Genomic DNA, 72,089 nt, shown 5'->3' on the forward strand with positions numbered 1-72,089 from the left:
CCCGTTGGTCGTTATTTTTTGCTCGTTTTGATTTTGTGATTTCATACCTTCCGGGCTCTAAAAATGTGAAGGCGGATGCTCTGTCTAGGAGTTTTGTGCCCGACTCTCCGGGGTTATCTGAGCCGGCGAGTATCCTCAAGGAAGGAGTCATTGTGTCTGCCATCTCCCCTGATTTGCGGAGAGTGTTGCAGAAATTTCAGGCTAATAAACCTGATCGTTGTCCGGCCGAGAAACTGTTCGTCCCTGATAGGTGGACTAGTAAAGTTATCTCTGAACTTCATTGTTCGGTGCTGGCCGGTCATCCAGGAATCTTTGGTACCAGGGAGTTGGTTGCTAGATCCTTCTGGTGGCCATCTCTGTCACGGGATGTGCGTGCTTTTGTGCAGTCCTGTGGAATTTGTGCTAGGGCTAAGCCCTGCTGTTCACGTGCCAGTGGGTTGCTTTTGCCCTTGCCGGTCCCGAAGAGGCCTTGGACACATATTTCGATGGATTTCATTTCTGACCTTCCCGTTTCTCAAAAAATGTCGGTCATTTGGGTGGTCTGTGATCGCTTTTCTAAAATGGTCCATCTGGTGCCCTTGGTTAAATTGCCTTCCTCCTCTGATTTGGTGCCTTTGTTCTTCCAGCATGTGGTTCGTTTACATGGCATTCCTGAGAATATTGTTTCTGACAGAGGTTCCCAGTTTGTCTCGAGGTTCTGGCGAGCCTTTTGTGGTAGGATGGGCATTGACCTATCTTTCTCCTCGGCCTTCCATCCTCAGACTAATGGCCAGACCGAACGAACCAATCAGACCTTGGAAACATATCTGAGATGTTTTGTTTCCGCTGACCAGGATGATTGGGTGTCATTTTTGCCGTTGGCTGAGTTCGCCCTTAATAATCGGGCCAGCTCGGCTACCTTGGTCTCTCCATTTTTCTGCAATTCTGGGTTCCATCCTCGTTTCTCTTCAGGACAGGTTGAGTCTTCGGACTGTCCTGGTGTGGATTCTGTGGTGGACAGGTTGCAGCAGATCTGGACTCAGGTAGTGGACAATTTGACCTTGTCCCAGGAGAAGGCTCAGCTTTTCGCTAATCGCAGACGCCGTGTGGGACCCCGACTTCGTGTTGGGGATCTGGTTTGGTTATCTTCTCGTCATATTCCTATGAAGGTTTCCTCTCCTAAATTTAAACCTCGTTTTATTGGTCCGTATAGGATTTCTGAGATTCTCAATCCGGTGTCTTTTCGTCTGACCCTCCCAGACTCCTTTTCCATACATAATGTATTCCATAGGTCGTTGTTGAGGAGATACGTGGCACCTATGGTTCCATCTGTGGAGCCTCCTGCCCCTGTTTTGGTGGAGGGGGAATTGGAGTATATTGTGGAGAAGATTTTGGATTCTCGTGTCTCTAGACGGAAACTCCAGTATCTGGTCAAATGGAAGGGTTATGCTCAGGAAGATAATTCCTGGGTTTTTGCCTCTGATGTCCATGCCCCAGATCTTGTTCGTGCCTTTCATGTGGCTCATCCTGGTCGGCCTGGGGGTTCTGGTGAGGGTTCGGTGACCCCTCCTCAAGGGGGGGTACTGTTGTGAATTCTGTGGCTGAGTTCACTTCTGTGGTCACAAGTGGTATTGCAGTCTCTGGGCTTCCTCCCTCAGGTGTTTTGGTGAGCTCGTTGGCTGCCTTGCTATTTAGCTCCACCTGAGTCTGTCTTCCTTGCTCCTTGTCAATGTTCCAGTGTTGGATCTGAGCTACTGCATCTTTCCTTGGGCCTGCTGCTCTGCTAGATAAGTGCTTCTAGTTTGTTTTCTGTTTTTTCTGTCCAGCTTGCTATTAACTTTTTGCTGGAAGCTCTGAGAAGCAAAGGGGTGCACCGCCGTGCTGTTAGTTCGGCACGGTGGGTCTTTTTGCCCCTTTGCGTGGTTTTCGTTTTAGGGTTTTTTGTAGACTGCATAGTTCTCTTTGCTATCCTCGCTCTGTCTAGAATATCGGGCCTCACTTTGCTGAATCTATTTCATTCCTACGTTTGTCTTTTCATCTTGCTAACAGTCATTATATGTGGGGGGCTGCCTATTCCTTTGGGGTATTTCTCTGAGGTAAGTCAGGCTTGTATTTCTATCTTCAGGCTAGTCAGCTCCTCAGGCAGTGCCGAGTTGCATAGGTAGTGATAGGCGCAATCCACTGCTGCTTATAGTTGTGTGAGGATAGATCAGGTACTGCAGTCTACAGAGATTCCACGTCTCAGAGCTCGTCCTATTGTTTTTGGTTATTGCCAGATCTCTGTATGTGCGCTGATTACTGCACGCTGTGTTGCCTGATTGCCAGCCATAACACCTGACCCGTTCCTCCTGGGAATACCCCTGATCTGTCCCTCCTGGAAATACCCCTGCATCATCTCTCCTGGGAATACCCCTGATCCGTCCCACCTGGGAATACCCCAGCATCGTCCCTCCTGGGAATACCCCAGTATCGTCCCTCCTGGGAGTACCTCTGCATCGTCTCTCCTGGGAATACTCTTGAAACGTCCCTCCTGGGAAAACCCTAGAACCGTCCCTCGTGGGAATACCTCTGATCCGTCCTTCCTGGGAATACCCCTGACCCGTACCTCCTGGAAATACCCCTGACTCACCCACGAAACAGTCACTTTTGGGCTGGGTTCATGTAAACCCCACCAATGCCCCAAATTTGCTGCGACAGTATCTGAAAATTCTGGACAGTCCTGGCAAATTCATAACAATTGACAACTACACAGGCGAGATTGGCCGTTTGATGTACAATTTGAGGCATGATTAAAGGGTATCGATGCACCCACTCCCTTAGTGACACATTCTCTTTAACGTCAGGGACAGAACAATGTATAACACCACAGACAATTTTCATCCTTGTGTCTCTTTTTTACACCCATGTGACTGCTAAATCACTGATACTATAATATGAATATTACCCGTTCCTGTCGCCTCCTCCGAGCGCTGGGCTTATCAGAAGAATCTCCTGCAGCAGTATATCCCATAGTCAGTGAGACACCGGTGCCGAGCCGACCCGTCACTACTATCATCTGTGAGCCGACCCATCACTGCCATCATCTGTGAGCCGACCCACCACTGCCATCATCTGTGAGCCGACCCATCACTGCCATCATCTGTGAGCCGACCCATTACTGCCATCATCTGTGAGCCGACCCATCACTGCCATCATCTGTGAGCCGACCCATCACTGCCATCATCTGTGAGCCGACCCATCACTGCCATCATCTGTGAGCCGACCCATCACTGCCATCATCTGTGAGCCGACCCATCACTGCCATCATCTGCGAGCCGACCCGTCACTGCCATCATCTGTGAGCCGACCCATCACTGCCATCATCTGCGAGCCGACCCATCACTGCCATCATCTGCGAGCCGACCCATCACTGCCATCATCTGCGAGCCGACCCGTCACTGCCATCATCTGTGAGCCGACCCGTCACTGCCATCATCTGTGAGCCGACCCATCACTGCCATCATCTGTGAGCCGACCCATCACTGCCATCATCTGTGAGCCGACCCATCACTGCCATCATCTGTGCTCCAATTCTGATATCAATGCAACTGAAGGCAAGAAAATAGACTGGGAAAAACTAGGGGCTTGCAAGTTGCTTTAATGCAATTGTATATATAGTTTTTTTTTTTACAGCAATGAAGATAAATTCCCTAATAAAGTGAATTGAAAAGTTTCATAACTTTCCATCCTAATCAAAACTATTATTATTATTAAAAAAAAGTGTACTTATTCTTTAAGGACTCTTGCAGAAAACTCTTAAAAGTAGTCTGTCACCAGCTGTCACTATTTTAGCAGCAGAATGCATTTAAATATAGCTATAATCCAGTGCACTCCAATACAATCAGTGTTTTATCAGCAGGAGATTATCACTGCCTGACTAGGTCTCCGTGCACACCAGTCAGGTCAATCTGTGTAACTCCGCCCCCACCACTGATTGGCAGCTTGCTGACAAAGTATAGTACACAGAAAGCCAATCAGTGGTGTGGGTGGGATTACACACAGCTCAGCATTCAGAGCACTGCTACAACTACAGCAGAGAAAACAGGGATTCTGTCAAAACTGTACTAAGCAGACCAATAGGTGATACCAGCTCTCTGCCCCTACGTCATGCTGCTCTCAGATTATATAGTAAAAACCTGCTGAAAAATTCCCTTTAAGAAATCTCTTACATAGAATTAAATGATGAAATTCAACCTGCGGCCACCAGCAGGGGGCGCTGAGGAGATTACTACATAATAATAATACACAGTATTGCTATAAGCTCTTCGGCTCCCCCTGGTGGCTGCTGGGAGCAGACAGAATGTAATTATTCAATACTAAGCAGGGGATTATCGAAGATCTTTAGCAGAAAAACAAAGCTCTGATGGCTATAATAATATATTAAGAAATTAATCCGCTCTGAATTTTGGACAACACAATTATAAAAGGTGGAGATTGACTTTAAGGATATAACTTTACTTTTTTTATCTTCTGCACAGGAATCCCTTTAATGAAACCCTGTTTGTAATGTGACAAGAGGAATCGTGTCATATCAGGAGGCATTGTGTAACGTATTTGCTGAAATCGGTGTTCGTCTGAGAAGGTTGTCATGTCGGAGTCTTTATACCAAGGTTGCCTTCTTTATCTATTAAAAATGTTCCGCCGTAAGACGATCTCTCAGGTAGGCCACGGATTCCCACCCGCAGAAAAACCAAATGACCGTCCAATAATCTTCATCGAAAAATGTGAATTTAGCAGAATGTGACATTTTTTTTTTTTGTATTATTACCAAATTAAATTCTGGATTTGTCCTAAGTGAAGATAAGTGACCTGCGTGCTGTATTTTATCAATATGGAATTTATTTATATAATTCAATAAAGATTTGACATATTTTTGGTACCCAAAAATTGTGTTATTTATTACAGTTCTCTATTTGCAATTCTGTGCGCATAATTATATATCTTAATAGTGTAACAGTATTGTTTTTCCAAATTTCCTCCACATTTTAAAAACTAATATTCTTTTTTTTTATTTTTATATTGTTATCAAATTCTTTTTATTAAACATTTTTCAAATAATTAAAAAAAAACAAAACAAACAAAAAAACATTCTGACTACCTACAGCCACCACTAGGGGGAGCTTATGGGCTTTTTACAGTCTGGCATACATTGACCTCAATAATAACACAGTGTGCAGTGAGCTCCCCCTAGTGGTGGCTGCATTCAATCAGAATTTTATCATTTATGCCTATGAAAATGCTGAGGATTCAGTGCTCTATAATGGTAAAAACGGCCCACTATAAAGGTAGATTAGAAAATGATTAATCTCTTAAATTACTCGCATTTAAAAAATATATGTTTTCTAGGAGTAACTAAACTTTAAAAGAATTTTTTTCAGATTTGGCAGGCACTTTAATTGCCTGTAGATCAGTGTGGGTCCAAGCATTCAGACCCCCGTCGATCGTTCAATAGACCCCTGAAAAGTGTGAAGCTCAGCAGACAGGAGCACACAGCTCCTGTCTGAGCATACACATAGAGCAATGTGTGGATTCAATAGAAACGGAGACCCTGGTGCTTAACAGAGACCCCCGTGCCACATAAAAAGACACCAGTATTATAAATAACCCATGGGAAGTCTGGGCCCTATAATGGAGTTAGCACTGGGGCCCAAGAGCTTAAACATTGGAAAAATACCTGCTGAAGTACGGGCATATTATTATTGAAACCTTGGTAAAATAAAAAGGAGAGTGGACAACCCCTTTCAAAGTGTGTCCAATTTAACATCCATTTTTTTTTTCATTTATTGCCCAAAATTAATTTGGAAAAATGGAGCAACTTTACAAGTGGTCTTGATAAAATTGTGCTGACATGTCCTATGCAGACCTATGTGTCTCCATGGTAACAGACTACCAACAAGCCTTGTGTAGTCTGCCCCTAGCGTCACACTCTTCCAGTTCTCCCCTTCTTGGTAATGTACATTCAGCATCTTAAAACGTAAATGTAAAACTAAGGTCATCATTCATGATTGGCGTTCTCTGTTTTTTTGTCTTTTTTTTTAGTTATTGGCTGCTTGCTTTTTTTTTTGCAGCAAATTATTCAAGGTAACCAAGCATGGTTCATGAATTTTGCACAAAATTAAAAAAAAAATCATCTTTATTTTAGTCTTTAACTTTTTTTTTTTTGCAACTTTATAGAGCAAAAAAGTTCACACAAAAAAAAGTGCCAAAAATTTCTGCTGTACATGTAAATCAATCAGGGAGGGTCTGGAGTATATTTGTGAAAAAGTTTTGTGACTTTTTGAAAAGTTTCAATTGATGGATCAGCTGAAAGGATCTGGAAAGCCTAAACCCTGCCCACAATGATGAACGTAAAAAACGCCAATGCTGAGGTCCCCGTGAGGCTTCTCCGGGGCCGTCTGATCACCGTACCTAGGTGCACTTCTGTGTCTCTCGGATTCCTGCCCCTTCACTTTATGTTGCTTATCACATTTATATGGAGAATGTTTCCATTATTACCCGGGCAGCGCATAAAATCCAAAATCCGAGGCAGAATGATGATACAAATCCTATTATTTCTAGAAGCCTTGCATTTTTATTCAGAGTAAGTATACAGACTGGAAATAGAAGTCAGGCTTATAGATACCGATATATATACACACATACTAACCTCTAATATTAAAAAAATGTGTGACTACAGCTCCACACATGCCATAATAATAACAATAATAATAATAAATACTACTACTAATAATAATAAAGGAGCTCCTGTGTGAATGCGCACTATTACTCCATTTATACAGGAGGCATGGGGATTGCGGGGGGTCCCAGGAGTCGGACCCTCACCAATCATACACATATCGATGATCCTTTTTTCGGCCTAAGGCGAGCACCTCTATGTACCGTACATTATCACGTCCAATCACTTCTATTGCAATGCAAATGAAATGTCAAAGCAACTTCTGTAATTTAGTCTTTGAAAACTTTTCACAGGTGTGTGTTTACATCTTCTATGTGTCTCCATGGTAACAGACTACAAACAAACACACTGTAGTCTGATCCTGAAATCCTATTCCCTTCTATGTTTCAAGCTGCAGAATGTACGTTATCAAGAAGGACAAAAAATGGCAGCGTATGACTGACAGAGCAGACTACACAGGGCTTGTCTGTAGTCTTAGAAAAAAAGGAAAAAGAGTTACCACGGAGACACATAGCTTTGCATTAAATAAAATATGGCTGCACATTTGGATATATTTCTAATAGGGTGATTCGCCCCCTTTTTTATTTTACCAAAGGCCTGAGTGTGTTCTAAAAATAATAATAAGAACATACCTACAGACCCCCTGCTGCTCCTCCATACCGCTGCCCAGGTCCCGCACCAGCCACCTTCCTTCACTTCTAGTCTTGTCCGCCCGCGTTTATTACAGTCAATCATTGGTAGAGGGAATTTAGTAACGCAGAACCGTGACTATCAGTGAATTTATTTTTAATGCACACTCAGGTTCTTGGCGAAGTAGAGAAAAAGGTGGACAATGCAGGCCCTTTACTGTTGTAGCTTTGCAGAGAGTTAAAGGGGTGTTTCACATGTTGTACAATGGAATAAAATTATAGTAGAGGGGTATCCCACCGAAAAAACCTGCATTCATCTCTAGAACAGAGCCCCACAGTGCCCTGCTGCATCAGTGGAAAAGGTGGTCAGAATTCCTTTACAAATGGATAGTAATTCCGACCACCTCTCTACTAACGACAGCATTCGACAGGCCGCCTTTCTCGAGATTCTGTTGGAAGAACTGGCATGTACTAAACAGTCATGATATATCCTGTGGGTATGCTACCAAGGTGTAATATGTGAATAGCCCATTATGAGAGGATTGCTAAAAAAAAAAAAGAACAAAGTCTGAAATATCAAGTAGAGAGTGGCGAATACTCCTAATGTATGATACAAAAAGTGAGAGGCCATGCGATGAATGTGTCTGTACATAGAATCCTGTCTGTTCCTTTATTCCACCATTTTCACACCTTTGGTCTTTTGCAGAGCTCCTCCCCGGATATGAACCCTCTTGAGGGCAAGTTCTGTATCAGCGAGCGGCCCCCCGATAAGTCTAGATGGGGTGCTCTCCACAGTCACAACAGGGCCGCAGCCAACCTGCAAAACAACAAATGGATTTTTAATATTAAGTATTTCCCAAGCAAATTCTCATCTGCAAAGTATTTATAGCATGTACGACGGGGCTCTCACTAATGCAATGATTTATTTTTTAGCCAAAGACAAGAGAAATAAACAAAAGAAGGATTTCTAAGGCCGGGGTCACACTTGCGAGTTCAATGCGAGAAACTCGCGCATCAAGTCCCGGCACTGCCACCGGCACTCAGGACCGTAACGTGCGGCTGCATAGAAATAAATGCAGCCGCACGCTCTGGTCCCAAGTACCGGCGGCAGTGCCGGGTATTGATGCGAGAGACTCGTGCAAGTGTGACCCCGACCTAATACTCATTTATTTTAGATACATTTTTTTTTTTCTAGAAAAGGGCCTAAAATCTTCACTTTGTCTGGCTTTAGAGATCAGGGGTGGGCAGAGTAGGCAGTTGTCTAGGGCATCATTTAGGGAAGAGTGCAATTTATGAAAGAAATATGAAATAAGTGCATGGGAAAAAAAAAACCGCTGTCTATCTCATTGTCGCACCAATGGGAGTTTTGGCATTTTTACGCCAGTTCTGAAACGCTTTGACAAATTGTTTTAAAAGACGCTGGAGCTTTGCACAAAGGGGAATTCATCACAATTTACGCCATATAAGTGGTGGAAATTGAGACAGAAATTTGACGCTGAAAGATGCAACAAATTCATTAAGATATGACACCTCCGAGTAAATTTGACGTGTCACATGTCAGCGCCCTCTTCATCAAGACTTATGTGTCATCGGTCCTGATGAATTGGAGCCACAATGTTTTTATTGCGTTTTTTGGGTGTTTTTTGCTTCATAAATCTGACCAAAAAAAATGATTATCTTCACTAAAATGGTAACACAAATGCATTGAAATTATCACTCGGGAAAATGTCCTTGTGCTTTCTTCGTTCACGTTACCGTAGTATTAAGGTTTGGGATCTGGGTGGAGTGGACGGTTGTATTCTGTGGTCTTGCTTTAGGTCTTGAGGATTCAATGGACTTTTCCTGGAGTCGTTTTGCTTTCTGAAAATAATCCCAAAATATATTTTAATAATCACAGAACCACAGATTCCGGTTTACTAAGCGGCAGACGTGGATCATCACATTTATAGACTACTTCCTTCGACAAATCTGCAGGATAATCAGACATCAGACTGATGAACTATTGCAAAAGTCACGGGTCCCCCACCGGCAGACCGTGGTCCAAGCCGAGACCACAGACGCCAGCTGACTGGACCCTCCAGATGGCCGTCAAAGACTGGACAGTAGTGGAGGAAGTGGGTCCTGAGTTTTTGTGATCAATGGGGCTCACAATGGTCAATCATACATGTATCACTGACCCCACGGAGGTGAGAAATGTTCTTTATAGTCCGACCCTTCTAGGGTCTCTTCTTTTTGACTCTTCGATATTCCACTTGCCTCCCCAACTTTCCTGCCTGGTGTTTGATCACATTTACGGGTCTCTAGTCTGATTAATCTTTAGGGATCTGTTCCGGGGCCTGAATTCATTTTATGAACTGGGGACTGAATTAATTTCAATGGGGTCTGAATAATTTTAGGTTTTTTTTTCAGGGGGTCTCATCTAAAATGTGTTTATCTTAAGGCGATGGGGTGAAGACTGAATAATTTTTGGGGCTTGAGGTGGGAATAAATTTCCAGGTCTGGTGTGGGGTCAGTTACAGGGTCTGAAAATTAGGGGCTGCTCTGGGCAATGATTCGTTTCAGATATCTGGTTTCTGAATCCATTTTAGAGGTCTGCGGATATAAATTAATTTTAAGGGTCTGATTAATTTTAGCAGTCTGTTTTTTAGTGTGAATTAATGTTTGGGGTCTGAAATGCAGACTGAATTTATTTTTAGGGGGGTGATCTGATTAATTTTAGGTTTCAGGGGTCCGAATGAGGTTCGGGATCAGTAGTACATAAAAGGGAAAAATATGAAACTTACTAATAATCTCACATGTAAAGCGCCATGGAATAAATGGCACTATAATAATAAATAATAATAATATGCATGAAAAAGGAAGGTGGCCCTGATCTCGTGGTATCAGCATTAGTCCTAGGTCTCGGCACCTCCTCTTCTGGCATGTGACTAGTGACATGTGAAGGGGGGACTGTCTCACTGGCTCATTTTAATAGCTAAGCCAGCCTCCTTATCTGTCTCAGGGTCATCCGGATGGCATAGCTATTGAAATGAGGTAGGGTGAGCGGACCATACCTAAAATTAGTTACGTCCCCCTCACCTAGGTTCTCAGCTTTTGGGAAAGTGCTAAAAAACAATTCTTAACTTTTTAGTGTTGGTCCTGACATTTACATTATTACATGGGGCTGCCACCAATTCACTATGTAACCATATAACAAATATAATTACCTTTAAAGCTTCATAATTCGATGTTCTCGCAAGGAAATTATCCCAGGATTTCATTACTATTTCCCTCTGCTTGTGGTTTACTTTTATCTACGAGTGAAAAATAATTTCAATGTATTAGAAAGAGGGGATGAAATCGTGAAATCCAGAGATTAATGTGAGATCCAGATAGAATTTCCGCCATAAGATTCAAATTGGTTACAGTTGTAGCTTGTTACGTCTTAAAACAAATTGGGAAGTGGACAGAATTCTGAATTTACCTTCGGACACGGACGGAGAAGAAAACATCATGTAACCCAAGATAAGTAACGAAAAGCACAGAAAAGGTTACTCAAATGTAGATCTTAGAGATGAGCAGATCAATTTAGAGCACCCTGGGTCAGCGGCCGGGTCAGTATTCCATGGCGGCTGCACGGGAGACTTGTGAACCACCTCATATCTGCCGGCATCTGCAGCTCCTCTTTTAATTAGCCAGCCTGGTGATACATTCTGTGTTCATCACGGCACAGCGATGACATCACGCCACAGCGATGACATCACGCCACAGCGATGACATCACGCCACAGCGATGACAAGACAGCGATGACATCAAGCCACAGCGATGACAAGACAGCGATGACATCACGCCACAGCAATGACAAGACAGCGATGACATCACGCCACAGCGATGACAAGACAGAGATGACATCACGCCACAGCGATGACAAGACAGCGATGACATCACGCCACAGCGATGACATCACGCCACAGCGATGACAAGACAGCGATGACATCACGCCACAGCGATGACAAGACAGCGATGACATCACGCCACAGCGATGACAAGACAGCGATGACATCACGCCACAGCGATGACAAGACAGCGATGACATCACGCCACAGCGATGACATCACGCCACAGCGATGACAAGACAGTGATGACATCACGCCACAGCGATGACAAGACAGCGATGACATCACGCCACAGCGATGACAAGACAGCGATGACATCACGCCACAGCGATGACATCACGCCACAGCGATGACAAGACAGCGATGACATCACGCCACAGCGATGACAAGACAGCGATGACATCACGCCACAGCGATGACAAGACAGCGATGACATCACGCCACAGCGATGACATCACGCCACAGCGATGACAAGACAGTGATGACATCACGCCACAGCGATGACAAGACAGCGATGACATCACGCCACAGCGATGACATCACGCCACAGCGATGACAAGACAGCGATGACATCACACCACAGCGATGACATCACGCCACAGCGATGACAAGACAGCGATGACAAGACAGCGATGACAAGACAGCGATGACATCACGCCACAGCGATGACAAGACAGCGATGACATCAAGCCACAGCGATGACAAGACAGTGATGACATCACGCCACAGCGATGACAAGACAGCGATGACATCACGCCACAGCGATGACAAGACAGCGATGACATCACGCCACAGCGATGACAAGACAGCGATGACATCACGCCACAACGATGACAAGACAGCGATGACATCACGCCACAGCGATGACATCACGCCACAGCGATGACAAGACAGCGATGACATCACGCCACAGCGATGACAAGACAGCGATGACATCACGCCACAGCGATGACATCACGCCACAGCGATGACAAGACAGCGATGACATCACGCCACAGCGATGACAAGACAGCGATGACATCACGCCACAGCGATGACATCATGCCACAGCGATGACAAGACAGCGATGACATCACGCCACAGCGATGACAAGACAGCGATGACATCACGCCACAGCGATGACATCACGCCACAGCGATGACAAGACAGCGATGACATCACGCCACAGCGATGACAAAACAGCGATGACATCACGCCACAGCGATGACAAGACAGCGATGACATCACGCCACAGCGATGACAAGACAGCGATGACATCACGCCACAGCGATGACAAGACAGCGATGACATCACGCCACAGCGATTACATCACGCCACAGCGATGACAAGACAGCGATGACATCACGCCACAGCGATGACAAGACAGCGATGACATCACGCCACAGCGATGACATCACGCCACAGCGATGACAAGACAGCGATGACATCACGCCACAGCGATTACATCACGCCACAGCGATGACAAGACAGCGATGACATCACGCCACAGCGATTACATCCTGCCAAACCAGCTAATCAAAAGAGGATTTTGTCTTTTGAATGATACTCACCAATTCAAGTCTACGGGTGCACAAAAAAAAAAGTATTCCACACGGAGCCACAGTATAGCATCCGATTTTTAGGGATAATTGCAACTATTTAACATAGGAAACTGTATTTATCCTTGTAAATTATTAATAACAGCTGATGTTGAAAACAAAATTACAAATGGACAACAAATGAGAAAAAAATTGTCTGAGTTATCTGGAAAAATCTTGATGATTTTTTATTCACTTGTGCAAACTTGGCTTTAGGGTGACAGCACACACGAGGCGATTACTGATACTGATTTCCTCCAAAAATTGCTGAGGTCAGATGTTTGCTAGAATTCCATAGGGATGAAATGCAATGCAAACACTGATTTTTATGCTTGTTGCTCTTTTTTTCTTTGCAAAAGCGCAGGAAGGTCTCAGTATGTTTTTCTTTACAAAAAATAAATACCGCAAATAAAAAAAAAAACCTGAAAAAATTGCATTCGTATACCGAGTAAAAAAAAAAAAAGCCACCATACAGACTTTTTTTTCAAAAATAACAGGAATGTCATGTATTATTTTAAAGTCCTAAAAACAGTGTGTGTGAAGAACCTTAGTGATGCTGACGGTAACCGTCTCTCCATTTACCTTAAGGCTATGTTCACACGCTGCATTTTTGCTCCACTTTTTTCCGCAGGCCTAACCTGCTCTCTTGGCAGTAAAGAAGTGGCTTACAAAAAGCAGGTTTTGCTGTTTTTGCTGCGCTTTTATTGTTTTTTGTTGTCTCTTATCATTGATACATTTTAGTGGCCCCAAAAAAAGTCTGATTTAACTTCCTTAGGTTTTTGCACCAAAAACTGATAACTTTTTGCACTTACCCATTGTTTCTTATGGGTGAAAAACACACGGAAAAAAAAGCTGAAAGACGTGACATGCTGCAGTTTGCAAAAACGCAGTAGTATTCCAAAATAGTCAGGAAAATAAAAACCTACGTGGGTGCAGGAGATTTCTGATTTCTCATAGACTTTGCTGGTACTGTGAAAGGCAGCTTAAAATTTGCATTAAAAAAAAGTAGCAAAAAAACGCAACGTGTGAACATAGCCTAAAGTTGTTTCTTCCTATGAATGTGCAACATTTTGGTTATATATTGTGGATCTACACATTGTTAGGGCAGAGTCAGACGGCTGTGTAAATCAGTCCAGGATCGGACCGCAATGCATGGACTGGCCGGCGGCTCTCCCGACCAGAACGTGACAGCTGCATAGAGATAAATGAAGCTTTCATGCTTGGGTCGGGAGCGCCGCCAGCCAGTCCATGCATTGCGGTCCGATCCTGGACTGATTTACATGTCTACCTGTCTGCGCCCTTAGGGGTATTCCAGTCTAAGCACTGGATAGGGGATGTCAGATCATTGTGGGTCCTACCACTGGGATTCTCATTAGTGTCCCCCGTTCTCCATTGGTCTCATGAACAATCTTACGCTACATCTGACATCTGTGGTCGTGAAGCCACGGGTGGAATGGGGGACATGAGTCCCCTGCTCTGACTATCGGTGGGCACAAGTGGTTAGCGGATAGCCTGCGTTGCCTGGAATATGCCGTACAGTCTCACCTCAGCGTATTTTTGCTGTTCTTCCAGAAGCTCCATCTGTTGATGATTTTCGATCATTTCCGTTTGGTGAGCGGCGACGAGTTTGCTGATATTTTCCGCAGCTCTTTCGATAACATCCAATGCTTCTTGATCTGAGGTCACAGGTCGGATATTTTCAGCTTTTAATTCGGCTCTAATTTCGCTCCAAACTTCTCCGGCCTTAAAGCGTACATAATACTTTTGTTTAAATCATGTTTTAAAGGGAACCTGTTAGCAACATTTTGCAAAACAAAATAAAGCGATGTCTGTATACTGCAGACCTGACAACGATACCTGTCTTATAGTGATCCGATACTCTGGCGCTGAGAAAGCGAGCTTAGAATCCGCATGTAAATGAGTCTGGGAGTGCAATGGAGGAGGGTCCCGGCACTCGAGACGCCCCCAAAACACTTCCAGGATGATGCGGCTGTTGTTGCAATCAGCAGTAAAGCGCCATCAATGCTCGTGGTGAGGAAGCTCTTTATACATAAAATGTGTCTAAATGTAAGACACGATGGAACTGCAAACAGAAAAATACTTACCTTGAAATCTAGATATCTACTTATTACGCTGAGGGTGACGTAGTCCAGCGCAGATAAACCAGGTAAATTTTCAAAACCTGAAAGAATGGAAAAAACAGTCATTAAAGGCTGTGTCCCCCAATGAATGGCTCGGAGAAAAGGATTTTACGGTGAGTACACAAAAATCCCTATTTTTCAACCTCTTTATTATAATTTACATATGACACGAGGCTGCTATAAAAATAATAAGCAGAAAATAATCACCTATCGATCCTCCGCCGCCTCTTCGTACTGATGCTATCCACCTCTGGCACAGGCTTATCTCTACTAGAATAGGACCTGGTCTATCCTACTTCACCCCGACATCTACACTTAGGTCAGGAGTCAGCTGAGACCCCAGTGAGACAATCACGCCTGCAGCTTCCTACTTAGCCCTGGGGTAGTGCAGCCATCATAATAAATAGGGGTTTTCATATAAACCTGCATGGTCCGGACATAAGTCAGTGTCTGTCAAAGTGCAGTTATCGTGTGCTATCGGGTGTATGGAGGATGTGGAGACAGATGAATAGGAGGGAACAGATTATGACTGACATTTAGAAGGATGGAACAGGGGAGAGTTAGGTTAGTGAGTTGCGGTGATGTCTACACCGATGTGTTTTTAAAGCATGTGTAAAAACATGGGGGCTACATATTAGTAGGATCGTTTGGGGTAGTGCATTCCAGAACACTGGTGCAGCATAAGAGAAGTCTTGGAGATGGAGGCGAGGTTCGGATTATTGAGGGTGTTAGTCTTAGATCAGTTACAGAACAGAGGGCATGGGTAGGGTGATAGACGGAGATAAGATATATGGTGGAGCAGAAGTGTGGAGGGCCCTGTGGGTGAGAGAGCTAAGTTTGTATTGTATTCTGTAGCGAATGGGCAACCAGTTTAATCACTGGCACAGGGTGGATGCATCGGTGTAGCAGCTGGACAGAAATACAACCCCCTGGCTGCCACATTTGGGATGGATTGGAGAGCAGAAAGTTTGATTAGAGGGAGATCGATCAGTAAAAAGCTTCAGCAGTCCAGACGAGAATGAATAGGAGCATCAGTTAGACTTTTTGCAGTTTCAAAGGTTAGAAAAGGTCGGATTCTGGAGATGTTTTTACGATGCAGGTGACATGAACGAGTGATTGGGTATAGGGAATAAAGGAAAGTTCTGTGTCAAATATGAAGCCAAGACAGCAAGTTATGGTTGAATTACCTAAGGTAATTGCAATATCGGGTATAGGTACAGTAGGTTAGTAGAGGGAGAAAACAGGAGAAGTTCAGTTTTTGAGAGATTCAGTTTTAGACGGAGGGAGGACATGGTGTTGGAGACAGTGGACAGACCATCCCTGGTATTTTGTATTAAAGGGAACCTGTGACCCCCAAAATCGAAGATGAGCTAAGCCCACCAGCATCAGGGGCTTATCTACAGCAGTCTGGAATGCTGTAGATAAGCCCCTGATGTATCCTGAAAGATAAAGTGGTTATATTATACTCACCTGGGAGGCGGTCCCCTGTGCTCCGGTCCGATGGGCGTCGCGGTCCGGGGCCTCCTATCTTCATAGAATGAAGTCATATTCTTGTCTTCACGCTGCGGCTCCGGCGTACTTTGTCTGCCCTGTTGAGGGCATAGCAAAGTACTGCAGTGTGCAGGTGCTGGGCCTCTCTGACCTCTTCCGGTGCCTGCGCACTGCAGTACTTTGCTCTGCCCTCAACAGGACAAAGTACGCCTGTGCTGGAGGCACAGCGTGAAGACAAGAAGAGGACGTCATCATAAGAAGATGGGAGGACCCGGACCACGACACCCATTGTACCGGGATGGCCCCTGGGTGAGTATAATCTAACCTCTTTTTCTCATCTTTCAGGATACATCGGGGGCTTATCTACAGCATTACAGAATGCTGTAGATAAGCCCTTGATGCCGGTGGGCTTAGCTCACCTTCGATTTTGGGGGTGACAGGTTCCCTTTAAGGTGGGGGTAATGTCAGGAGATGTGTATAATTGGGTGTCATCTGCTGATGGTTTGTCCAGTAGGGGCAGTATATATATATAGATAGAGAGAGAGAGAGAAAGAGAGGGCCTAGAGCTGAGCCTTGAAGAACTCCGACAGTAAGGGCAAGGGGAAAGGAGTAAGAGCCGGCAAGATACAGTGAAGGAGCGGTCAGAGAGGTAGGAGGAGAACCAGTAGAGAACAATGTCCTTGAGGCCGATTATTATTATTTAATGGCCTTCAGCTCTATTCTTCCCATCATGACGTCCTTCTCCAGTGATTGTAAAATGTGTCCAAAGTAGTCAACTCGTAGCTCGGTGATCCTTGCTGCGAGTGACTTGTCTGGCTTGATTTGTTTGTTCTTCTTGCCATCCATGGTATTAATAACATCCTTCTCCAGCACCACATTTCGAAGGCATCGATTCTTCTTCTTTTGTTGGAAATTGTATCATACAATTAGGTTCTGTAGAAGGACGTAGATCTGGGTATTTATTATGATGGAATATAGGCTGAACTGGATGGACAAATGTCTTTTTTCGGCCTTACCAACTATGTTACTATGTTACTATGTTATCGTTCAGGTTTCGTGTCCAAATGATACTATAGGAAAGACAAAAATACCTAAGAACGGTGTCTTCGTCGCCAAGTGAAATGTTCCTCAATTTCAAGACCTTGTCCAGTGACTTCATTGTTGATTTGCCCATCGCTACTATTTTCCTATTGACTTCCGGTGTTGTCGCTGCACCTTGAGTGATCATTGATCCGATTAGGTTGAAGTCCTTTGTCATCGTGTTCTGTTCAGACTATCGCTTCTTGATCAATGTAAAGGTTCTTAATGAGGCTGATCAGATGTTTCGGCACACCCATATCCTTCATGGCATTCCAAAGTTCCTGGTGATCAACAGAGTGGAAGGCTTTGCTGTAGTTGATGAAGCAAAAATAGATCTTCTTCTTGTATTCTTTGGCTTTTTCCATTATCCATCTAATGTTAGCAATGACATCTCTTGTTCCTCTGCCTATTGTGAAACCTGCTTGTTCCTCTGGCAAGTCTTTGTAAAAGTAAAGCTGTAACCATCTTTGTAGGATCTTTAATAGTATTTTGCTGGTGTAGGTATGAGTGCAATGCTCTGATAATTTCCACAGTGGGTAGTGCAGCGCCCCAGAGATCTGGTCGTTGCAGTATGACACTCTGCCACTAAGGGGAGTGATGGTACGTCTGATGGCACTGAAGGAATTCTCCTGACCAGGTATCACCAGCACACATTACACTTCACACTCCGGCCACTAGGGGGAGAAAAAGGCTTTATTTACTGGGCCACTCCTCACACTGGTAAAACTAGGGGCTGGGGAGGAAGTTAGTCAGAAGCTGACTGGGTTGGATTCAGGCAACATCCCGTGGCAGGGGGTGTTGCGGGGAGAAGACACAGGGGGGTCCCTGTCAGGCGTGGGAACCTGGCAGGTGCCTAGCGAACAGAACGTTACGGAGCCGTGCCTGCACCTCCTGCGGCGGTATCCTAAGAAAGAGATAAGAAGGGAAGGATATTGTGGAACAGTGTAAACAAGATCAAGCAAAAAGGAGAACCAGTAGGAGTCGTGCCGTGAGACCGAGGCAACATCCTACTGAGGCGCGTAGCCGGTGGCGGGAACACCGCGGGAGTATCTGACTCTAGGCCTTACTTCAAACTCCGCAAGACAGTTGATTATAGGTTGGCTGTCTACCTTAAATTTCCTAAGCAGACATAGGGGGCAACATTGGGAGAGGGGCGTCTCTAGGGTCCCGGAAGACCTCCAAGCCTTCCCGTCATATGGGTGCGTCCTAGCCATAACATACTGGGGGACGAGAAACTAGCAACATCTGGAACAAAAGAGAGAGAGAGAGCTGTAGAGAACGAACGAACGAGAACAGCAGTTGTGAGGACTATTCCGAATGCTCAGCAGGGTAGGACTACAACACACAGGCGCTAGTGGTAGGCAACGATTTCCATCTGCAAAGGGAACTCTGGAAGTGCCCATCGGACCGGCCGGTCTCTGACAGCCCTGTTAAACGTGCTCTGGATTGAGGATCCTGAAGTCTTCAGTAATGAGGTAAAGAGACTGCAACCTTGTGTCCTCATTATTGCCTGCACCTCACACCATCACCATCCACCTTACTGGGAAGCCCTGGGGACATACTTCACCTGTGGGAAGGTATACCATCCAGCTGCCATTCCATCACCCCAGCGGACCCCATAGCAGCGTCGGTCACCCTGACCGAACACCACAGGTGGCGTCACAAACCCCTGACAAACTGCACCACCTTTATTGGACGCCCCTTAGCAGGGTCGCGGACCGGGTCTAGCCACCGTGACAACCTCAGAACCGAACCAGAGAGGCCCGGTACTGAAACGCGTGGCCCTGTGTCTGGGGGCGATCCAGTAGCATCTCCCTTCTTGGGAATAGGAATAAACACCGATCTTGACCAGTCCTTGGACCATTTACCAGTTGTCCATATCTATTGACACAGGTGTGTGAAGATGAAATAAAAGGGATTATGATGACGTGTTTGAATGAAGAGGGAAAGACACCCGAAGAAAGAGAGAAGTTAAATACTTTAGCTAGGTGGGTAGTGACAGCTGGGAAGAGGGACTGGAGGAGATGTGAGGGAATAGAGTCACTGGTGCAGGTAGCAGGGCGAAAAACAGCAAGGGAGATTGGTCACTTTTTCTTCTGTGACAGGCTCGAAGATGGAAAGTGAACTTGAGGTGCGGCGAAAGGGGATTCGGCAAAAATGTCCTGACGGATGTAATTAATTTTTTGTAGGACATAAGTGGCCAGATTATCAATGCTGAGGTTGGTATTTATTATTATTTATTTATTATGCTTTGCTTATATAGCGTTTTCTTATTCTGCAGCGCTCTACATACATTATCATCGCTGTCCCCGATGGGGCTCACAATCTAGATTCCATATCAGTACGTCTTTGGAGTGAGGGAGGAAACCAGAGAACCCAGAGGAAATCCACGCACACACGTGGAGAACATACAACCTCCTTGCAGATGCTGTCCAGGACCCCAGCACTGCAAGGCTGCGGTGCTAACCACTGAGCCACCATGCTGGTAATGACGACTTGTACTTTAGGGCTCAAGAGGGAGTTTTAATCATGTATTTATAGTGGATGAAGTCTTCTGCTGAAAGTGAGCAATGCTGGAGAAAACGTGTTTGTAACGTGTGCCAGGGTTGCCGCTGTCTGTGTCAGGTCTCATGCTCAACCTGAGCTCCATCTAGACAGGTCTCTTCAGAAAATTCAGTGTAGGTCTCGGAAATCAAACCCCAAATGATCATTAAGTTATCCCCTATTATATGGGCCTTTAATTTTTGGCGAACTCCATTTCAATCCTCTTACACGTTTTATACCCCCTACATATTTTCTTAGGGTGGAACCAATTGTCATCGTCCTCGTCTGCTATGATTGTCCTGAATTAAAACTCTTCTATTCCCCATAATGAAGATGTCTTTTCAGATATACAGTATTTTCTATGCCGGGGACATTCTACAATCATTGTGATTGGCAAGCACACTTTTATGCACACTCTATCAGATTTCCATCAGATCAAATAGATCAACATTTACACATGCCAACGTAGATTGATATTGGTCTGATTGGACAGAAGTGTAAAGAAACCTTAACAGGTGACTCCAGGGTCAGACTTTAAAGGGTTTGTTTGAAGTACCGTAAAGAAGGCGCAGTATATAGCGGGGTGGTCTCCTCTCAAACTTACCGATTTTTGAAAATACCGAGTAAATCTTTGCTCGGATATTTTCAGCCACCTCCATGATTGCAATGCTGAAGCTGCTGGCCGGCATGGGGGTGAACTCTTGATCTTCCTGTGTCTGTCCAACCAGTGGTTTCTTTGCATCTATTGATTTTAAAGGTGAAGACATGTAGAACGTTTTCAGAACAATGATCACAGCTGTAGCCATTACTCCGCTTTGGAAAAACCATACTTGTTAGAAAGCTGCAAACAGATTAGAAATTTGTATCACTTTCCTTCTACAAAGAATATTTTTTTGTCTGAAACTGTAATACCCCTTTGATCGAAGACATTTGCACGTCATTGACTACTGAAGCCCCCCGGTCATACACACCGATAATACGGCCGTAGTTATCTCTTCTCACGCCCAGCTCCTCCTCCTCATGCTTCCATAGCTGGACTAGCAGTTTTGGGGCTGCTTCATTATTTTTTCCTCGCCAAGTTGTAATATGTGATATAGTTTTTGGATTATCGCAGAATTCCACCAGGATTCCCAGCACCAGGTTATTCATACTCTTCAAATTCAGCTTTATAGGAAGGGTAAAAAAAGTAGTAAAGCAAGTTATTTATTTAGTAAAAGAAAAGTGATATCTGCTGTAACGGAAGCCCCTAAACACGTTAGATACAAATTTTGAGTTCTTAGTAATTTTGACTGGATTGACAGACAATCTAAAGTGTATGGAGGCTCCCCACTCTCCTCTGGGTTTTTGCCCATGCCCCATGTCATGGGAGATATCTATAGCGAAGTACCCACTGCCTCTGCTGGGACTGGTATTAGCTCCATTCCAGTCAGTTTTACTAGTCAGATGCTGTGGTCTATAGCAAATAAGGATTCTAAGGAGTCTGACAGAGGGAGAACACTCCCTCTGTCAGCCCACCTGCACCCTTGAACACTCCCTCTATCAGCCCACCTGCACCCTTGAACACTCCCTCTATCAGCCCACCTGCACCCTTGAACACTCCCTCTGTCAGCCCATCTGCACCCTTGAACACTCCGTCAGCCCACCTGCCCCCTTGAACACTCCCTCTGTCAGCCCACCTGCACCCTTGAACACTCCCTCTGTCAGCCCATCTGCACCCTTGAACACTCCCTCTGTCAGCCCACCTGCACCCTTGAACACTCCCTCTGTCAGCCCATCTGCACCCTTGAACACTCCCTCTGTCAGCCCATCTGCACCCTTGAACACTCCCTCTGTCAGCCCACCTGCACCCTTGAACACTCCCTCTGTCAGCCCATCTGCACCCTTGAACACTCCCTCTGTCAGCCCACCTGCACCCTTGAACACTCCCTCTGTCAGCCCATCTGCACCCTTGAACACTCCCTCTGTCAGCCCACCTGCACCCTTGAACACTCCCTCTGTCAGCCCATCTGCACCCTTGAACACTCCCTCTGTCAGCCCACCTGCACCCTTGAACACTCCCTCTGTCAGCCCACCTGCACCCTTGAACACTCCCTCTGTCAGCCCATCTGCACCCTTGAACACTCCCTCTGTCAGCCCACCTGCACCCTTGAACACTCCCTCTGTCAGCCCACCTGCACCCTTGAACACTCCCTCTGTCAGCCCATCTGCACCCTTGAACACTCCCTCTGTCAGCCCACCTGCACCCTTGAACACTCCCTCTGTCAGCCCATCTGCACCCTTGAACACTCCCTCTGTCAGCCCACCTGCACCCTTGAACACTCCCTCTGTCAGCCCACCTGCACCCTTGAACACTCCCTCTGTCAGCCCATCTGCACCCTTGAACACTCCCTCTGTCAGCCCACCTGCACCCTTGAACACTCCCTCTATCAGCCCATCGGCTCCAGCTCTGATTAGGCTGTCGGCATGGTCTACTAGGCTGCCTGTCAGTAAAACACTAACAGGCTGGATGATGCACTGCACTAATGAACAATATAGATAGTGCAATGTATTATCCATGAGTCTGGTGGGACTAATAGATATTGTAAAAAAAAATATGTAGAAGTGTAAAAACTCCCAGTTTTACTACTACTAATAAAATAATAATAAAAAAACTACCAAAATTTACACAAATATAGCATACTTTATCCATACTATAAAATGAGCTGATTATTTATCCTGTGCAGAATGTTGCTACAAAAATTTGAAAATCTATGCCAGAATTGCTTTTTTTGTTCATTCAGCCTCCCAAAACAATGAAATAAAAAGCCTTACAAATGGCAAAATGCAAATGAATAGGGAGAGATTAAAATACAGTATAAAATAATTATCTATGTGCCCGCTGTCACCACGAGGGGGAGCTCAGTAATACAGCTAACAATAAATTTATTGGAAACTGTGACAATGTCTCCCTCTAGTGGCGACTATACTGTATACAGGGATGCTGGAGGGTTCAGAATCAGGCCTTCTTCTCACCACAGGTCCTATATCATGGGTGCAATCTTCCACTAAGGTGAATATGTCACTGTGACCCGTACTGCCTTCTAACCTATCCTGGTGCGTTTAGAATTAGGATGGCAAAAGATAAATTAATTTGTTGCAAAGTGTTGAATTTATGTATGATTTTTTAAATGCTACATCAGTAACGACCCAAGGAAAAAACTTACAGAAAGTCCTCAATTAGTTATAAACTATGAAGGACCTGAAGGGTTTATTCCGGTTCTGCTCAGTTAGTAGAGTGGAGAAATTCTAAAAAAGATTCCACTAAAGTGTCCTCTACTTACTGCTAACAAATCTAGAATAATGAACATTCCCTCCTTCTCGAGAAAGTAGTCTTCGGAGGTAAAGCATCCGATAATACAGGACCTTAAAGAAAAAAAAATGCAAACAATATATAAATGTCAGAAGTTTCAGCTCAAAACTGGTGTTTCAAGTATTTAGGGGACAGGCACCGGGGCGGGTACGGGTGTATGCTCCCGAGCCCACGCCACATAGGGCAGGTGCCGGCTGTATTATACCGCCAACGCCAGCCTCAATCAGCAGCGACTGGAGTTGGCTCTGATCGCTGCAGCCAACCAGAACACCAATATGTAAGAGCAGAGCAACATCTAAGGACTGCAAACATGGTGGAGCCTTCAGTCAGACCCTTTCCGACATGATCGAGGGGTGCCGATGGGTTTCCATACGTGAACACATAAGCAACAGTACCCTGTATAGTTTACATGTAAGGGCCCGTCAGGGTGAGCGGGGTCCCGACCTTTCCTATGAAAGTCACAATGAGCTTGTGAGCCACATTCTATGCAAAGAAATGTTAGAAACTCCCCGTGTGCCCCTCTGTATAGGATATAAGTGCTCCCTTATAAAGTAATAGGTCCCCTTATAAAATAATAACAGCCTGTTTAAAGTAATAAACGTCGGAGTGCCCACTTATAGATAATTTATGTGCCCCCTTATAAAGGAATAATAGCCCTGAGTGCCCCCGTATCAAGTAACAATACCCCTGTGGATCCTGATGGCACCGACTGAGCAGACAGCTATGACCCAGCCATCAGGGGCCCCTGCTATATACTGTATTATCAACTACAACCTTGGCTGCCATAATAAGTGACAATATGGAGAACGTAAGAGGACAGTGAGTAACAAGGAGGCACAGAGGAGGCCAATGTATGTGCCCCTGATCCATTCACACTACACTTACCAGACACAATCCAGAGTACAAAAAATCAGCTTGTTGTGACCCAGCCCACTGTAAAACCTCGAGGGGTCCATTTTGAGAAGCTGCAGGACCAGGTCCACCCCCTCTGATCCAAACAATTCCTGTGGGCACAAAAGAATCCAAAAGAAAAACACTTCACCGATGGTAAGATGCTTCATCCTACAAGGTGGGACACGTAGCGCCAATCATGGCAAATATAACAATCCTGACCCATCACAGCCAGGCCAATCATTATTTATTTCGCTTGCAGTTTTTTCATCCTCTCGTTTCCGGACTTTCAACATATTTTAATTTGTTATCCACATGAGGGCAAAACAATTCAGGCACGTTCACATTCTGCATTTTTTGCAGCTTTTTTTTTTTTGCTACATTTTTATTATCCAGCAGGTCAATTCTTCCAGCGTTTTTCACTCATTCAAATGAATGGGGGAAAAAAATGCTGCAAAAAACACCAAAAATGTGGCAAAAAAAGTGTACAATTTACACAGTGATTTTTCCAGACTGATTTTTTGGTACAGAAAATAAACTGCAGCATGTGAATGTACCCTTATACTGTTCAGTACAATTATAGAAAATAGAAATAGCACATTTATAAAGGTTTCAATTTGTTTTGTTTTTTATTTCTTACTACTTTTAAAAAATTTAAAAGTTACAGAAATGTAAATGTTGTTTGTGTCATCATATTTAGGGGCCCACACACAGCTTTTTATTTTTTTTTTTCTGTGAATGGAGCCGTGTTAAGGCGAAGTGAGCTGTGGTTTTTAGTGGTAACATTTTCGGTCTTTTTGATCAGTTTTTATTACATTTTTTAAAGAGGGCAAAGTGACCAAAAAAACAGCAACTCTGGCACTTTTTTTTCCACTACGAACACTGCAGGAAAAGTAATGTAATGTTTTACTAGTTCAGACATTTACACTTGTGATTATACCCATTATGCTTATTTATTTTCTTACTATTTTTTTTGTTAACAAGTGGGAAAAGGGCAGATGATTTAAATTATTATATATATATATATATATATATATATATATATATATATATATATATATACAGTGGGGCAAAAAAGTATTTAGTCAGTCAGCAATAGTGCAAGTTCCACCACTTAAAAAGATGAGAGGTGTCTGTAATTTACATCATAGGTAGACCTCAACTATGGGAGACAAACTGAGAAAAAAAAATCCAGAAAATCACATTGTCTGTTTTTTTAACATTTTATTTGCATATTATGGTGGAAAATAAGTATTTGGTCAGAAACAAACAATCAAGATTTCTGGCTCTCACAGACCTGTAACTTCTTCTTTAAGAGTCTCCTCTTTCCTCCACTCATTACCTGTAGTAATGGCACCTGTTTAAACTTGTTATCAGTATAAAAAGACACCTGTGCACACCCTCAAACAGTCTGACTCCAAACTCCACTATGGTGAAGACCAAAGAGCTGTCAAAGGACACCAGAAACAAAATTGTAGCCCTGCACCAGGCTGGGAAGACTGAATCTGCAATAGCCAACCAGCTTGGAGTGAAGAAATCAACAGTGGGAGCAATAATTAGAAAATGGAAGACATACAAGACCACTGATAATCTGCCTCGATCTGGGGCTCCACGCAAAATCCCACCCCGTGGGGTCAGAATGATCACAAGAACGGTGAGCAAAAATCCCAGAACCACGCGGGGGGACCTAGTGAATGAACTGCAGAGAGCTGGGACCAATGTAACAAGGCCTACCATAAGTAACACACTACGCCACCATGGACTCAGATCCTGCAGTGCCAGACATGTCCCACTGCTTAAGCCAGTACATGTCCGGGCCCGTCTGAAGTTTGCTAGAGAGCATTTGGATGATCCAGAGGAGTTTTGGGAGAATGTCCTATGGTCTGATGAAACCAAACTGGAACTGTTTGGTAGAAACACAACTTGCCGTGTTTGGAGGAAAAAGAATACTGAGTTGCATCCATCAAACACCATACCTACTGTAAAGCATGGTGGTGGAAACATCATGCTTTGGGGCTGTTTCTCTGCAAAGGGGCCAGGACGACTGATCCGGGTACATGAACGAATGAATGGGGCCATGTATCGTGAGATTTTGAGTGCAAACCTCCTTCCATCAGCAAGGGCATTGAAGATGAAACGTGGCTGGGTCTTTCAACATGACAATGATCCAAAGCACACCGCAAGGGCAACGAAGGAGTGGCTTCGTAAGAAGCATTTCAAGGTCCTGGAGTGGCCTAGCCAGTCTCCAGATCTCAACCCTATAGAAAACCTTTGGAGGGAGTTGAAAGTCCGTGTTGCCAAGCGAAAAGCCAAAAACATCACTGCTCTAGAGGAGATCTGCATGGAGGAATGGGCCAACATACCAACAACAGTGTGTGGCAACCTTGTGAAGACTTACAGAAAACGTTTGACCTCTGTCATTGCCAACAAAGGATATATTACAAAGTATTGAGATGAAATTTTGTTTCTGACCAAATACTTATTTTCCACCATAATATGCAAATAAATTGTTAAAAAAACAGACAATGTGATTTTCTGGATTTTTTTTTCTCCGTTTGTCTCCCATAGTTGAGGTCTACCTATGATGTAAATTACAGACGCCTCTCATCTTTTTAAGTGGTGGAACTTGCACTATTGCTGACTGACTAAATACTTTTTTGCCCCACTGTACATATATATATATATATTATTTTTTTTTTCAAAAACTTTTAAAAATATTTTTTACACTTGTTTTAGGGGACTTGCCACATAAAAGTATAATAGAAACATGTCACCACTTCTGTATTTTTCACCCATTCCTGATTTTGGCTTACAAATACGGATGTGAAATGCTGACCAATGAATGTGTGAACGTGGCCTTAGAGGGGAAAGCGAATGGTGTGTCAGATGGGCTGACTCCTGTCTGACTGCGGCATCTAAGGCTACATTCACACTTGCGTCGTGCACCGACGCAAGCAGTGAAAGCGCCGCACAACGGGGGCAGCGGATGCATTTTTCCAGCGCATCCGCTGCCCCATTGTGAGTTGCGGGGAGGTGGGGGCGGAGTTCCGGCCGCGCATGCGCGGTCGGAAATGGCGGACACAGCGCAGCAAAAAAGTTACATGTAACATTTTTTTGCTGCCGACGGTCCGCCACAACACGACGCAACCGTCGCACAACGGTTGCGACGTGTGTCAATGCGTCGCAAATGTTAGTCAATGGAGAAAAAACGCATCCTGCAAGCAATTTTGCAGGATGCGTTTTTTCTCCTAAACGACGCATTGCAACGTGCAGTGCATGACGCTAGTGTGAAAGTACCCTAAGGGATTGAACTGCAGCGATTGGAGCTAACAGGCAGGTGCCAAAAAAAAAAAAAATAGTTGGTACTTGCCTGTGTATGGTATGACGTATATTTACATTATATGGTTGTGAACGGGTTAATATTGCCGCAAACACTTATTCGGATTTCTCGCATGTGATCTCCAATTTATAGGGGAGATTCCAGAACTTACATCTTGCAAAGTGACGGCAGATCTCTGGGATTTGTGGTCTTTGCTTTTATTTCCGCGTGTGATTGTCGCCGTTCTCCAGGAGGAATGCCAGTACTGCTGCAGTAATGGCGACTTACCTCACATGATCTAATGATCCGAACATCACGAACCTTGCGGTGCAGATCGGGGTCACAAATCGCTGAGAGAATGAAGAGCAGATCACACTGGATTTCCAGAAGGACGGCGTCATTATCGGCTTCGGCGCTGGAGATCATTTTCTTCAAGATTCCTGAATATACACAACCTCATCAGCATCGAGGAATTGATCCATTATTGCCTTAGTCCAGACATCTAATCACATAGGTGCGGTATAACTCGCAGTCTTGTGGTCTTTTTTTTTTTGCTGTGATTATTGTAAACTTCAACATTTTGCCAAAGCTTTTACAAAAATCGCGACAATTTTATGGTGGGATGAAAAATATGCAGAGGGTCCTTCTATGTGCGACTATAATAAGTCGCACTTATCCACACGCTATGTAACGGTGCGATTTCATAAAAGCAGAGTATACAGAGGACGTGTCAGCAGTTTGACCCTGTAACACCTGAGTGTAGACTTATTTGCAGCGTGATTTGTAAAATGACGTTTTATTCCGCTGCTCCAGCAGTTGCACTGAAGGAATTCCCTAACACTAAAGAAGCCCCCAGTCTCTGTAGTTAGTGCTCTTCAACTCCCCCCTTCGATTTTTGATTGATTAAATCCAATCAGGAGCCTGCTACAGCCATCAATCTTTTTTTTATCTATGTGCCTTTATATTTAATAAAGTAAATACATGTTTTCAAGAGAATATTTGGACTTTTACTCCATGGTCCTTTGTATTTAAAGCCATCAATCCAGAGTAGAAAGGAAGGGCGGAGAAGCACTCACTACGGATATCAGAGAGCACGTCAGAGTAAGGGACCACCTCCGTCGCAACTGCAGAAGAGGCTGAATAAAACTTTATTTCAAGAGTCACACTGCGACTTTAAGCCCAAATACACATTATATTAAAGGGGTTGCCCTGGACTAGAAGCCTTCGAGATAGGTCATTCAAATCAGATCAGTGCAGGTCCAACGTTGCCAATGACCTCCATAGAACAAAGTAGAAACGTCAGGAGAGATTGTTGCTAGCCGAAGAGAATTCAGCTGACAGCTATCTAATGTAGAAGGGCGATACAAAGACATATTTAGCCATGTCTTCTCGTCTCCTATCTACCCCTTTCAGCAGGTTTGCAGGGTGAAAACTGCTGACAGGTTACCTTTACGTTAGGGCTACGTGGCGACTTTGGCCGCGATAGCTGACGCTCTTCCGAATTTGATTGGTGCAGCTGCTTAATGGCGGAACTATGGAAGTGAATGGGGCTGCATTGCGATACCAACGCTACCGTGAGAAACGAGTCAATCACAAATATTTCAATCCGAGTAAGACTTTTTGCAACTTGCTTGTCACGCCCGCGATAGTGTAGGGCAGTGTTCCCCAACTCCGGTCCTCAAGAGCCACCAACAGGTCATGTTTTCAGGATTTCCTTAGCATTGCACTGGTGATTGAATGCTTGCCTGACCAGGTTATGCAATTATCACCTTTGCAATACGAAGGAAATCCTGAAAACATGACCTGTTGGTGGCTCTTGAGGACCGGAGTTGGAGAACACTGGCGTAGGGGTTGCAACATGTTCCCATTCATGTCTATAGCGCTGTGATGTAGCATCGAGCAAACTTTGGTCCCTTGACAACTGTCGCGGCCAAAGCTTTAAGGATTTTTTACAAAAGTGTAGATGTGTAAAACGAATAGTAGTAAGTAAAGAGTCAATGCAGCTGCTAAAGTCTGAAAAATGTGTTTGATTTACTAACATGAATATTGACAATTTTCTGTTTTTGTCGCACTTGCCATTTTTGCAAAAGAAGAAACATTACCGGTAATTGAAGCACTTGGGCCCCAATGAAAACTCTCCAAGAGCACCCCCAACTATCAGGTATTTAATAGTAGTGGTCTTCTCATATGGGCAAAAGGGACCTTTTGAGATCCAGATCCGGAGCTCAAAAAAGTCGTTTCGTCACCGACTAGCAATAACAAAGTGGCAAATTACTGGGGAACCAATTAAAAACGGAACAAATCAATATATAATTGCACTGCTTGTTGTCACTTTTGCAAAAACGGCCTTCATGACAAAACAGAGGAAATCCAATCTCTCTATTGTAGAAGTAGAGACCAAGTAGAGGACGTTGGGTGCTACTCGAACGTTTGATTTACTATTTTTTGGACATTTTTTGGGTAGATATCTTCTTTTGCAAGCACAGTATGACTGCCGCCACCATAGCTATTAAGTCACTGGAGCGTTTTGATAATAAATTTTTTCCTGATCGCTTCATATATATGGAGCAGAACACATAAATATACGCAGCAGCGGATAAAGAAGTGTAGCCTCGTTACCTAGAAGCTGACTAATTGCTCCCTGGTCACAAAGGTCTTGGTTCACAGTCTCATCCCCTACGGATACCACGGACCGGAGGAGTCTCAGGCTGTAACGCATCTGGGCATGTTTGTTCCCCCGGCCACCGGTGCCATGGAAGCTGTTGCCCTGACCAAAGAAGGCATCTGAAAAGGAAGGGTTTGTTGCATGTTTAATTGCAAGGTAATGACTAGGAGACATCTGTAATTAATCACACCATTGCAATTATTCTACATGGTGTGGCATTGTCAGAAACCCCCCTGTGAGCAGTCTGAGACACTCGCGGGATTTGCATCTTTTTTTTTATATATGACTGTTAAATATACTTAAAGTGTAAGTAAATCTTTAATACAGAGAAGGCGGGAAATTCCAGCAGCAGGAGATTCTGGTAAGATACAATGATTTATTAGAAAAATAGGGATTTTTGTGTGTACTCACCGTAAAATCCTTTTCTCCGAGCCACTCATTGGGGGACACAGGACCATGGGTTATGCTGCTGTCACTAGGAGGCTGACACTAAGCTGAGACAAAAAAAGGTTAGCTCCTCCCCTGCAGTATACACCCTCATGCTGGATTCCAGAGACCCAGTTCAGTGCAAAAGCAGTAGGATAATAAGAACAATATATTAAATAACATTAGAATATAACATGTCAAACAACAGTCAAAGACTAAAAAAGTTAACAAGCCGTAAGGCTACCAGGGTGGGTGCTGTGTCCCCCAATGAGTGGCTCGGAGAAAAGGATTTTACGGTGAGTACACACAAAAATCCCTATTTCTCCTTCGCCTCATTGGGGGACACAGGACCATGGGACGTCCCAAAGCAGTCCCTGGGAGGGAAACAATACAACCAAGTAACTCCGTATACCATCTGACTACAAATGCGTAACGGCCGCCTGCAGGATACACCTGCCAAGGGACGCGTCCGCAGAGGAGTGAGTGTGGACATTGTAATGCTTTGTGAAAGTATGCAGGCTGGACCACGTTGCGGCTTTGCAAACCTGCTCCGCTGTTGCCTGGTGCCGGATGGCCCAGGAAGCCCCCATCGACCGAGTGGAGTGTGCTCTAATCCCCGCCGGGATAGGATTGCCCCTGACCCGATAGGATTCCTGGATAGCAGATCGGATCCATCTGGCTATCGTGGATTTTGACGCAGCCAAACCCTTTCTGTGACCCTCCGGGAGCACGAAAAGGGCGTCCGATTTTCTGAAGTGCGCCGTTCTGGAAATGTACCTCCTGAGGGCCCGTACCACGTCCAGAGTATGGAGAGCCTTTTCGACCCTATGTTTGGGCTGCGGACAAAAGGAGGGAAGAATGATGTCCTCGTTAAGGTGGAAAGATGAGACCACCTTTGGAAGAAACGCCGGAGAAGGGCGTAGGACTACCTTGTCCTGATGAAAGACAAGGAAAGGTGCCCGGCAGGATAGAGCGGCGAGCTCTGAAACCCTTCTGATGGACGTCACCGCTACCAGGAAGGCAACCTTCCAAGAGAGAACAGAGAGCGGAACGTCTTGAAGGGGTTCGAACGGAGGTTCCTGAAGAACCCCCAGGACCAAGTTGAGATCCCAGGTCTCTAGCGGCATCCTGTAGGGAGGAACCACGTGGGAGACTCCCTGGATAAAAGTCTTGACCTGAAGGTTGGTGGCGATCCTACGCTGGAAAAGAACGGATAACGCGGAGATCTGACCTTTGAGGGAACTCAGGGCCAAACCGGAGTCCAGACCAGCCTGAAGGAAATTCAAGATGCAAGGGATAGAGAAGACGAGCGGAGGGTGACCCCGGAGCCTGCACCATGAGAAGAAGGATTTCCAGACGCGGTGGTAGATGGAGGCGGAAGACGCCTTGCGAGCGCTTAACATGGTGGGGATGACCTGCTGAGAGAAACCGGCACGAGTTAGAATCCAGGTTTCAACAGCCACGCCGTTAAACGTAGGGCCCCTGAGCTCTGATGGTAGATCGGTCCTTGGCGAAGCAGGTCTGGGCGGTCTGGCAACCGCAAGGGAACGTCGGCTACGAGCTGAACGAGCTCCGCGTACCAAGCGCGACGAGGCCAGTCTGGGGCGACCAGGATGACTGGAACTCCCTCCGTCTTGATCTTTCGGATCACCTTCGGCAGTAAGGGAAGGGGAGGGAACACGTATGGGAGCTGAAATTGATGCCACGGAGAAATCAGCGCGTCCACTCCTATGGCCTGGGGATCCCGAGATCGAGCAATGAAGTTGTGGACCTTGGCGTTCAATCTGGACGCCATCAGATCCACGTCCGGGGTCCCCCAGTGAAGACAGATCTGGTGAAAAACCTCTGGGTGGAGTTCCCACTCCCCCGAGGCAAGGCCCTGGCGGCTCAGGAAGTCCGCCGCCCAGTTCTCGACTCCCGGAATGTGCACCGCCGAGATGATGGAATGGTTGGTTTCGGCCCAACGAAGGATGAGGGAGACTTCCCGCATCGCCGCCCTGCTGCGGGTACCCCCCTGGTGGTTGATGTAAGCCACCGCCGTGACGTTGTCCGATTGGACTCGTATTGGGTGACCCGCGAGCAGAGCGTGGAAGTGACTCAGTGCAAGTCTGATAGCACGAATCTCTAGAATGTTGATGGGGAGTCTGGATTCCCGAACAGTCCAACGGCCCTGGGCAGAGTGGTGAAGAAACACCGCCCCCCAGCCAAGAAGACTGGCGTCGGTGGTCACCACTAACCAGTGGATCGGAAGGAAGGACTTCCCCTGGAGAAGAGATGGGCCCAGGGTCCACCAAACGAGAGATTGTCTGACCCTCTGGGACAGGGGGCAAGGGTGGTCGAGAGAAAAGAGACTCCTGTCCCAGTTGTCCAGCAGAGCCTGTTGCAAGGGTCGGAGATGGAGTTGAGCAAAGGGAACCGCTTCGATTGCCGCAACCATCTTTCCCAGGATCTTCATGGCGAACCGAATGGTCCGCGGGCGAGGATGGCAGAGCGTACGGGCCCCCTGTTGAAGCGCTTGGGCCTTGGACCGAGGAAGCAAGACCAGCCCCCTTGAAGTGTCCAGGATCATTCCCAGAAAGGAGATCCGACGGGCAGGAACGGGAGAGGACTTGTCCAAGTTGATCAGCCAGCCCAGGCGCGAAAGATAATCCAGGGTAATGTGGACGCTTGACTGGCAGGCTTGGAAAGACGGGCCCTTTATGAGGAGATCGTCTTAGTAAGGTAACACGACGACTCCTCGAGAATGAAGGATGGCCATGACAGCCGCCATGACCTTGGTGAATACCCTGGGCGCCGTGGCGAGACCGAAGGGTAAGGCCGTGAACTGGAAGTGATCCTCCAGAATGGCAAAGCGGAGGAACCTCTGATGAGGCGGGAAAATCGGGATGTGAAGATAGGCATCCTTGATGTCTATCGAGGCCAAGAATTCCCCTCTTTCCATAGAAGAGATGACCGATCTGAGCGATTCCATCCTGAAGTGCCGGACTCTTACGCACTTGTTCAGGAGCTTCAGATCCAAAATGGGACGCACTTTTCCGTCCTTCTTTGGCACGACGAAGAGGTTTGAGTAGAAGCCTTTGAACCTCTCGTGTTCCGGGATCGGAACAATGACCCCACTCTGGCGGAGGGAGTGGATGGCGCAAAGAAGGGTGCGAGACTGAGCTCCCGAACTGGGGAGACGAGAGGGGAAAAACCGAGTTGGAGGAGGAGAGGAGAACTCTATCTTGTAGCCAGACGATACCAGATCCCTGACCCATTCGTCGTGAACGACGGAGAGCCAGGCTTGCTGAAAAAGGAGTAGACGTCCGCCTACTCTGATGGTATCGACTGGCGCCGTTCCCGAGTCATTGAGACGGGAATCTGGGGGGTCTCGAACCTCTGGTTCTGGGCTGCCTTGGTTTCCCGTGCCAGGAAGGATTAGGCCTGAAGGATGGACGAGCGTCTCTGTCTGCGCGGGCGGAACAGTCCGATCTGGGAAGACCGGTGGGATTGGACCAGGCTGAGCCGGCACGAAAAGGCCGAAAACGAAAGTAAGGCTGGTGCTGGAAGGCCGCCTTGGGCCTCTGTTGGGGAAGAAACTTGCTCTTTCCCCCTGTGGCGTCGGAGATAAGCTGGTCAAGCTTTTCGCCGAAAAGACGCCCACTTTGAAAAGGGAGAGAGATCAGGGATTTTTTAGAGGAAGAATCTGCGCGCCAATCTCTGAGCCAAAGAGCCCTTCTAATAGCGATGGCGTTGGAAGCCGCCAATGCTGCGCAATTCGCCGCGTCGAGGAATGCGAACATCACATAATCACTGGCCATGGCTAACTGCTTAGCTAGGTCCGCCATTTCAGAGGGGAGGTCCTGCTCATTAATGGATTTCGCTAGAGCATCCGCCCAGGAAACCATAGCCTTGGTCACCCAAGCCGCGGCGAAGGAGGGAGACAGGGAAGAGCCAGAGGCTTCGTACACTGACCGAGCTAGAGAGTCTATCTGGCGTTCAGTGGGGCTCTTAATTGAAGCGCCCTCCGGGACTGAAAGGAGAGTTTTAGAAGCCAGGCGTGAGACCGGCGGATCTACAGTAGGGGGATCCGTCCAGTCTTTCACGAGATCAGCTGAGAAAGAGATCAGCTGAGAAGGGGTACTTGGAAACCAAGTCCTTCTTACCCGTGAAGCGCTTGTCTGGGCGCTCCCTGTGACGCCTGACTATATCCAGGAAGGCTGGATGAGAGGCAAAAGATTTGTGGGAACGTTTGGTTCTGGAAAAGGAGACCGCGTGTTCCGGAGCGGAATTAGAGTCGTCATCCACCTTAAGTGCGTGATTGACTGCTACAATGAGGGAGTCAACCGTAGCTCTGAACTCCGGAGCCTCCGGGTCCAAAGATATCTCGGACTCATGTTCAGAGCCGTGAACGCTGCGAGCCCCCAAAGAGGGAGAGCGAGAGGTGGAACTGCCAGAGTCTGAGCGGCGAGGTGAACGCTCAGGAGAGGTAGTACGGATCCGTTTTCTGGATGACCGTGCCTCTTTAAGAGGAGAGCGGCCCCTGCTGGCCGACGATTCCCCTGCTATGGAGGGATCTCTTAACACCTGTAACGGATTACCTCGTTCCCCGGGAGGATTTTAAATGGATTTGATGGCGTTAGCTAAAAAATCCACGGACTGTGAAAGCGAGGCAACCCACGGGGGGGGACTAGGTACGCCGGAGTCGGTGGCGGTGGAGGGCTCCTGGGCACATGGAGCATCGCAGGCAGAGCAGAGGGGAGAACTTTGAGGCCTGGGAAGTGGGGCCTGGCAGGTGGTACACGCAGAAAAAAAGGTCGTATGCACCTTAGAGGATTTTTTAGACCTTGACTGCGACATGATTCTAATGCAAAAAAACTACAGGGTCTTTAAATTGTAACCGAGCCTGAGAGGGCGGCGCTGCAGAGGAGAGCTAACGATGTCTCCTTACCCCGGTCCTGTGTCCCGCTGTCCAGGGAAGACGAACTGCGAAGAATTCCCCTCTGAGAAGAGAAAGCCGGCTGCACGTGGGCGCTGTGACACACCGGAGATGCGACGGGCAGGAGCTGCGGCGCTGCAGTGAGGGACCAAGATGGCCGCCGAGATCAGGAGAGAGATCTCGGCGGCTGCGAGAAGCGCCAGGACCGGGGGGCGGCGCCGCTGTGACGCGCAGGAGTGGGCGGAGCCTAACGACGGCGACCAGCGGCTAGGCCGAAGCCAGGGGCTAAATTTGCGGCCTCGGCCCGGCGCGCGGCCGCAAGTGCCGGAAAAAAAAACAAAAAAACGGGGACACTGTCCCCCAATGAGCGGTATCAGTGCCACAGGTTTGAGGAGCCCCCCGAACCGCCGGCGACCACCCCCAATCCCCACACAGGACACTTACCCTGATCATGGAGGTGAGAGGGTGCCTTGGAATAGGGACGGTGCAGGGGTTGGGAAGCCTCTATCCACCGGCCCCAGATGGGGGATGGAGAGGAACCGTCCACCACCTGAGTCACGCAGAGCATTGGTGATGCAGTGTGGTCTGCACGGACGCCACAGGGAAAAAGGCCTCTGTACAGCCGAGGGTAAACCTGGTGGACAGGGCAGAAGTCCGGCATACAAAAAGCCTGGCTGCAGAGGAGGATACTGGAGGTAAAACACCAGTGCTCGTCTGTATAAAAAAAAAAAAAGGGGGAGATCGGGGCCCTTTAAGGGGAGAAACCGTCGCCCAAAAAAGGTCAGCTCAGGCAGTGGCTCCCACGTCGCAGGAGAGGATACGGTGAGGTGAAACTCCCGTGCTCGCCTGTTGTTGGTTCGGGGGAGATCGGACCTTAGAAGAATCCGTCGCCCCCTTCGTCCGGAATAGATTGAAAAGGAAAAAAAAAAGAAAAAAAGAGAAGAAAAAGAAAATCCATGAGGATTAAAAATCAGTGTGCCTCCTACGGACACTAAGCTTAAACTGGGTCTCTGGAATCCAGCATGAGGGTGTATACTGCAGGGGAGGAGCTAACCTTTTTTTGTCTCAGCTTAGTGTCAGCCTCCTAGTGACAGCAGCATAACCCATGGTCCTGTGTCCCCCAATGAGGCGAAGGAGAAATATACAAATGTCAAGTACAACCAAAACCGACCACCACAAGAATGTCGGGCAAACGTGTTCCGGACGCATGTGCTTAATCATCAGAATGTTGGTGCAATGATTAAGGACATGCGTATGAAATGCGTTTGCCCGCATTTTTTTATTTTTTTAACTGTGGTGGTGGGTTTTGGTTGTACTTGACATTTGTATATTTTTGTAATAAATCATTGGATTTTACGACAATCTCCTGCTGCTGGAATTTCTTGTCTTCTTGGGATACTCCTGGCGCACAGCAGTCTCTACGTTATCTCTACGTGCTTTTTTTAAACCTTTAATAACTTTTTTTAATATTTGAGCACCTGATTGGTGGGGGTCCATGTACTGAGATCCTCATCAATGGCTCAAAAATCGTCCACAGAGAAGCGAGTAGCTCAACAGGCGGAAGCGCATCAGTCCGCCGCTGTGTGTGCTCGGACAGGGGCTGTGCACTCTTGTCTACTGTACTGCACATGTCACGTGGAAGGAGGACAGGGGGACTAGGGTCTGAGCGATGGATTGGGGGTCTTAGAACCCGACCCCCCAGCAATCTGCTTCCAATATACTCTAGATTTTTAAGTATAGAGAAGCAAGTAATTTCTTTTATCAGCTTCACGGTTTCCGAACCCTGAAGTGGTTAATAGAAGTGGCATATAAAAAAAAACTGTGTGCACAGCAAAGTCGTTTTTACATTGCTGTGCACTTTGTTCATTTTAGGGGGCGCTTTTTCAAGCTGAAAATATGCCGTGGGCACATACCTTAAAGGAATTTTTATAGATTTTTCAGGTTGAAGAAAAAAAAGTACATAAAAAATGCTTAAATGCATGAAACAATATTTTTTTTTACTCATTTTTTTGCTATATTTTTATTCAGTAGTCAAATTTGCAGCATTTTTAATCAGAAAAGCCTCAAGTGTTTGCTTCTTTGTCAATGCTGAAAAAACACATGGGAAAAAAAAGCACTAAAGGCGTGTTTTTCCATGGGAAGAAACAATAATCTTATTTTAAGTGGGTTTTTATATGGATTTTTGAGTGGAATCAGCTTCCAAATTCACGTAATAAATTGTGTGAATACACCATTAGTAGCCGATGTACTACACATCCTTTACATTGTGAATGCTGAATCAAAAACGTACATAGTGTAGGTTTAACGCACGTAACTTTTCTGCAACGTGTAGATGAGATGTGATAAAATCTCATTCACTTAGCTGATGCTGTATTCTGCAGCATATCTGCACCCAAGTCCGCATGGGGTACATGACGATTGTGTGCAGGATTTCACCCTATGCATTGCAAATGGAAAAATCTGCAATGAAAATGAGACCGAATTGCATCGAGCAATGATAAATCTGAAATATCCTGCAAGGAAAAAGTATAGTAAAAAAGTCCTGGAGACATAAAAAAACAGACTGACCTTGGGTGCAGCACCACTCCAGGAAGAGAAGAATGCGTGTGTTTCCCTGACAGGTGATATAGTCCTCCACCAGCAGAGGCGCCATAGAGCACAAGGTAGCGATGGCGTGCAGCTGTAAGTCTTCATAACGGGCAGCCGGCCAGTCGTGGACTCCATGCTTTTCGTTTGCTTTGACATAGTTAAAAAGGGCTAAGACCACTTTTCCATCACAGAGCAGCTATACAGGATACATAAAAATAATATTCAGATTAGTGAATTAAAAACAACCTGTCACTTGCCATAAATATATATATTTATTATCTGATGTAATTGCCGCTGTTCTCCTGAATCCGACGATGTTTTTATTTTGTTCATGCTCCTCTCTGTTGCTGAGATATGGCCCCTTCTTCCCTGTATATAAATCTAGTCTTGTTAGCCAAGTGGGTGTGGTCATCATGAAGACGCCCACTGAGAAAAGCTGAAGACCACGCCCACTCCGATAAAATAACCAGGAAGATAGGACCGTATTTCAGGATCGGAGAGGCGCAGGATCAAAAGAAAAACAACGCCGGATTCAGGAGAACGGCGGCATTTACACCCTACTTATGGCAAGTGACAGGTCCCCTTTAAATAATATCTGATGAAAGAACGTATGCGGGCAATCTATTGGCCTGATTTACTGTTATAGGCATTCTTTACCTGAACTGTTGACAGATCCTTAGATAACACCACCAACATGTTGAAAAGCAGTTTCTTCATCTCGAAGTCTTCATGGTTGTGTAAAAGTTTTAGACTTTTCACTAATGGGTTATGGCTCTTAACTGGAGAAAGAAAAATCAAACTGTAAGAGTCCATGGTCCCCAGGAGGAGAAATAGAATAATGTCAAATATCAGAAAGTTCTACGTAACTGTGTGGAGATTCGGAAAGTTCACATACTGGGCTGATCTGACATTTGCTTTAGTATTTTCTTAAAGGGATATTCCCATCTTCATAGAGTGATATTGTTGAATAGTGCTCGCAAAAACAACCACTTTTGTAATTTACTGCTTTTTAAAATTTGCAACCGTTCATGAGATTGTAACACTATTCGTTTGTTTGTAGCCCGTTGCCTAGGATACTGACCACCGCTGCTGTCTGGCTTGTAAGTACTGCGCTGAAGTTGGAGGGAACAGTAAGCGCTTACAAGCACAAGAGAAAAGAGTTTGTAAGCACTGCGCATGTTCTGTTGTCTGGCAGTGATGGTCGGTCTCCTAGGCAACAAGCTGTAAACAAAAGAAAAGAATGCCTGAAATTTTTCATAAGCAGTGAATTGCAAAATTGATTGTATTTACAAGCACTATCCGATAATACCCATTTATAAAGATGGGAATAATAACCCTTTAAAAGGGGCGTCTGCATTGGACACTCAGTTTATATTAGAGGTATTATTTAACATTCAGCTAGATAAAAGTGTTCACATTGGCCACACAGTGTACACATAGACCACAATAGACAGGATCTGACTCATTGACATCTATGGAAAGGTGTTGTGGGCAAGCTCATTCACCTGTGCAGAGTTCACCGTGCAGGGAGAGTGAGGAGGTGAGCTGTGACCATCACCTATTGTAAATGTTGGATCTTATTTATCTATATAGGGATGAAACCTTTTGTAGTAATTCTGCTTGTGATGATAACGAACTGCTTGCCAAGAAGTGACAGAACAGGGAATATCATTCTAATATTATCCTTAGAGTGTAAAATTAAAATTTTAAGATTCTGGATTTTTTTAATAGTTATAATATGAAAATGTAAGAAAATAAATAAATACAGCAAAAATTTGTAAAAAAAATAAATATAGAAATATATACCATAAAAACTTCAGTTAAATAATAGTTTAATCGTTCATTTTCTGATCATACATTTCCCTTATAAAGAAAGGCTATAATTATTAATCTACCCACCTTCTGAGAATGTTGCAAATAATATCAGCTGCTTCGCAAATCCACTTTCCTAAAAAAATACAAAAAACCCCACAATAAAAAGACATATAATTATTAGCGTTAGAACGAATTAACCTAGACCGTCGGCCACGACAGTGGTCTGTGGCTGCTGGAAGGGGGCAGGAGAACTGCTTCTTCCCTAAAGGCATCCATGGCTCCTCTTTTGATTAGCCGGCCTGTGACGTATTTGTGACATTGTGCCAGGCCAACAAATCGAAAAACGAGCCATGGATGACATCAGGTAGGAGGTAGATCTCCAGATCAGCAGTCACAGGCCACTGTTATATCAGATGGTCAGGGTCGTGCAAATCGATTCACACTAACTTTACTTTAAATTACTATGCAAATTTGTGTATATTATTATCAAATTAAAGGGGTACTCCGAGGAGATAAAAAATTATCCTAATGGCCGTGCCTTCAGAAACAATAAAGATAGCATTAATAGTGTTGTTTCCCATCCTCACTGTACCTACAATTCAGTGTGATGCTGGAGCTGCTCCTCTCCCCTCTGGGATGTCATGTCGCACATCAGAGGCCATGGTCCTCTCCTGGCTTCTAGTAGCCTCCAGCAACCTGATAATGTCTCCTTTCCTGCAGTCCAAGATGAACTTAGCCGCCGGCTTTCAGTCATAGAGGAGTGGCCGATGCAGCTTCAGTCACCGCTCAGTGCACAGTGAGCGGCGGCTGTAACCGCACTCTGAGACTGACTTGACAGTTGGATAAGTAGTGCATCAGTACAGAGCCAGCTGTCAGTCAGTGCCAGGGGCATGTTTACAGCCGCCGCTCACTATATACTGAGCGGTGACTAAAGACACACCTCTATGACTGAAAGCCGGCGGCTGTAACCGCACTCTGACACTGACTGACAGTTGGATAAGTAGTGCATCAGTACAGAGCCAGCTGTCAGTCAGTGCCAGGGGTATGTTTACAGCCGCCGCTCACTATATACTGAGCGGTGACTAAAGACACACCTCTATGACTGAAAGCCGGCGGCTGTAACCGCACTCTGACACTGACTGACAGTTGGATAAGTAGTGCATCAGTACAGAGCCAGCTGTCAGTCAGTGCCAGGGGCATGGTAACAGCTGCTGCTCACTATATACTGAGCAGTGACTAAAGACACACCTCTATGACTGAAAGCCGGCAGCTGTCGGGAGGAATAAAGTTTATCTCCTCCTGGCAGCGGGGTTTTCAGTGTGGTGTCAGTGCACCTTCAGAATGCTATTAACCTGCGGATTTACCCCATATCTGCAGGTTAATAGCGTTTTTTCACATGACAGGATCAAATTAACAGTATTTTCTTTTGAGCTTAGTACAATGTGGCATTTGTTCCATCAGATGTCATATTCTGGAGAAATTAGGAAAGTATTGACCAACAACCTCCCCAGCAGCTTCTACTTACGATCATCGGAGGGCGACTGTTCTCTGCGATCAGTGTGGCGATTACCAGAAGATCATTTCTTAGCTGTCGATCATGATGTCTGCACCCATTTGTGAGTAGGCGTACAAAAGAATCTTTCAGTGCACTAGAAGAAGGTTCAAATACATGGTGATCAGATCATTCTAGAGGTATTGGTTGGGAGTAGAGGTTACCTGGTTGGTGGGATTCTGACTGCTGGATCCCCTGGGGGCTCATCCTCAGAATGAGGAGCCGCAGTGATAATTTGTTGCTGCAGCTCTTAGAAATAATCTGGAGTTTAGTCATTGCATTTCGATAACTTCTTTATTAAACTAGCACCAAACGTTTAAAGGCAACCTGTCACTATGTCAAAAGTGGGCAGTTCTTGTTCTTATTTTATTCCCGCTGTTCCCCTAAGTAATACGTTTGTTTTTTTTAAAATCCGCCATACGGTTCTAGAAATATGGGCCTTTTTATTTGCTAGTTTTTCTGCTCTTTATGAGGGGGTGGGTGGCTCACAGGTTCCTCTGGGGCGTGTCTTCAGGCTGCTCTGCATAATTAGTTTTTAATGCAAAAAAATCCCAAGGGTAAAAAAGTTAGGATAAAAAAAACTCATGCATACAGAAAACACTTAGATCGGAGGGGAATGAACCACCACCATGGAGTAAACTCCAAAAGAATTAAACCTTTATTAAACAAATCTCATATAGTAGAAATTATTACAAGAGAACTGCTAGGCAAGAAATTACGGAGGAAAGGTTACCATGTAGAGGAGTGCAAAACGAGCACAAATGATCGCCAAACAGGTAAGTGCTGCCTATGTGAACATGGCAAAGATAAAATGCAGTAACATATTATAAACAAGTAAAGTCAATAGCAGGAATAAAAGTGACATAAAATAAAATTGCTGAAAATAAACTGCTGAAAAAAAAGTGCAATGCCTCCGATCTAAGTGTTTGCTCAGTATAATTAATCGCTGAGCATCGCCTCCTTGTAAAGTGCATAAAAATTAGCAGTAAATTAAAAGGCCCATATCTCTGGAACCATATGGCTGATTTAAACAAAAAAAAATACAAACAATGGAAAACTTAGTGAAGCGTCCAGAGTAAAATAGAAGCAAAAACAGACCACTTTTGACCTGCTGACAGCTCCTCTTTAAAGGTGTATTCCTTAGATCACTAGGATAACTTTGTGAGTGATACCCGGCAAGACAAGGTCACTTTTGCTTTTCTCCTGCACTGCGAACTTTCTCACCCCCTCCTATAGAGGGCACTACACCACTTCCCTACTCACTTGCATTTCCCCATATCGTGGATAGAAAAGAACATCTGCTGTGTAGGAGGAAAGTAGAGACCCCAATCCCTCTACTGTCAGGATGTTGTCATCCCCAAAAATTATAATGCGATGGCATATGCAGCGCCCCAGAGTCGTGGTTGTTGCGGTAATTTCGTTCTTCCACCAGGGGGAGCGATGTTACGTCTGATGGCACCAAAGGAGTTCACCCTGCCAGGTATCACAGCCACACACACACTTCACACTCCAGTCCACCAGGGGGAGCAAAGGGTTCTGTTCACTAGGCCACTCCTCATATGGGGTAAAACTGGTGGGTTGGTTAGGAAGTTAGGCAGAGACAGAAGCTGACTGGAGGGAGAAGGAGACAGTCAGTGGAAGGGAGAGTCGGAAGGAGAAGGAGAGAAGCAGACTGGGCTCGGCCCAGGGAATTCCTGTCAGGCAGACAGAGGAAAAAGGAAAGAACATCAGCGGCTCAGTAGGAAAGAAGGACACGGAGCTGCGCCTGCAAGCCATGCGGAAGAAAGGACACAAAAGGAAGTGTGCCGTAGTGAGTGAGCACAGAAGTCATTGCAACAGGAGTGAAACATCAGTGGGAGACCAGCTAGAAGCAGGCTGCGTCCATCTGAAGCGCAGATCCGGTGGCCGGAACACCGAGGGAGTAATAGACTCTACGCTTTACTTTAGAGACCGGCAGGGCAGTCAATTCCAAGTTGGCTGTCCGACCTAAACACCTAAGCAGACAAGGTGGCAACGCGGAGGAGGGGCAACACTAGGGTCCCTATAAAATAGCCTCAGGCCACCACTATCATACGGGTATTGTCCTATCCATCTGGGGGACAGAGAGAGAGAAGTAACAACAGTGAGGACCTTATGGTAGCTAATGCAAGTAGGGACCTACTACGTTACTGTGCGCAAGGGGAAGGCTACTGATTTCCACCTGGATAAGGGGACTCTGGAATTGCCATCAGACCGGCCGGACTCTGCCTACCCCGTCATCCGGCACCCTGGACTGTGGATGCTGAAGCCTTCAGTAAAGGTAAAGAGACTGCACCCATTGTGTCCTCGTTATTCACCGCGCCTTGCACCATCCACCATCACCATCTAGACTTTTGGGAAGCCCTGGGGACATACTTCACCTGTGGGAAGGTATACCATCTAGCTGCCATTCCATTACCCCAGCGGACCCCTAAGCAGCGTAAGTCACCCTGACGAATACCACAGGTGGCGTCACGAACACTACCATCATCTACAAACTCTGCCTTTTATTAGGCGCCCCTCATAGGGCCACGGTCCGGGTCGGGCCACCGTGACATCCTCGCTGAGGGAACTGAAGGACCCGGTACCGAGTACCCCATTGCCCTTACGTGGGGGCGAGCCACATCTACCCCCGGAATATAGCAAGATATTATAAGATCGGACTACCCCTTAAATGTTCTGGACATGGAACTAGTTAGATATGGATGATATCAATAGGTACAATAACTAAACTCCACATTTCGGGTAAGACTAGCTCAAAGTCTTAAAACTTCTGAATTTAGGATATTAACAGCACTTACTAGATGCATTCGATGTTGCTGAGCTGATTAATGACTTCTTCCTTTGGCCCATTTTCCAGTAGGTTCCATAAGATCTCAGAGGAACGGAAAAGAAGTTGTCCCGAGGGATCTGCGTCATTGAGCCGGGAGCATATTCTGCGGGCGGCATGAGCTCGGGCCATCAGCTTACAGTTCTCTGAATATTAGGAATATCAAAAGCAATTGTATTAATACTTCTGAATTGGCCAGAGTGAAAGTGCCTTTAAATGAATGTGACTCGACCAATCAAACAAAGGATTGCCCACTAATGTCATCCCCCTTCACCACCGAGCCAATTTTTACCATCCTGACCTGGCCAAATTTTACAATTCTGACCAGTGTCACCTTATGTGGTAATTACTCTGGAACTCTTTTTTCGTGACTTATTGCACTTTATGTTACTGGTAAATTTAGGTAGATGTTTTTTGTGTTTATTTGTGAAAATATCAGAATTTGGTCAAAAATTTAGAAAATTTAGCAATTTTCAAACTTTTAATTTTATGCCCCTATATCAGATAGTTATATCACACAAAATAGTTAATAAATAACATTTACTACGTGTCTAGTTTACATCAGCATCATTTTTTAAATATAATTTTACTCTGTTAGAAGGATTAAAAGTTCATCAGCAACTTCTCATTTTTCCAACAAAAATTACAAAACCATTTTTTTTTAGGGACCACGTTACTTTTGAAGTGACTTTGAGGGGCCTATGTGACAGAAAATACTCAAAAGTTACACTATTCTAAAAACTCAAAGTGCTCAAAACCATATTCAGGAAGTTTATTAACTTTTGGGGTGCTTCACAGCAATTAAAGCAATGTGGAAGGAAAAAAAATTAAATTTAACTTTTTTCCCAGACAAATGTTGCTGTAGCCTCAAGTTTGGCATTTACACATGGGTAACAGAAGAAAATGGACAGTGCAATATGTTATGTTGTGCAATTTCTCCTGAGTACACCTATACTATATCAATGGGGGGAAAACTCCTGTTTTGGTGCATGGCAGGACTCGGAAGTGAAGGGGCGCCATTTCACTATAGCTAAGACAGCGTCCACAGCTCGGGCAATTACGGTACATTGTGGGGGCGCTGATTGGACAGGGGAGGGAACCCACTTCCTCTCCAAACCTCCTAGATGGTATGATTGATATCGATTGCGGCATTTAGGAGGTTAAACAGCTGGTGGTGGTGCAGGTACCACTCCTGGCTGTGTGAGCCGGGTCTCGTCTATCATGTAAGCAGAGCTCTTGGAGTGATCGCACGGCCACAGCTCCTGTGTCGCACACGATCGCCATGACGTACCTATACGTCATCAGTTGGGAACCTTTATCTGACCATGACGTATAGGTACGCCAAATGTCTTCAAGAGATTAGGGTCCTATTAGAAGACCCCCTTTAAAACCAAATATAACCTATTTAACAAAACGGACGGTGTATAGGTGCAGTATATGTACCGGTGGTGCTTGATAAGAGCTGTAGTACTTTCAGAAGCGCTAACTTCTCTTGTAAGTTGTTCTCCACTATTGCCAAAGACAAAACGAGGGTTTCCGCCAATCCTCCCACTTCAGCCATCTGTAACTTGTAGGTGACACTTGTTGGTTGAAAGCCTGTCAAGAAATGTAACATATGTATATAACTTAATATATTTTATTAATTGGCCATTTTACCAATTGGTGATTTACCAATTGCTGAGTAAAATGATTTACTAGCTCCTTGGTAGTCGATGAAACGTGGACCAGAGTCCTGCGAACCTCATCGTACATGCCAGAATTCCCGGCACCTCTTCTAATTAGCAGACTTGATGTCACGTGTGCGCCTCGCCATAACCATGATGTTGCAATAAAGCCATTTATCAAAAGCATGGCAGAGGATGCCGGCAGGTAGAGGGAACTGTGGCCTGGTTTGTAAATCTGCTGTATATTACAGCAGCAGCATTGTGGATGAGATTTTATGTAATTGGATCCACACTTTGTGGATAAAAAAAAAATGAAGATGGGTATACAAAATCCTTCACTCTCCTTTTAGGCTATCAGGCCATATCGTAAGGGGCATATAGTGGAGGGTCATCAAATAGTTATCCTTGAAAGATAAGCCTGTACAAACTACACTTCATTCAAGAAAAACTCACTTTTTCGGGTTTATTTTAATAAAAATATTAATTAGCAAACATCAAATAATTTACCATCCGTTGGCAGCTTAGTAGACTGTGGGCTGTAAAAATTGGCAACTGAATTGCAAATCTGTATTCTGACTTGAGAACTTGGCACCCGCATCAGACAACCTGGAGGAAAGAAAGTGGAGATTAAAACCTGCAGTTCAGCTAATTATCAAATTAATACAATAATATGTTTGTTTAACCCTTCCGCGCCCAAAACCGTATGTGTTGGATGAGCTGAAGAGGCCGGAGAAATTGTACCATTCGTATCAGCATGGAGCATTTTATTTACGCCGTACCTGTGATATTAATCAGAATAGGTTGTCATCTGTGTGTATATGAGAAATGATGATGTTTCTGGCCATTGCGTGACTCGTATACTGCACTTCTCACTAGTTTATTCTCCTCTCCCTAATCTTCAGTTGTCTCTGAGCTGGTGGTTGAAGACTAGCTGCTATGATGTCTCCCATACACAGCACACACGGGCATGGACACATAAAGATGGGACTTTTAAAAGAAGAGGAGGAAAACAACAAAAGTGCAAAAATTAAACCTGGGGTCAAATACCGCTGTCACAATTGGTTTCTGAGGGATTAAACTGCGGTGATCAGAGCTTACTCGGATCACCGCAGAATCCTGTTCAGTGCCAGCTGTACAACACTGCTGACATCTGCAGTATATGATACATATGGTATAAGCTCAGGTCCTGGGCTCACTCCATACATGTAGGGCACACACTCACCGTACATGTATGCCATCTGTCACCAAGGGGTTAAAATACTTTGTATTAGGATGTTACCCTGATTGGAAATATTTTTTTAAAAAATTGATGGTCTATTCTTGTGATACATCCATTGTTGTTGCATTCAAGTAAATGGGACAATGCTGCAATATCTTGCTCTGCTGCAACGAAGAGTACGATCCAGGGAAGTACAAAGTGGTCAGAATCCAATGTAAACATCTGACGGCTGCAACACTTCCACGAGCGCCGCTGCCGCTTTAAACTGCTGATGTGTCCTCCTTTCATCTAATATCGATGGCCTATCCTTGGGCTAGGACATCAAATGGAAAAGTATGGATAAACCCTTTAATTTAATGTGGCAATATGGTACAACTCACCTAGCTGGGATAGTGACTCTGCCACGGTTTGTGCATACAAGACTTCATCTGACATCTTCTCTTTCAGGAAAGGAAGGCTACAGGCACAAGACGAGACAAGGAGGACATAATAGATGGTTGTGACAAGACAAGTCAGGAGGTTGTGTTATCTCAATCTGCCAAAAACTTTCCATCCAATGACAATCTTAAGTTAATAATCGTAGACCAATGGACCTGTCACCAGATTTCACAATAAACAACAGCATAAATTATTGAATAGACCTGATTAGGCTGGTGTACTTACTATGATAATTCATGTCAAAATGGCTGTATAATCCCTTTATCAAAGTTCAATTCAATCTTAGTTTGCCAGGCAAGATTGACATATCCTCAATGTTTCTCCTTCCTGCTGCTGTCAGCTCCTCAGTGGCCCTCCTCACTGCTGCTGCCCTTCTAAACTTTTTGACAATTCTTCAGTGTCCCTCCTCCCTGGTGCCAAATCTCCACACACTTAGCCTGATTGTCAGCTCCTCGCTGTTCCCCACTCCCTGATGCCGAATCTCCACACACTTAGCCTGATTGACAGCTCCTCAGTGTCCCTCCTCCCTGGTGCCAAATCTCCACACACTTAGCCTGATTGTCAGCTCCTCAGTGTCCCTCCTCCCTGGTGCCGAATCTCCACACACTTAGCCTGATTGTCAGCTCCTCGCTGTTCCCCACTCCCTGATACCGAATCTCCACACGCTTAGCCTGATTGTCAGCTCCTCAGTGTCCCTCCTCCCTGATACTGAATCTCCACACACTTAGCCTGATTGTCAGCTCCTCAGTGTCCCTCCTCCCTGATACTGAATCTCCACACACTTAGCCTGATTGACAGCTCCTCAGTGTCCCTCCTCCCTGATGCCGAATCTCCTCACACTTAGCCTGATTGTCGCTCCTCAGTGTCCCTCCTCCCTGATGCCAAATCTCCTCACACTTAGCCTGATTGTCAGCTCCTCAGTGTCTCTCCTCCCTGATACCGAATCTCCACACACTTAGCCTGATTGACAGCTCCTCAGTGTCCCTCCTCCCTGATGCCAAATCTCCACACACTTAGCCTGATTGTCAGCTCCTCAGTGTCTCTCCTCCCTGATACCGAATCTCCACACACTTAGCCTGATTGACAGCTCCTCAGTGTCCCTCCTCCCTGATGCCGAATCTCCACACACTTAGCCTGATTGTCAGCTCCTCAGTGTCTCTCCTCCCTGATACCGAATCTCCACACACTTAGCCTGATTGACAGCTCCTCAGTGTCCCTCCTCCCTGATGCCGAATCTCCACACACTTAGCCTGATTGTCAGCTCCTCAGTGTCTCTCCTCCCTGATACCGAATCTCCACACACTTAGCCTGATTGTCAGCTCCTCAGTGTCCCTCCTCCCTGATACCGAATCTCCTCACACTTAGCCTGATTGACAGCTCCTCAGTGTCCCTCCTCCCTGATACTGAATCTCCACACACTTAGCCTGATTGTCAGCTCCTCAGTGTCCCTCCTCCCTGATACCGAATCTCCTCACACTTAGCCTGATTGACAGCTCCTCAGTGTCCCTCCTCCCTGATACCGAATCTCCTCACACTTAGCCTGATTGACAGCTCCTCAGTGTCCCTCCTCCCTGATACTGAATCTCCACACACTTAGCCTGATTGTCAGCTCCTCAGTGTCCCTCCTCCCTGATACCGAATCTCCACACACTTAGCCTGATTGTCAGCTCCTCAGTGTCCCTCCTCCCTGATACTGAATCTCCACACACTTAGCCTGATTGTCAGCTCCTCAGTGTCCCTCCTCCCTGATACTGAATCTCCACACACTTAGCCTGATTGTCAGCTCCTCAGTGTCCCTCCTCCCTGATACCGAATCTCCTCACACTTAGCCTGATTGTCAGCTCCTCAGTGTCCCTCCTCCCTGATACTGAATCTCCACACACTTAGCCTGATTGTCAGCTCCTCAGTGTCCCTCCTCCCTGATGCCGAATCTCCTCACACTTAGCCTGATTGTCAGCTCCTCAGTGTCCCTCCTCCCTGATACCGAATCTCCACACACTTAGCCTGATTGACAAATCCTCAGTGTCCTGCTGCAGCTGAGACCTCACACCGCTCAGTACAAGCTGTGGCTTTCAGTTGGGCTCAGTGGGCAGAGACTGAATACACTTGGACTCATGAGCTCTCTCACTCCTTAGCTGGACTCATAAAATGCTCATCCTAATAACAGGATTTTTAACATGAATTTTCAAAGTAAGTACACCAGCCTCATTGGGTCTAATACATCTATTTATTAATGTATGCAGATTTTATTTTGAAATTTAGTGACAGATCAGCTTTAAAGTGAATTTGTCACCAGGTTTTTGCTACCTCGTCTGAGTGCAGCACTCTCAGCAGTCGCTTAGTTTATTGAGTGCATCAATTAATACACAATGATGTGTAGATGTAGCAGAGCAAAGAATGCTCCCCTGCCCACACCACCACTTTCTGTGTACATTGTCTATTGACAGTGAGCTGCTTATCAGAGCAGAGTGTGTGGTCGGACCACTTGGCACCTGGTCTGTGCAGCAATAATGTCCTGGTGATAAAACATTCATTGTATGGAAATAAGAGCACACATCCTAATAAGTGACACATCGATGAAATCAGGGTCTAAGCCACTACCTCATGTTGCCTTCAGATTACATAGCAAAATTCTGCTGACAGGATTTTAATCACCAACTCATTATTTGTGTAGGTTATTAAATTATCACCTGTGCAGTACAAGGAAATCCTGAAAACATGACCTGTTTTCAGCCCTCGAGCAATGCAGTTTGACACCCCTGAAGTATAGAGCATGGAGCTCAACAAGTCCTGGCTATGTTCCCATGATGAGGTTTTTGGTGTGTTTGTGATGTTGCAGATTTTAGGCACCCATGATATAAGATAGGTCACTTGCATTTCAAAAATGCGCAAAAACGTGCAGCAGTTTGCAGATATGTATCGTCTCATTCTGAATCTCGATAAATCTTCTGATTTTTGGAAATGTATCCAATAAAACCAGGTCTTGTGTTCCCTATACTGCAGAAGAAAGTCTTCGTTATACATGACATAAATCATGAGAAGAGGTGGAGGGGGGGGGGGGGGGGTTATCCTGTTTTTGAATATCCCTCCAAAAAGTAGCAAGTAAGTCTTTGGTTTACATGGAGTTCAGCTGCAATACCAAATGCGGCCCATTGACAAGAGTGGCGCTGTTTATAGCAAAGAAATTATACATCAGAACTTTTTGTTACCCTGGACATCCCCATAGAAGACAATGGGCTGGATTCATTAATGTTGGTGTTGTACACGCTAGTCTGAATGAAGAGGCGAGGTGGAGAAAGATGCGTAATTAATTGCATCCTCGCCATGAATGTTACTCCAGTACGTGTTGAAGAATTTGTCGAGAGAGGGCATCGCCACATCGCTCATGCAGCGCCACTTTGGCAGACCTGGCATCAGAACTGGAAACGTTGCACAATTTTGAATTGTGCAAAAAAAGTTGCAACTTTAACCCCTTACCGGCATCGGACGTACTATACCGTCCGATGCCGGCTCCCCTGCTTTGATGCAGGGCTCCGCGGTGAGCTCGCATCAAAGCCGGGACACGTCAGCTGTTTTGAACAGCTGACATGTGCCCGTAATAGGCGCAGGCAGAATCGCGATCTGCCCGCACCTATTAACTAGTTAAATGCCACTGTCAAACGCAGACAGCGGCATTTAACTACCGCTTCCGGCCGGGCGGCCGGAAATGACGTCATCGCCGACCCCCGTCACATGATCGGGGGTCGGCGATGCGTCTGGATGGTAACCATAGAGGTCCTAGAGACCTCTATGGTTACTGATCGCCGGTAGCTGTGAGCGCCACCCTGTGGTCGGCGCTCACAGCACACCTCCATTTCTGCTACATAGCAGCGATCAGCAGATCGCTGCTATGTAGCAGAGCCGATCGCGCTGTGCCTGCTTCTAGCCTCCCATGGAGGCTATTGAAGCATGGCAAAAGTTAAAAAAAAAAGGTTTAAAAAAATGTGAAAAAAATAAAAAAAAACATAAAAGTTTAAATCACCCCCCTTTCGCCCCAATCAAAATAAATCAATAAAAAAAATATCAAATCTACGCATATTTGGTATCGCCGCGCTCAGAATCGCCCGATCTATCAATTAAAAAAAAGTATTAACCTGATCGCTAAACAGCGTAGCGGGAAAAAAATTCGAAATGCCAGAATTACGTTTTTTTGGTCGCCGCGACATTGCATTAAAATGCAATAACGGGCGATCAAAAGAATGTATCTGCACTGAAATGCTATCATTAAAAACGTCATCTCGGCACGCAAAAAATAAGCCCTCAACCGACCCCAGATCATGAAAAATGGAGACGCTACGAGTATCGGAAAATGGCGCAAAGTTTTTTTTTTTTTTTTTAGCAAAGTTTGGAATTTTTTTTCTCGTACTGACCTGGAGAATCATAATGGCAGGTCATTTTTAGCATTTAGTGAACCTAGCAAAAAAGCCAAACAAAAAACCAATGTGGGATTGCACTTTTTTTGCAATTTCACCGCACTTGGAATTTTTTTCCCCGTTTTCTAGTACACGACATGCTAAAACCAATAATGTCGTTCAAAAAGTACAACTCGTCCCGCAAAAAATAAGCCCTCACATGGCCAAATTGACGGAAAAATAAAAAAGTTATGGCTCTGGGAAGGAGGGGAGCAAAAAATGAACACGGAAAAACGAAAAATCCCCCGGTCATGAAGGGGTTAAAAAAAAAAGTGTTTTATGCCATAAATCTGATGAAAGCACGTTGATAAATTGGGGGCAAAAATGACTAGTCCGAAATGTGGATGTAGACAGCGCACTTACCCGAATAGCTTCACAACGTCACACACCGGATCTATGAAATCTTTATGGTCTTCTATTTTTGTTGCAGAAATGTTTAATAATTTCATGATTTGGGGTAAATCTTTTAGGACCTTTTATGTTAAGGAAAATCCAAACGACTATGATAACGTTAAGGCCGGTTTCACACGTCAGTGGCTCCGGTACGTGAGGTGACAGTTTCCTCACGTACCGGAGACACTGACTCACGTAGACACATTGAAATCAATGTGTCTCTGCACATGTCAGCGTGTTTTCACAGACCGTGCGTCCGTGTGCAAAACACGGAGACATGTCAGTGTTCGTGGGAGCGCACGGATTACACGGACCCATTAAAGTCAATGGGTCCGTGTAAAACACGTACCGCACACGGACGCTGTCCGTGTGCAGTCCGTGTGCCGTGCAGGAGATAGCGCTACTGTAAGCGCTGTCCCCCCCACGTGGTGCTGAAGCGGCCATTCATATCTTCTTTCCAGCAGCGTTCGCTGGATAGAAGATATGAAAAATCCTTTTTTTTTTTTGGTCCTCGTGCTTAAAATAAAGAACCCTGTCACCACCCCCCTCCCACCCACTGTGCGCCCCCCGCTGTTACTAAAATATTCACCCGGCTCCCTTGCAGCATCCTCTCCTGGTCGCACCTTCTCCTGTATGAGCGGTCACGTGGGGCCGCCGATTACAGTCATGAATATGCGGCTCCACCTCCCATAGGGGTGGAGACGCATATTCATTACTGTAATAAACTAAACATGTTGATTACTTGGGAGTGCAGCAACAGATAGAAGATATAAAGGTGTCGGTAGATTTAAATTTCAATGACCTACAATTAAAATAAACTGAGGAGTTCACCCGTCTCCACTGTTAAGCCTGAAGATGCTTTATATGTCTGTTCTTGAAACAAACGAACAAAAAAACAGAGGATACAGGGTTCATCTCCGACTGATCAGTTCAATTTTCAAGTCAAAGGGGTAGAAATGTCAAAGGCTTCTATCAGAGAGGGCAGAGGGGGAGGCTCCTGCTGCAGCCAGTTATCTAACAGCCAGATACAGGACAGTGATGAAGAGGAGGGGGACATTGATGATCGACATATATTTCCCAGTTTTAATTGCAAAATGAGATAGAATCGAAAGGAAGGACATTTATGGAGGGATTGATGGGGTATTATTTATTTATTTTTTATTTGTGAGCATTTTATTATTATTCATCTATTTTTTTTTATAATGAATTAAAAAGATACAATGCCGTTGTAGTAATGCTTGCCGACTTTCTTTAAAGCCTTCATATGTCTCTCAAGTAAATCCTTCTGCAAAACAAGAGGAAGAACGGTGATTTACCTTTTAATATGCCTGGATCCCACTGACATACTGTACGGATTTGAGGAAATGAAAGCCGCGATAATACTACTATCTTCATAGATGGAGCTTGTAAAAATAAGCACGTTTGCAATTTACTGCTAATTAACATTTTCAACTGTTCACGATCTTAACACTTTTCTTTTGTTTACAGATTGTTGCCTTGGAGACCGACCACCGCTGCAGGGCACTAGAACATGCGCAGCGATTACACAATTCTTTTCTATTCAGATCCTAAGCACCATTTTAAAGCTGGCCATGATCGCTGGCTTCAACGCTGCGCTTGCAAGTTAGACTGCAGCGGTGGTCGGTATCTCAGGCAACGAGCTTTATAAAAAAGAAACAAAGCTAATATCTTAAGAGCGTCTGCAAATTTTAATAATCGGTTAACTGCAAAAGCGCTGTCCAATACTATCCATCCGTGACCATGGGAATAACCCTTTAATGACCTGTAGTTTATTATTATCACAGTCCTGGATAATCCCTTTAATTAAATGAGTTGGATTCGGCATTACTCTGAAGTTCAGTCCTGTTTACACTATTTGTATGTATAGGAAAAAAATGGAATGTAAGAAGAAAGAAGTATAATCACTCTGCGACTTACAGAGAACGGACCTTCAAACAATTTGATCATGCGTCCCAGATCCATGGGTTTAAACTGAATGGCCTGTGAAAAAAGAGAAAGGATCAACAATAAAACATCAAAACAAAAAAAAGGATTTATTTTTTTCCAATTTAGAGGGAAGCTATCAAATTGAATATGGTGTCTAATCTGCGGACAGCATGGTATAGATCTTCATGTTATGCTTAAGAGTCCAGAGGGTGGTCCCTTAGTGAAGGAGGACCGCCCCCTGGACTCCTGAGCAGTGAAAGAGCAGGGATTTCAATTGGTAAAATACAAGTGTTACTGAATCTATTGCCATAAAACTATATATATTAATGTTCCCAGCTGTTCTGCTCGATAACAGGCAGGACTACATGTACAATGCAACAGGTTCCCTTTAGAGCAGCATTATGGTCGCTTCACTATGACATGGATATGGCAACACTTTGTTTAGCATTTGTGATGCATAAAACGACAGACTTCCCTCCAGGTGACGGAACGTCTCTGCTGCCCAGGATTTGTGCCGCCACTGCGCTATTTTCAGTAATCGAAGTCCTGAGTTGTGAGGGCACAGCGGAGCAATGGGAAGACCTGTCAATCACCTGCAGCAGCGCTGGGAGAAGGCACTGGGGGTGAAAGCAGGACTAGTCTTCTCTCCAGCTATAGTCCCTGGCCGGATCTCTAAGGCCGGTTTCACTCGTCAGTGGCTCCGGTGACAGTTTCCTCACGTACCGGAGACACTGACTCACGTAGACACATTAAAATCAATGTGTCTCTGCACATGTCAGCGTGTTTTCACGGACCATGTGTCCGTTTGGAAAACACGGAGACATGTCAGTGTTCGTGGGAGCGCACTGAGCGTCGATGGGTCCGTGTGCCGTGCAGGAGACAGCGCTACTGTAAGCGCTGTCCCCCCCGCGTGTGGTGCTGAAGCCCCATTCATTTCTTCTCTCCAGCAGCGTTTGTTGGAAAGAAGGAATGAATAATCTTTTTTTTTAATTTATTTTTGTTTTTAAAATAAAGTGCCCCCCCCCCCCACCGGCATTAAAATACTTACCCAGCTCCCTCGGCGCTTACATCCTCTCAGCGTTGCTGCTTGTCCTGTATGAGCGGTCACGTGGTGCCGCACATTACAGTGATGAATATGTGGCTCCAACTCCCATAGGAGTGGAGCCGCATATTCATTACATGCACATGCACGGTCCATGTGGTCCTCAGTCGGCACACGGGCGGCACACGGCTGCCGCACGTGTGCCACACTGATGTTCAACGTAAGCACACGGGCACGGATAATTCCGGTACCGATTTTTCCGGTACCGGAATTATCTGGACGTGTGAGACTGGCCTTACAGGCATATTGGATCCCCACAAAAATGGTGTTTTTTTTTAATGGGGGACAAACACCCAACACAGCCATACTACTACTTCCATATGTAAAAACGTGCTAATAAATTATTACTATTATTATGAAAAGTAAAATGCATCAGCCTTCATCAAAAATATTCAGTTGAACCTTAAAACCATCATTAAGCTCCAGAGATATTAGATAAATTCAACAACTAACTCACCTGTACTATACCGCCCCTATTCGCCTGTACACAGGTGCTATACCGCCCCTACTCGCCTGTACACAGGTGCTATACCGCCCCTACTCGCCTGTGCACAGGTGCCATACCGCCCCTACTCGCCTGTGCACAGGTGCTATACCGCCCCTACTCACCTGTACTATACCGCCCCTACTCGCCTGTACACAGGCGCTATACCGCCCCTACTCGCCTGTACACAGGTGCTATACCGCCCCTACTCGCCTGTGCACAGGTGCCATACCGCCCCTACTCGCCTGTGCACAGGTGCTATACCGCCCCTACTCACCTGTACTATACCGCCCCTACTCGCCTGTACACAGGCGCTATACCGCCCCTACTCTCCTGTGCACTGGTGCTATACCGCCCCTACTCGCCTGTACACAGGCGCTATACCGCCCCTACTCGCCTGTACACAGGTGATATACCGCCCCTACTCGCCTGTACACAGGCGCTATACTGCCCCTACTCGCCTGTACACAGGTGCTATACCGCCCCTACTCGCCTGTACACAGGTGCTATACTGCCCCTACTCGCCTGTACACAGGTGCTATACCGCCCCTATTCGCCTGTGCACAGGTGCTATACCGCCCCTACTCGCCTGTGCACAGGTGCTATACCGCCCCTACTCACCTGTACACAGGTGCTATACCGCCCCTATTCGCCTGTGCACAGGTGCTATACCGCCCCTACTCATCATTGCACAGGTGCTATACCGCCCCTACTCACCTGTACACAGGTGCTATACCGCCCCTACTCGCCTGTACACAGGTGCTATACCGCCCCTACTCGCCTGTGCACAGGTGCCATACCGCCCCTACTCGCCTGTGCACAGGTGCTATACCGCCCCTACTCACCTGTACTATACCGCCCCTACTCGCCTGTACACAGGCGCTATACCGCCCCTACTCGCCTGTACACAGGTGCTATACCGCCCCTACTCGCCTGTGCACAGGTGCCATACCGCCCCTACTCGCCTGTGCACAGGTGCTATACCGCCCCTACTCACCTGTACTATACCGCCCCTACTCGCCTGTACACAGGCGCTATACCGCCCCTACTCTCCTGTGCACTGGTGCTATACCGCCCCTACTCGCCTGTACACAGGCGCTATACCGCCCCTACTCGCCTGTACACAGGTGATATACCGCCCCTACTCGCCTGTACACAGGCGCTATACTGCCCCTACTCGCCTGTACACAGGTGCTATACCGCCCCTACTCGCCTGTACACAGGTGCTATACTGCCCCTACTCGCCTGTACACAGGTGCTATACCGCCCCTATTCGCCTGTGCACAGGTGCTATACCGCCCCTACTCGCCTGTGCACAGGTGCTATACCGCCCCTACTCACCTGTACACAGGTGCTATACCGCCCCTATTCGCCTGTGCACAGGTGCTATACCGCCCCTACTCATCATTGCACAGGTGCTATACCGCCCCTACTCATCTGTGCACAGGTGCTATACCGCCCCTACTTTCCTCTGCACAGGTGCTATACCGCCCCTACTCGCCTGTGCACAGGTGCTATACCGCCCCTACTTTCCTCTGCACAGGTGCTATACCGCCCCTACTCGCCTGTGCACAGGTGCTATACCGCCCCTACTCGCCTGTGCACAAATGCTATACCGCCCCTACTTTCCTCTGCACAGGTGCTATACCACCCCTACTTGCCTCTGCACCGGTGCTATACCACCCCTACTCGCCTGTGCACAGGTGCTATACCGCCCATACTCGCCTGTGCACAGGTGCTATACCGCCCCTACTTGCCTCTGCACCGGTGCTATAACGTCTCTCTCTCTCTGATCCGATGAAAAAAAACTGATCTGTCACATCAGTTTTTCACAATTTGCGACGGATCCGTTTTTTTTTTTACAAAGTTCGCTGGATTGAGCCTGACAGCAAAAAAAAATGATGTGTGAAAGTAGCCGGTATATGCCTGCAACAACAGCGATCGACAAAAAGCTTCGAGCATCGCTGTTTAACCACTTATATGCAGCAGCGGTCAGTGATTGGCAGCAGCAGCATTTCCATGGCTCGGTTGCTGGTGTGTATGTGCCCCTGCTCTCATCAATCCCCCCACCAAGCAATCGAAGGGCGCCAATGGGTTGCTAATGCAGCCGTGGGCCTCGTGTAGGAACCTGCTGCCGCCTCCTTGGCCTGACCGTGCCGAGGTTTCATAGCAGAACATAAATGTATCCCTGTATATACATCAAGTGATCAAATGAGGTCAGAATCAAGTCTCCTAAGGGAAATGAACACAATAGAAGGTTTTAATATATATTTAACATAAAAAATTGAACAACTCTCCCCCGCCTTTTTAAAAGTAATAAAAGAAAAAATAAACATCTTCACTTTCTGCAAAACTGGTAAAAGCCAAAAATTGCCACTTTTCATTCATCGCACCTTCCTGAAAATGATGGCATCGATAAAAAGTCAGCTCGTCACACACACAAAAACGAGATTAAAAAATAAGAGTAACAGGTCCAAAAAATGGTGACAAAACAATTTTTTTTTCACATATTTCTGAGTTTTTTAACCACCTACGTGAAATAAAAAATTATACAAATTTGTTATTGCTGTAATCACACTATACCGACCTGGGAAAATCATGTAACCGGCTCATTTGTGCCACACGATGAACACCGTAAGAAACAAAAACAAAAACAATGGAGGAAATGTGATTTTTTAATTATTTTTTTTACTATTTCACCACCTTATAGTAAAGTGAATGGTGTCGCACAAAACAACAAGCCGCATGTAGAGGAAAAAAATAACGTTATGACTCTTGGAAGAAGGAGAGGAATAAACAAAAGCGCAAAGAAAAATGGCGGTGGTCTCTACGGTTACAGCATGGCGGTGGTCTCTAAGGGTACAGCGTGGCGGCAGTCTGTACGGTTACAATGTGGCAGCGATCTCTACGGTTACAGCGTGGCGGCAGTCTGTATGGTTACAGCGTGGCGGCAGTCTGTATGGTTACAGCGTGGCGGCAGTCTCTATGGGTGCAGCGTGGCGACTGTCTCTGCAGTTACAGCGTGGCGGTGGTCTCTATGGTCACAGCATGGCGTGATCTCTACAGTTACAGCGTGGCAGTGGTCTCTACGGTCACAGCGTGGCGGCGGTCTCTACGGTTACAACGTGGCGCCGATCTCTACGGTTACAGCATGGCGGCGGTCTCTACGGTTACAACATGGCGGCGGTCTCTACGGTTACAATATGGCGGAGATCTCTACGGTTACAGCATGGCGGCGATCTCTACGGTCACAACGTGGCGGCGGTCTCTACGGTTACAACATGGCGGAGATCTCTACGGTTACAGCGTGGCGGCGGTCTCTACGGTTACAACGTGGCGGCGATCTCTACGGTTACAGCAAGGCGGCGGTTTCTACAGTTACAGCGTGGCGGCAGTCTCTATGGTTGCGGCGTGGCGGTGGTCTCTATGGTTACAGCATGGCGGCGGTTTCTACGGTTACAGCGTGGCGGTAGTCTCTATTGTTGCAGCGTGGTGGTGGTCTCTATGGTTACAGCATGGCGGCGGTCTTTACAGTTACAGCGTGGCAGTGGTCTCTATGGTTACAGCATGGCGGCAGTCTCTACAGTTACAGCGTGGCAGTGGTCTCTATGGTTACAGCATAGTGATGGTCTCTGGTGTGTATACACTGTATACAGCATAATTAGCTAATCACACAGCGCCGCCCCTGGCTGGGAGGTGTCATGGCCGTTACCTCTCTCTGCACCAGCTCCGTATCCGTCACCAGCAGTCTCACCACCGGGCGTCCGTTCGGTTTGCTGTTTCCTGACGTCGGCGCTTCTGTCAGGGTCATGCTGTTGGCTTGTACCGGGGCCCGGGCAGTCGCCACCTCCGGAGCTGCCGGCATGGCGAGCTGTGTCGTGAGGACAGCGCGGCTCCTTCACTGCTCGGCAACACAAACAATCACGGTTGCTATGGCGACAGGCCGCGTCTGCAGAATGCAGCGGCTCCTCATAGACCTAGGTCCGGGCTTTCCTGGGGTGTGACGTCATCGTGCCATCATGGCGGCCACAGGGGAGGGGAAAGGGGATTTATTATTTATTTTTAATACAATATTATTATGTTAAGAATATTTGGATGTTACAGAGGCAGACAACTTCGGGGAAACCCCAATATTTTGCTTCATGGGCACAATTTTGGTTTTACACCTACATCATTCTCGGTCAGAGTACTGACCATGGTCCGCGATGTCCGGACCGGCCTGGGGTCTCCTGCTCCGAACGCAATGACTTCATCGTGGTCGTTAACCGAACTTTGAAAGATGTATGGATGTAAATTTTGGTCCTTGGGCTGCAATGGCAATTATTGGCACCTGCGATGACGATCGCGGGGGGTGAAGGAGTTAGGGGGCAGGTTTAACCCCTTAGATGCCACTTGACAGCAGCATTTAAGGGGTTAATCGTCATCTACAGCTGTTACCCGCAGGATTTTCGCCTAAGGCCTCTTTCACACCTCCATCTTTTACAGGTCGTCGCAATGCGTCGTTCTGTGTAAAAAACGCATCCTGCAAAGTTGCCCGCAGGATGCGTTTTTTGCACATAGACTTGTATTACCGACGTATTGCGACGTATGGACACACGTTCCATACGTCGTGCACTGGATGCGTCGGTATTTGGCGGGCCGTCGTATTCGAAAAAACGTTTAAGGGAACGTTTTTTCGTACGTCGGGTCATGCATTTTAAACTGCGCAGGCGCGGCCGGAACTCCACCCCCTCCTCCCTAGGACTTCACATTGGGCTGCGGACACGTTGAAACACTGCGTCCGCTGCCCACGTTGTGCTAAAAAACTTCAACGTCCGTCGGTACGTCGCGCCAACACTTAGCAACGGCCGCGTACCGACGGAAGTCTGAAAGAAGCCTGAGGGAACCTGTCGCCTGATTCATGCTGTCCACGACACCAGCAGCATAAATCTGGAGGCATTAATCAGAGCCTGGCCGCATGACTGCTGCTAAGTACTGTATATATTTCTCTAAATATACTCTAGAGATCTGGGCAAGGGTCAAAGCCGGAGACATTACTAGTCCACAGCCGCCTCTGCACCACTGCTGGTGATTGATAGGTCTTTTGATATGGGATAGACTGGTCATTCCCCACCAGCATCAGCAGCTCTGAGAAGAGCCGGCCAAGGACAGCACTGGGAAGAGCCGAACAGCGACAGCACTGGGAAGAGCCGAAGAGGCACAGCACTGGGAAGAGCCGAAGAGGCACAGCACTGGGAAGAGCCAGTCAGGGACAGCACTGGGAAGAGCCGAAGAGGCACAGCACTGGGAAGAGCCAGTCAGGGACAGCACTGGGAAGAGCCGAAGAGGCACAGCACTGGGAAGAGCCGAAGAGGCACAGCACTGGGAAGAGCCGAAGAGGCACAGCACTGGGAAGAGCTAGTCAGGGACAGCACTGGGAAGAGCCGAAGAGGCACAGCACTGGGAAGAGCTAGTCAGGGACAGCACTGGGAAGAGCTAGTCAGGGACAGCACTGGGAAGAGCCGAAGAGGCACAGCACTGGGAAGAGCTAGTCAGGGACAGCACTGGGAAGAGCTAGTCAGGGACAGCACTGGGAAGAGCCGAAGAGGCACAGCACTGGGAAGAGCTAGTCAGGGACAGGACTGGGAAGAGCTGACCAGGGACAGCAATGGGAAGAGCCAGTCAGGGACAGCACTGGGAAAAGCGGCCATGGACAGCACTGCAAAGATCCGGTCAAAGACAGCACTGGGAAGAGCCGGCCAGGGACATTACTGAGGAGAGCCAGCCAGGGGCAGCACTGGGAAGAGCCTGTCAGGCATAGCACTGAGAAGAGCCGGCCAGGGACATTACTGAGGAGAGCCAGCCAGGGGCAGCACTGGGAAGAGCCTGTCAGGCATAGCACTGGGAAGAGCTGGCCAGGGGTAGAACTGGGAAGAGACAGTCAGGCATAGCACTGGGAAGAGCGGCCAGGGGCCTCACTGGGAAGAGCTGGCCAGGGATAGCAATGGGAAGAGACAGTCAGGGGCAACACTAGGGAGAGCCAGCGGCCTATTCTCATATCCCGCCAAGGTCCCCGCCCAGATCTTTAAAAACTATTTTCGAAAAATATACCTGACTATGATTGTGCAGCCAGGCTACAATTTATGCTGCATTAATTAAATCACACATTACCTTTAAACTTCAAATGGAGCGAATATAGACAGACCCATTGCAATTAATAACATAGGAATCTGTATTTCACCTTGTAATGTTTTTTTTTTAATTGTTGATTGGTAACGTCTGTGGAGTTGTCAGGACAGAAAGGATTCGACTCTTACAGAAGCAACCAGAGAAGAACAATGGGAAATGGATAAACTCTGGGAATGGCTGATGAGCGGCCCCCTGTAGTGCTCATTATAGGGCACCCCATCCTTACCGGACGATCTTGTGAGGCTGGCAGTTGATCTTGATGGGACCGAATAATCTGGTGAAGTAGCCGAGTGGCACACAGAGCTGCCAGAATGAACCCTATGGGGGAAGGGGCACCAGAAGATGCTGGACCCTGGTGAAGAAGACGAGGAATGATAGTGTCCAAGATGATGTGAAGGCTGTCCTGATTTCTGGCAGGGGAGACGGCCTTCAGCAGGATGGGGTCCTGGAATGATATGATTGAGATCCTTCAGGACTGGAAAGCCGTGATGATTAAAGAAAGTATTTTCAGGAGGATGAGGGGCAGTCACAAGGCAAAAAAAGGGGTGAAAAAGAAATTCTTAAATTTCCTGAGACCCGTGACCTTTTTATTTTTCTGTCGATGGAGCAGTATGACGGCTTGCTTTTGTAAGGAGAGCTAATGTTTTTACTCCTTTTTTTAAGGAGATGAAGCAAACCCCCAAAAAATGTAATTACGGTATTAACATTTTTATTTCTCTGTAGGCCTTTGTGATACGGGTTTATTTTATATTTTCATAGATTGGACTTTTATGGACAATATTAAATGTTTATTTTTCTATGTATTTTTTTATGGGGGGAATTTGGAAAATTCAAATTTGTATGTTTTTATCGTTTTCTTTGAATTTTTTTTATTATTTTTTATTCCCTTTGGACAACCTGTACCTTCGACTTGATCACTGCAAGTACTACGGTGTTGTAGTATTTAGTAAAAATTGATGTCGTCCTATGTAGCCCAGGCACTGGTTCCATAGAACTGAAGAGGTGATGGATCGTACAGCCATGGGCCGGGCGTGGGGGTCTTCAGTAAGCCCCTGACTTCCATGACAGTCCATCGGAAATCAGCGAAAAATGGAACATGTGCCATTTGAATGGCAATGTCTGTTGTTGAAAGGATCATTAAATGGTTAAGCAGCAGAGATCCATTACAGACAGATGCCGACTGTGCCACGCAGCTGCCGTCTGCTGGGTAATGTTGCATGCTCAGCTCCTGAGCCTGCGTCACAAACCCACACAGGTACGTCATAAAGAGGTTTATTAAACAGGCTTTTTTATTTTATTTTTTTTATCCCTTCCTTGTGATATTTCTGTTCAGGTTTTTTTTTCTGATATATAAACTGCACGTTTCCTTGTTCTTTTATTGACAATTGGAATAAAATCCGTCATTATTTTTTTTTCAGTTTTGTATGACTTTTTTAAAACGTGCAAATAAAGAATATATATATAAAAGGATAATTAGGGCTACGAGTTTTACTCTGCAGTCATCAGATTTTACTCTGCAGTTGCAGATGGGTAAAAATTGACATGTGAAGCCCCTTTTTTCTATTTGAGGAGAGTGCATTAAACTTTGCCTAACCGAGCTGACTTGGCTTATTTGTGCCCAGGATATTTGCCAATAGATAAGCTTAAGTTCAGAGGACGGTTGCCAGCCATTAACCGGAAAACTAAACCAATAATAAACCATCTGCTCAATGGAGTGGAACCGAATGTATAACCCTGAGGCTGAAGGTCGCTGTGGGTATTAGTTTCCAGTAATGTATGGCCCCATAGATGTATCAGCCGTTATTTGGCTTCCAGATCTCCAATATCCTCTTGGAGTAGAAGTTACTGGAAAATGGCGCAATATTGGTGTAAAATAATCCCAGAATTGTGCAATGGAGCTGATTAGAAAACGGTATATTCCGATCAGAGCATTGTAGAAAATAAGAAACTCTATGAATCATGAAATCATTACTTGCCCAAAGCTATCCCACAGTATACCAATGTTTCAATGTTTTTTTTTTATCAACCCCATAGGGGAAAACCAGGGTTAGCATATAGGGTTAACCAGAGTCCTATTAGCTCCAGGGCGAAATTTGGACCTGGGCCCCACCACCACCTCCATCATACTCAGATGTGTGGACCCAAGTGGCATTGTTGAGTCTATGTTCACCCCCTTTAGAAAAAAACAAAACAATAATACTAATATAACATGTAAATCTCACATCACTGTTGCTGAAGAAAGCCCACTAGACCAAGACAAGTATTACCAATACCACTTTGAAAGGGCAAATTAATGCCGACACATCATGATCATATATTATCAACAGGTGGTGTCTAAATATAACCACCATCCTATTACTGAACAAAAGCCGTTATACCAAGACCAATATACCAATAATACCGCATACAAAGGGAAAAAAAATAATACCGTCACACCATGACCATACATTAGCAGCATATACAGTGCTAATACCGTCATATGGATCATTAATAAGAAAAAACTGCACGAAAACAAATATTAGAGCAGCACAGTGGCTCAGTAGTTAGGATTGTTGCTTTACAGTGCTGGGTTCTTGGGGTCAAGTCCCACTTTATCATCATACTGACGAATAAATAAACATTGTACCACTGAAAACACCATCTTGTCCCGCAAAACACAAGCCGCCACACAGCTCCGTCAGGGGAAAAATAAAAAAGTTACACCTCTCAGAATAAAGCGATGCAAAAATAATGTATTTTTCTATAAAATAGTTTTTATTGTGTCTTGGGGGATGTGGGTTGGTCCATCCAGTTTTTAAATGTTTTTAATTGTCTCCTTTATTGCCTCTGTGTGTAGTGACATGTTATAATAAAACTTATTACATATGGTTGATCCCATTGTGTGCATATCTTTTTTTTTTTCTTTGTTTTCTCTGGCATTTTTCATATGCACGTGGTTGATCCCTTTCTCTATATTGTGTGTAGTGCCCGCCTTCTTCTGTTTTTGCTATAGATTGTTGTGCTCCTGGTGTACTAGTTTGACCAGGGTTTCTTGGTGGTGGCACGCCAACGGACATTTGAATGGATTTGGAGGCCCGTGAGGCTGCCTGGCGTGATCAGGCTTCAGGTGTGTTTGGTGCTGGGGATGATGTGGCAGGCGCTGTTGCAGAGCGTGATGAGGGTTTCTCTAAACTATGTAGTGATATCACCTATCTGCATAAATCTTTGACCAAAGTCTGGTGGAATACAAAAAGTTTGGAAGAGTATAAAAGGCTAGGCCTTGTTCCCAGAGGGCTGCGGGTGCAGATCTTCCCAGCTTGGGAGGTGGATCCCACATTTAAGAGGACTTGGGAGAATGGCGTATCCAGATGTTCCACCATATTAATTGACATGTTGTTGGAACATGACTGTGCCCTTCTGATCCAACTTAAAGATGATATTAAATTGAAGGAGGGGAAGCTTCAAGCCTTTGACCTACAGGGGCAGGTCACTCCCTTCAAACAGCGCTTAAAAACCTCCATTGATACCTTCGAGAAGGAAGTAATCAGAGGCAAGAAACACAAATTCCAGCGGGATAAACTGGACTTTGATAACCTGAGAGCTTACAAATGGTCACATCATGGTAATAACAGGAGGGGTGTGCTGACAACGCAGGGGAACAGAGCACAAGCTGAACAGATCGAACCCGTCTCCAGTGATTTTTTATCATCGGACATGAGCGACCAAGAAGGCGGAGCAGGAGGGGGAGGCGCAAATGTCATCAATCTAAGATCAAGGGGTGGATCCCTCCAAGACTGGACAGTGGGTCGCAAGAGAACCACGAGGAAGAACAACAGAAAATTCTAATACAGGATAACATACGGGAGGATGAATCGGGTAAGCTACAGATTGTTAATTTGTCATCATATTCATTGTCATCAGGGGAGATTTCTTTGCTCTCCAAGGGGTTGTCTTTTTCACCTACCAACCCGCTTAATAAATTCGAATTGACTAAGGATCTGTACCTATTTTGTAGGCAGCTCATGTTCAAATTGCTCTACCACAAACCATCAGTGGTTGACACTATGCCAGATGAAGACAGACAGGTGTTTCGGGACCTATTGGAGCTCCTTGATGAAAATGAAGGGGATAATGGTAAGTCCTGCAGGTTTATGGGACGTATTCCGTCCCAAGCCTCTCCACCCTTTTCACTCTTCCCGGTAATACAGATATTCTTCGAAACTGTGAGTAGAGATATCTGTAACCTTAAAATAAGTAACAAGGGAACTGGCAACCTTACCAGGGAGGAGGTACACTGTTTGAAACATCTTAAAAAGCAGGAATCTTTCGTCATCAAGGAGGCCGATAAAGGGGGCAATATAGTGATCTGGCCCAAGGATATGTACGTGGCGGAGGCCAAAAGGCAACTACTTAATATCTCTCATTATCAGGTCCTACCCTCGGATCCCACGGACATCTTTAAGAAACATCTTGATGGACTGGTCCTGACCGCTTACAGTTTGGGAATCATCAACAAGAGGGAAAAGGACTTTCTGATTATCAAGACACCCCGGGTTCCAATGTACTACATGCTCCCCAAGGTGCACAAGAGTCTGGATAACCCCCCAGGTAGGCCTATAATATCAGGGATTGGGGGGTTATTTGAGAGGCCGTGCATATATTTGGATTATTTCCTGCAGCCCCTGGTCTTCTCCGTAGGGTCCTATATTCGGGACTCTATGCACCTGATAGAAAGAATTGGCAAGCTTGAGATACCGAGGGATACCTTGATTGTCACACTTGATGTAGAGTCCCTCTACACCAACATTGACCATAAACTTGGGCTTGAGGCAATTACGTATTTTCTGGACAAAAAATCGAGCAGGGACAGGGATCACGACTGTTTCGTCTTGGATCTGTTGAAGATAGTTCTGGAAAAGAATTATTTTACGTTTGATCGTACCTTCTACAGACAGGCATCCGGCACCGCTATGGGTGCCAGGTGCGCACCTTCGTATGCTAACTTGTACATGGGGTGGTGGGAGGAGACCCATGTATATGAGCTCCAATTGTTTCGCGAGTATGTGCTAGAATGGCACAGATTTATCAATGATGTCCTTTTTTCTGGGTTGGAACCCTGGATGAGTGTAATAACTTTATCGATCTCCTCAACAGGAACCCTTGGAACATTAGACTCACGTCTAAGGTATCCCCCACCATGGTGGACTTCTTGGATCTTAACATCATTTTGAAAGACAATCACATCATCACGAACCTACATAGGAAGGAAACGGCTACGAACAGCCTACTCCACTATGACAGCGCACACCCGACTCATCAACAGTATACCCAAGGGACAGTTCTTGAGAGTCAGGAGGAACTGCTCGGCTGAGGAGGACTTTCAGGCAGAATCTAGGAAACTCACGGATAGGTTTCAAGCCAGGGGGTACCCACGTAGAGTTATATCACAAGCGTTTCAACATTCTCAGCGCTGTGTACGCGAGGACATACTTAAACCGAGACAGAAGAACACTGTACGAACAATCGATCTGATTACTGTCTACCATAACCAGTGGGGGGACGTTCATGAGATCTTGAAGAAAAATTGGAACATCTTACTTTCGGAACCCAAGCTTCACCCTTGGCTGGCCCCTATTCCCAAGTTGGTGGCTAGGAGGTCACGTAACCTCAAGGACCAGTTGGTATCTAGCCACTTTAAGCGGGCAACCGTTAAGAGTAGCACCTGTGGCCGTATCTTTGGTTCTTATCCATGTGGTGGATGTAACATCTGTAGCTTTATGATCTCTGATACGGGTTTAACACTTCCACACATTCCAAGGAGGATTGAGCCACCAGCATACTTTCATTGCCGTACCAGGAATTTGGTATATGCCCTAATGTGTGGTTGCCCCAAGGTGTATGTAGGATACACAACACAGGAGCTGAGACGCCGGGTGCAGCAGCACCTTACTAACATCAATACAGCTAAGAGAGATTTGGAAAGAGGGAAGAAACTTTCATCGGTGGCAGGACACTTTCTGCAGGTACATGGTGGCTCTGTTGGGAGAATTAGGGTGATGGGGTTGGAAGGGGTGAAACTGGACATAAGAGGTGGCAACATCACACTGGATCTGCTTAGGAGGGAGTCCAAGTGGATCTACAACTTGAATAGTCGGGCCCCGGTAGGCATTAATGAAGAACTTTTATTCACTGGCTTTTACAAGCAGATATAGGCCTTGACTTCATTGGGATGTATATATTTGGTGCCGGTCAATCTATACCACTTGTTCCCACAGATACAACGTATATGAAGGTGGCACTACTTCCCCCTTAGAAGGACAATGGGACTAATAATAAGATCTTGTGGACTCCTCAACTATTATCAAATACACCTCATGTATATATAGTTATATGGTTGTTATGTTCCCACTGTGCTGCTAGCTGCATCCGTCTTTCCCCTTCCCCTTCTCCCCCCCCCCCCTTCCCAGAGTCCTTGTTGTCTACTAGATATGTATGTACATTCTCATATCTGGTACTGGGTTTTGTCTGTATGCATACCCCCCCACCTGTTTGGTGGTGTTAGGGTGCAGTGTTTATTATTTTGCTTCTGCAGCATGTCTATGCCCAGTGGCTGGATTATACAGATAGGGGTTTATCATCTGGGGGTCTATTCTGTTAGGGGTTATTATCAGGGATTGGGGGGGGGGGGAGTGGTGCATTTGCCAATTGTGTATACCTGCTTTGGGCACCAGTCTTCTTCCATCTCTGGCCAGCTCTGCATACCCATTTGTAATTCCTCGTGTAAAATGGATAATAAAGATAATAGAAAATATATCTTTCATAATCAGAATTATTCGTGTGCATGCACTCGGTCCTGTGGATACAGGTCTGTTACTTTTGGTAGTACCTGTGTTTCTCCCACTTTGACTCTGAAACATTGACGCTTATCGGCATGGGTTTTTCTCTCCTCCCCCCTCTCTTTTGGGGTCATGTATAATTCCCCTACTGCCATCAAACTTATATGGGCCGTCCAACCTCCTACAGGGCCCTTTCTTTTTGGTCCTGTTAGCCCTTCTTGCGCACGGCCGTGCCCATTAGGGGGCATACCCGTTAGACACGGGTACCACTTTATATACCATTTGCCTCTTAAAGGCTTTATCGGATGGGTACTTGTGTCATCTATGACATGGGTGTAGGCTGGATGGGTACGGTCTCTATTTTGATAACATTGTCTCTCACTGAGTGGGGACCTATTATGGGTCCAGGGCCCTTCTGGGGCGGGTTCGCATAGGGCGCTTGTATTTGCCCTCGATCATTGCTGGCCGTTACCCCTTATATCTGCCCGTTTAACCCTTAAATGCCATGCTTCGCATGGGGTTTGCGATACGAATACCAATTTGTGACAATTTGTTTAGCTCTCAAAATATGGACATACCATATCTGCAATGCACTAACAGCGCTTATAAGCGATGCGTCTTTATTCATTATGTGCGTATGTACTTTTTCACCGGACTCACATATCCGGTATTTCTGTTCTGGACATAAGCGTGATATAGGGTGATGTTCTGACTACTTATGCCCTTGCGCATTATTTGTATATCTATTGCGCCGATCATAAGCGTTCTCTTCATGGTAATTTTGGCGCTTGTGCATAAGGCTTTACGCACCGCAGGCTGTTCGCCGGTCACCTTATTTACATATGCGGTGCGTGTGTGGGGGAATACTGCCGTTAATCTTTGTCTTGGTTTGTGTTCCAGATCTCAATGGCGCACGTTTAGGCGTCCTCTCTATGGTAACCTTCACGCTTGCGCACACACCTTTTGTTAATTTTAGACTATTCGGCGTCTACCTTATTGATTTATGCAGCCCTTGCGCGATGGAATGCTGCTGATAGGTGTCAGTAGGTCAGTGCGCAGGCGCCGATCGGCGACCGCTATATGCGCATGTCTGGAAGTCTATCTCAGCACCGCACACCAGTGAGCCACCGGAACGCCGCCGTAGCCTCACAGGTGATACTTACCCTTGTTTAATTATGACTTACATTAGAGGGGCATGTTTGGGAGATTGTCTTTACAACCTTCCCCTGACGAAGACGCTCTAGTAGCGTCGATATGCGTGGGGCCTCCATCCCCCTCTTGGACCCTTTTCTCGGCAACCCCCCTCACACCCCAGCCGTGCTTAGGGGCACACGCTTTTGTGTGCCTGCTACTTTGGTAACCCTTTTTTTGAGGGCATATCCATTCACTCTTACCACTAATGCACCAGCTCCTTAGTGGTTGGGACTTTACCTCGTATTTGGTAATGTATGGTATGGGGTGCTAGGATTAAGGAGGGACGCAGGCATATTATACCATCCATTTGTGTGGTTCAGTATTTGATTTCTTTAGGACATATTTGTACATCAATTTTATGTCTGCTGTATTGTTAGGGAGTGCCGGTCATATTTGGATCTGTGGCATTGGGGAACTGGTCAGCTGGCAGCATGGGGCATTTAGTATTTACACTGTTATTGCATTAACTTGCTGTCGGATTTGATGTCCTCTGTACTATCTGCACATATTGTGTGTACTGTCACATTGATCCCCATTATTGTGTCTTGGGGGATGTGGGTTGGTCCATCCAGTTTTTAAATGTTTTTAATTGTTTGTCTCCTTTATTGCCTCTGTGTGTAGTGACATGTTATAATAAAACTTATTACATATGGTTGATCCCATTGTGTGCATATCCTTTTTTTTTTCTCTGGCATTTTTCATATGCACGTGGTTGATCCCTTTCTCTATATTGTGTGCAGTGCCCGCCTTCTTCTGTTTTTGCTAGGGAAAAATAAGCGATGCAAAAATAATTTATTTTTCTATAAAATAGATTTTATTGTGTAAAAGGGCCAAAACATTAAAAAAACGATATAAATTGGATATCACTGTAATTGTACTGACCCGAAGAATAAAACTTTCTTACCAATTTTACCACACGCAAAACGACCTACCCCCACAAAAAAAAAAATCCTGAATCGATGGTCTTAGTTCATTCTGCCTCCCAAAATCAGAATAGAAAGCGATCAAAAATTGTCATATGCCCAACAATGGTACCAATAAAAACTAGTAATGAGCGAATATACTCGTTACTCGAGATTTCCCGAGCACGCTCGGTGGGACCTCAGAGTATATTTTTAGTGCTCGGAGATTTAGTTTTCATCGCCTCAGCTGAATGATTTACATCTGTTAGCCAGGGTAAGTACATGTGGGGGTTACCTGGTTGCTAGGGAATCCCCACATGTAATCAAACTGGCTAACAGATGTAAATCATTCAGCTGCGGCGACGAAAACTAAATCTCCGAGCACTAAAAAATACTCGGAGGTCACCCGAGCGTGCTCGGGAAATCTCGAGTAACGAGTATATTCGCTCATCACTAATAAAAACGTCAACTTGTCCAGCAAAAATCAAGCCCTCACATGACTCTATGGGCCAAAATATGGAAAAATTATAGCTCTCAAAATGTGATGCAAAAACTAGTTTTCGCAATAAAAAGCGTCTTTTAGTGTGTGACAGCAGCCAAACATAAAAACCTGATATAAATCTGGTATCGCTCTAATCGCACCAACCCGCAATAAAGTCACCTAATTACCGCTCGAGGAATAGCATAAAAAATAAGACCAGTTCTTCACCTGCTGTTGATTTTTTTCATTCTGCCTCCCAAAGATTGAAGGCTCGGCGCACATTTATCCTGCACTCTGCACTGAGCGCTTACAACGGGGTTTCCGTGTAAATCTGTGAAATATGTGATTCAGACAGAACACCTGGCGGAAGATTCCCTATAATGAGGCAGATGGAGGCATTGTGGACGCCATAGGACCCGTGATCCGGC

At 45.8% G+C, this 72,089-nt stretch overlaps 1 protein-coding gene across 2 annotated transcripts; it reads right to left on the minus strand.

The window, feature by feature from the left end:
- Nucleotides 1-6,566: 6,566 nt before the first annotated feature.
- Nucleotides 6,567-60,131, minus strand: CFAP69 (cilia and flagella associated protein 69). 2 transcript variants are annotated; one of them, XM_069729482.1, is made up of 23 exons: nt 59,814-60,131; nt 54,507-54,569; nt 53,788-53,853; nt 52,539-52,638; nt 47,667-47,743; nt 46,575-46,673; nt 45,847-45,999; nt 44,375-44,549; nt 41,529-41,652; nt 40,088-40,136; nt 38,846-38,967; nt 38,168-38,384; nt 30,210-30,374; nt 27,912-28,030; nt 24,266-24,384; nt 23,352-23,433; nt 21,003-21,195; nt 20,636-20,773; nt 14,881-14,957; nt 14,321-14,518; nt 10,530-10,616; nt 9,079-9,183; nt 6,567-8,140 (listed from the first exon to the last, which is right to left on the minus strand). In XM_069729482.1, exons 4-23 carry the CDS (start codon nt 52,622-52,624, stop codon nt 7,994-7,996), a joined length of 2,532 nt encoding a protein of 843 aa, XP_069585583.1. In that variant the 5' UTR covers nt 52,625-52,638; nt 53,788-53,853; nt 54,507-54,569; nt 59,814-60,131; the 3' UTR covers nt 6,567-7,993. The 2 variants fall into 2 exon arrangements, with proteins under 2 accessions (XP_069585583.1, XP_069585582.1); XM_069729481.1 differs by having other exon boundaries at nt 52,539-52,648; nt 59,814-60,112.
- Nucleotides 60,132-72,089: the final 11,958 nt, after the last annotated feature.

Source organism: Ranitomeya imitator, chromosome 6 (assembly GCF_032444005.1).
Source record: "Ranitomeya imitator isolate aRanImi1 chromosome 6, aRanImi1.pri, whole genome shotgun sequence".
Taxonomy (NCBI): Eukaryota; Metazoa; Chordata; class Amphibia; order Anura; family Dendrobatidae; genus Ranitomeya; species Ranitomeya imitator.

Coding starts and splice junctions, on each gene's coding strand:
- CFAP69 (XM_069729481.1), bottom strand. CDS start 59,966: ATGCCGGCAGCTCCGGAGGTGGCGACTGCCCGGGCCCCGGTACAAGCC. Junction 40,137..41,528: donor ACAGTCGCCCTCCGATGATC/GTAAGTAGAAGC, acceptor GTATTTTTTTAG/GAAAGTGGATTTGCGAAGCA. Junction 8,141..9,078: donor TCCCAAACCTTAATACTACG/GTAACGTGAACG, acceptor GTTGTTTTGCAG/GTTGGCTGCGGCCCTGTTGT.